At 43.1% G+C, this 72,089-nt stretch overlaps 2 protein-coding genes across 4 annotated transcripts; both read right to left on the bottom strand.

The window, feature by feature from the left end:
- Positions 1-10,725: 10,725 nt before the first annotated feature.
- LOC100191366 (uncharacterized) lies at positions 10,726-12,540 on the bottom strand. 2 transcript variants are annotated; one of them, XM_008652559.2, is made up of 4 exons: positions 12,268-12,540; positions 11,855-12,183; positions 11,520-11,729; positions 10,726-11,422 (listed from the first exon to the last, which is right to left on the bottom strand). In XM_008652559.2, exons 2-4 carry the CDS (start codon positions 12,089-12,091, stop codon positions 10,856-10,858), a joined length of 1,014 nt encoding a protein of 337 aa, XP_008650781.1. In that variant the 5' UTR covers positions 12,092-12,183; positions 12,268-12,540; the 3' UTR covers positions 10,726-10,855. The 2 variants fall into 2 exon arrangements, with proteins under 2 accessions (XP_008650781.1, NP_001130272.1); NM_001136800.1 differs by having other exon boundaries at positions 10,728-11,422; positions 12,257-12,531.
- Positions 12,541-23,978: 11,438 nt separating this feature from the next.
- LOC100384384 (uncharacterized) lies at positions 23,979-45,173 on the bottom strand. Of its 2 annotated transcripts, none has more exons than XM_008653549.4 (10): positions 44,666-45,173; positions 29,515-31,176; positions 29,160-29,419; positions 28,819-29,028; positions 27,562-27,780; positions 25,949-26,923; positions 25,766-25,861; positions 25,359-25,457; positions 24,599-24,788; positions 23,979-24,497 (listed from the first exon to the last, which is right to left on the bottom strand). In XM_008653549.4, exons 1-10 carry the CDS (start codon positions 44,802-44,804, stop codon positions 24,259-24,261), a joined length of 4,089 nt encoding a protein of 1,362 aa, XP_008651771.1. In that variant the 5' UTR covers positions 44,805-45,173; the 3' UTR covers positions 23,979-24,258. The 2 variants fall into 2 exon arrangements, with proteins under 2 accessions (XP_008651771.1, XP_020396263.1); XM_020540674.2 differs by lacking the exon at positions 44,666-45,173 and adding an exon at positions 31,677-31,985.
- Positions 45,174-72,089: the final 26,916 nt, after the last annotated feature.

Below are 72,089 nucleotides of genomic sequence, written 5' to 3'. Positions count from 1 at the left end.
TCGAGGTCTAGATAGTCTTTTCCTCTTTAAGTCAGTTCCCTCTTTTCTACCATCATGCCGAAGCTCCCTTGCGCACAGTTTCGGCTCTGTTCCGTCCTTCGTTCTCTTTGTGTTTCTTCATACAGCAATTTTGACTTATCCGAAGGGTTCATGTCCGAAGGTACCTGTTCGTGTATTATACTCCAAAAACATTGTTAAATCTTGTTTTTGAGGGCCTTCGAAAGCCGAAGGCCCCCAACAGTAGCCCCTCGCAATATTAATTTGTTAAGATAATAAATTCAAATTGCGATATGGACGAAGGCCCTAAGCCGAAGGTCTGAAAAAACACCTTCCCTTTGCTAGAATAGCAACAGCCACTGGCAAGCGGGCCCTCCAGCGCACAATACACCAGGCGTATAAATAAGAGCGCACCACTAGCTCATTTGGCACGCTTTCTTGCCATCTGCCTTGCCTGCTCAAACAGCTCTTTGCTTAGACACGCTTGACCAGATTTTTTAAATTTTAAAGCTTCGGTTTTAGAGCACTTTTCTCAGCCTTTTCGAAGATGTCTGATGATAAGAAGGCTACCACTGAAACGAAGCTGAGCCTTTCTGAAGAGATGAATCTTGGCTTTATTGAATCGATAGCGAGGACAAATGCGGAGAAAATTGCTAGGGAGACTCTGGAAGGTTTGTCTGAAGATACCAGTGATAGTGACAACTACGATGTGGAGAGCGGCGGGGAAGACTCCGAAGATCGACCCTGGAGACCAAGCCATGCGGTTTTTGGAAAATCAATTATTAAACAAAGCCATCTTGACAACATGAGTGGGAAATACTTTCGGGATATGTCTGTTGTGAGGGCTGACGATGGAGAAAAAACTTGTCCTACCCCAGAGAAGAATGAAGTCGTGATCTTTCAGAGCTTTTTGAAGGCTGGGCTTCGGCTTCCTCTTAGCAGCTTCGTAGTCGAAGTTTTGAAGATATTTCAGATCTACCTTCACCAGATTACCCCCGAAGCTATTGTAAGAATGGGAATCTTCGTGTGGGCTTTAAGGAGTCAAGGCTTGGAACCAAATGCAAAAAGTTTTTGTAGCATGCACGAATTGTTGTATAAGACGAAGCCCTGGGGTAAGGAACAGTATCATAATAATTTCGGTTGTTATAGCTTCATTGCTCGTTCTAGCTCAAGCTCGCCAGCATCGACTTTCCGGAAGAGATGGCCGGGAGACTGGACAAAAGAGTGGTTTTATGTAAAGAATAATTTAAAGGAACGAGAAGACATCAAAGATATAATCATGCGCCCTATCTGGCAACGCTTCGGGCTCCATAAACCGAAGGTAGAAATTGACGAAGCGGCCGAAGAATGCCGCAAGGCTTTCGGATTAGTCTGCTCTTTCATTGGGACGAGGGATTTAGTTCAAGAGCACGTGGTCTACAGGATATAGCCGCTGCTAGCCAACTGGGAGATGCCAAAAGAGTCCATCAGCAATCCCCACGAAGGTGGTCTAGTTCGGCTAAAATATACCTTCAGATTCAGAGACCAGTTTATCGAGCCAGACGATGACTGGCTGAAAAGCGTCGAAGCTACAAGTGATGATCTGCTTGGGCTGTATTCCAGAGCAGAAGACAACGCATTATCTGCGGCCTTCGGGAACCGTCAAAAGAAGAGATTGAACAGAGTTTTCGATGCCATCGGGTTCATGTATCCCGACTACCGTTACCCGCCCCGGGGACAAAAAAGGAAAAGTGAAGATTCCGGGAAAGACGATGTTCCTGCGCCGAAGAGGAAAAGAGTGAAAATCCTTGCTCATCGACCACACTATATTGAACCGGCCGAAGTGCCTGATTTTGGCGGTGAGACCTCTTCGGCTACTGAAGGCAAAAAAACCTGTACCTGCGCAGAAAGCTGAAGAGCTGTCTGCAACACCGAAATCTGAAAGAACTGAAGAGTCGAAAGCTGAAGGGATAAAAATACCAGAGATTTTAAGCCCTTCGGCAGAAGCTGGAGTGCCACAAGTTCCTAAGGGTCCAGCTGTGACCCCCAAAAGGAAAAGGATGGTTAATGTTTTGGATGTACTGGAGACAATAAAGTCTTCAAGCTCTACACCGAAAAAAGTTGTCGAAGCTCGAAAAGCACAAATTGAAACAACAGCCTCTGGGGGCGAAACTACAAAGCACGAAGCTAAAATCAAAACTGGACCTTCAGAGTCTGCCAAAGAAAAATCCTCGAAAACCGAAGGAGAAAGTAGAAAGGAGACTTTAAAACAAATTCTGTCGGAAAAAACTCTTTCTTCAATTCCCGAAGCATTCTCCAAATTGCCTGATTATATTGTGCGACATGCTTCGGGCAAAATACTATTTGAAGAAGAAAAACGAGAAGCCCATCACTATGCCCAGAGATTAAAATATCCGAAAGGGGCGTTGATATTTAATGGTAGCGGAGAAGAGGACTTCTTGTACTGTCTCCCAGATAGCAAGGAGATCTCTGTCTGCCGGGAGATGGCGAGAAGCTTCGGATTCCCCACCTTGGAAGATGGGCTTTCAGTTTTGTCAAAAGATGAATTGGCCGACAGCCTAGCATATAACAGCTTAAAGGTGAGAAACTAAACTTTTTGCGTGGCTAAAAATTTGTGTGCTTATTTCTTAATATCACATTCCTTTTGCAGGGCCTTATTCTTAGCAACGCTCTAAGAGCGCAGAAAAACGCTGAAGACGAGGGATGCACCATGGCATTGAATAACCTTCGTTCCGAGGTGATTGAGCTAAGGAACGAAGGTCTTGAGAAAGACAAAATTTTACATTCATTGCTTAACAAAATAAAAGAGGACGAAGCTAATTCCAAGGCTCAAGCTGAAGCCCAGAACTGCAAAATTGAAAATCTTCAGAAACAGCTGGCTAAGGCAAACCTAAGGTGTGCAACTGCCGAAGCTAACCTTGAAGTCAGCGACTACTGGAAGAATCATTGGGAGAAAACAACTGTAGAGCTTCGGGCTTCAAAAGAAAAATGTTATGAAAAATCCATGAAATGTGTGGAAACAATTAAAAATAGCTTCACCAGCGCCGGCGCATTTTTGAATGAAAGCAACTTCGTATTGAGAGATCCCGAAGGTCCAATCGACTGGATCAACGGCGAGGCCGAACCTTTTGAAGAAATTTTGAGTGGCCGTGGGGACATATGCGCCTTCTCGGGTGCTAGAAGGATGGCTACTATTTTGGAGAGAAGAGGCTGCGATCATGTGAAATCCTTGGCGCAAACCGAGGCCACCTTAACTATTGAAGATGTAAAAGACCCCTCGGCCGAAGCAAGCTTGGTTGGTGGAAAATTTTTCACCGACATCTGGGAAAATGGCGGTCGGGAGATGGCTCAAGAAATCATAAGGAGAAGTGAAAAAGGTATTCACGATGCCAGAAAAGTGGCAGAGGCCGCTGAGAAAAGTGCGGATCTCGAGAGGCGAATAGGTATTGACTACTAACTTTTTGACTTTATGTTGTAATCTTGTGACTTCGGACTTATTTACACTTTGCAATACAGCCTTACAAACTCCTCCCCCAGAGCCCGCCGAGCCATTGGCGGACCCCAAAGCAAAGGGGGATGATGAGATTAGAAAAATGGCCGAAGCTATTATGGATAAAGTTGTTGATCAACTACTAAACGAAGCTGCAGAAGTAGTTTTATGAGAAGATTAGCTATTATTGAAAAGCCATTTGGAATGTAACATTTGCTGGACAATATGTATAATATTTTGTAATTTTGAATGTAATATATAAGCTGTTTATGATTCAACTCTTTACGATGCATGAAACTTTACGTACATACCGTTTTTGAGCCTTCGGCGAAAAAACACCTTCCCTTCTTTTCATGTTTCGTAAAGAATATCCATATTCCGTAAAATATTACGGTTTCCGAAAAACATTTATGCCTTGTGAACAATAGATCTCCTTTTCATATCAAAGTGACGAAGCTGTATTTCTTAAAAACCTATTTTGTGCCTTGGCACCTCTTCGAAACGATCTCCGAAGCTCAATAATGTAGGTCAACATTATGTACCTTTCCAAAGATCCATGTTGCACCCCCTTCTTGTGCTATTGATGCAATATGATGTATGATGCTATGCTATGCACGTGATGTAATGATGTAATGATATGCAAAGTGAAATTCGTGTCGAAGGCCTACACACATTGCCCAGTGGAAGACATAATCTTTTGGTCATTTTTTGGTAAATCAGCGTTGACTTTTCGCTGTAAGCCTCCCTTAGAAGCTTCTTCGCCTTCTATTTCGGCGGTATCAGCGTTTATTTTTCGCTGTAAGCCTCCCTTAGGAGCTTCTTCGCCTTCTATTTCGGCGGTATCAACGTTTATTTTTCGCTGTAAGCTCTACATTCCCTTTGGAACGACTTTTGAGCAGGAAACTTACGCTGTGTTCCCTTTAGAACGACTTTTGTTGCTTCGACAATAATTTGTAATGCATTCCTTCATCAAAACCTTTAGAACTTCGTCAATGTTTGAAGAAGATATATTCATCATGATAATGACAAAGCTATTACAGGAAATTGAAAACAACAAAAGAAATGAATTTTCAATGCTTGTTCTTTATTGAAAAGGTGAATGATAACAAATGTAAAGGCTGTTTCTGAGGTAGGATATATCTTAGTAAATGTGCTTTGATTCTGGCACAGTACTATTGACTGTGCGAGCTTCGGACTGCTCCCTAAAGTCCCTCTGCTGGTGACTGTGCTGGCTCCCTTCTGGCTGCTGGCCTTGGGGATAAGCGGGTTGCATTGGTGGTGGAGGTGGAGGTTGTTGCCAAGATGCCTGAGGTTGGCTTGCCGAAGCAACACAAGTTGTAGGATGGTTGCCCACATATTCTGGAATGTATGGTGAGTGGTACGAAGCAGTATGCATGACTTGCTTCGGCTGACTTTGTTGGGCTGCAGCTTCTGCTATCTCTTTCTGTTTTTGAATGGTGACATGGCACATCCTGGTGGTATGGCCCTTGTCCTCTCCACAGAATATGCAGTAAATTTTCCTAGGCTGATTCCCAAACCTTCCTCCGAAGCCCCTAGCGCCTCTGCCCCTTGGAGCTGGGGGCCGAGGATAGCTCTGTTGCTGCCCCGAAGCCTGAGAGGGATGCTGCGGCCCTTGTTACTGACTTCCCCTATCGTCATTCTGAGTAGAATGGATAGACCTAAACGTGCCTAGGGTGGATTCTCCCTCCAAAGCCCCTAGTCATTTTGGAGAACCTATAAGCTTCTTCCCTCCTTTGTCGAAAGTCATTATCTGCTCTGATGTATTCGTCCATCTTCTGAAGCAGCTTCTCCAGGGTCTGAGGGGGTTTCCTGGCGAAGTATTGGGCTGTAGGTCCTGGCCGAAGCCCCTTAATCATGGCCTCAATAACAATCTCATTAGGCACCGTTGGCGCCTGTGCCCTTAGTCGTAAAAACCTTCAGACATACGCCTGAAGGTATTCTTCATGATCCTGAGTGCACTGGAACAAAGCTTGAGCAGTGACCGGTTTTGTCTGAAACCCTTGAAAGCTAGTAATAAGCATATCCTTCAGCTTTTGCCACGATGTGATTGTTCCTGGCCGAAGAGAAGAGTACCAGGTCTGGGCAACATTTTTGACTGCCATGACGAAGGATTTCGCCATGACTGCAGTGTTGCCACCATATGAAGATATGGTTGCTTCATAGCTCATCAGGAATTGCTTCGGGTCTGAGTGTCCGTCATACATTGGGAGCTGGGGTGGTTTGTAAGATGGAGGCCAAGGTGTAGCCTGCAGTTCAGCTGACAGAGGAGAAGCATCATCAAAAGCAAAATTTCCATGATGGAAATCATCATACCAGTCATCCTCGTTGACGAAGCCTTCTTGGTGAAGCTCTCTGTACTGGGGCCTCCGGTTCTGTTCATCTTGCGTGAGATGACGAACTTCTTCAGAGGCTTTGTCTATCTGCCTTTGCAGATCAGCTAGCCGAGCCATCTTTTCTTTCTTCCTTTGCACTTGCTGATGCATCATCTCCATATTCCTGATTTCTTGGTCCAAATCGTCCTCCTAAAGCGTTGGACTGGTGGCCTTCCTCTTCTGGCTTCGGGCTTCCCGAAGAGAAAGAGTCTCCTGGTTCGGGTCTAGTGGCTGCAGAGTAGCAGCCCCTGTTGCTGAAGCTTTCTTTGGCGGCATGATGAAGGTCGATGTTTGTCGAATGGTGGTCAAAAAGGGTTCGAGCCCCACAGTGGGCGCCAATGTTGGAGACTTGTTCTCAAATGCTATGAATTAAGAACAAGGCAACACAGAAATCGTTAAACGTTAAAGCCCTTCGTCCTCCGAAACATTATTTCCCTTAGGATATAATGAGTTTCGGACGAAGGTTATGAAGGATGCACCTTCGTCAGTATAATAAATAATGAAAAAAGGGATTCATATAAAGTATGAGAAATGACATAAATAGTTAAATATCATCATAAACTCATATCTATTTTTATTATTATAAAGATAACAACAAATTACAAGTGTACCTTCGGTTTGAAGGAAAGCAAAAGTACAAGCGTGACGCAAAAATGAATGCCCAGTCAGCGTGAACAGTACGGGAGTACTGTTCACCTATTTATAGGCATGGGTCGCAGCCCATGTAAAATTACATCCAGGTCCTTTGCTTTTGATAATAACTCTATAGTAATCCATCGAGGTCTAGATAGTCTTTTCCTCTTTAAGTCGGTTCCCTCTTTTCTACCATCATGCCGAAGCTCCCTTGCGCACAGCTTCGGCTCTGTTCCGTCCTTCGTTCTCTTTGTGTTTCTTCATATAGCAATTTTGACTTATCCGAAGGGTTCATGTCCGAAGGTACCTGTTCGTGTATTATACTCCAAAAACATTGTTAAATCTTGTTTTTGAGGACCTTCGAAAGCCGAAGGCCCCCAACAATAATGCTGGTTTTACTTAAGGGCAGGACAACAGGCAGTTTTGATCTTATGAAAAAACTATTTGTCTTCGGCTCTAGTACTAAAAGCACCACAAATTGGAATTCCATTCAGGTTATAGATTGCAGCCAAAGATAAGGTTATCAGAGCTGTTCTGACTCAAGAGACCAAAGGAAAGGAGCATGTTGTAACCTACTTAAGCCGAAGACTGGTGGATGCTGAAACTAGGTACTCCTTTGTTGTGAAATTATGTTTATTCTTGTTTTATGCTTGCACCAAGCTCAGGTGTTATCTATTGTCTAGTCCTTGCACTGTTTCTTGTCAAACTGATATGATTAAATACATGTCGCAAAACCCAATCATGAGTGGTAGAATTGGTAAATGGGCTTATGCACTTGTAGAATATGATTTGGCTTATGAATCACTGAAATCTATGAAAGGCCAGGTTGTAGCTGATTTTATATAGAATATCGGGTTGATGATACTCATCAACTAGACATGTCATACATCACTATTACTCTCTAGACTTTTTATTTTGATGGATCGGTTTGTAATGAAGGGTAAGGGATTGGCATTGTGCTTATTTCACCAAGTAATGCCTCTTTTGACTTCTCTAGCCGATTGAAAACTTATTGCACTAACAATCAAGTCGAATATGAAGCTCTCTTATTTGGTTTAGAACTTTTATATTATATGAGAGTGAAGCATGTGAAGGTATTTGATGATTCTCAGCTAGTTATCCATCAGATTTTAGAGGAGTATCAATGTTTAGATGGTACTTTAAATAGTTATCTTGAAAAACGTTGGGACATAATCCGCTCTTTCGATGAATTTGATATTCGACATATATCCAAAGCTGAGAATTGCATAGCTAATAACTTGACACAAGATGCATCAAGTTATTAGATAAAGTGAGGGAATTTCACAACTCTGAAAGTCCGATAACTGGTGATGTGCTAAGTTCCCAGGTTGCGGACCGTTCAGGCTACATAGTTGAACCGTTCGTTGTGGGCTCAAACTGTCCGGGCAAGGAGTCCAGACCGTCCGACGATACCAAAAACATCACATTGATTAATTCGGCTAACAAAATAGCCTATACGATTGATTGGAGAACACCTATAATTAATTACCTATGTAATCCTAGTGGTAGGGCTGTAACACCCCGTCCAATCCCTGGACCGGCGATACTTACTCCTGGCAGCTCTCTAGGATCATATATTGTCCCCACAGACCAACACGAGTCTTTTATGCGCACATTGTCATCACTCATGCGCACCCGAGAAAACTTCCCTGTCGGTCACCCATCCTAAATTGCTCCAAGCCAAGCACGATTAATTTTGAGGTTCTTTCGAGATAGACTTCCAAAAAAGAAGATGCACCTTGTTGGTATGGATACTCTATTAATTCTATTGAGCCTTGGGACAGGATATCACCATCCCAGGGGCCAGGATATCACAATCCACCCCCCTTGGAAGACCGATGTCCTCGTCGGTCAACCCCAATCTAGGAACCTCCCCTCTTAGCCACGTCTGTGTGTCTAGTGTCGTCATATGCCATGCCATGTGACCACTCTAGACCCACATGCGCCATATACCCGAACCCCCTAACCCACACACGCCCGTGAAACCGCGATGGTCGGCTCTGATACCACTTGTAACACCCCGTCCAATCCCTAGACTGGCAGTACTTACTCCTGGCAGCACTCTAGGATCATATATTATCCCCACATACCAACACGAGTCTTTTGTGCGCACTTTGTCCTCACTCGTGCGCACCCGAGAAAACTTCTCGGTCGGTCACCCATCCCAAATTGCTCCAAGCCAAGCACACTTAACTTGGAGGTTCTTTCGAGATAGGCTTCCAAAAAAGAAGATGCACCTTGTTGGTATGGATACTCTATTAATTCTATTAAGTCTTGGGCCAGGATATCACCATCCCAGGGGCCAGGATATCACAAGGGCAGACATGAATGTTTGGCGTACAACTTTCAAGTGTATTTTAATTGATAATGAACTTTACCGCCAGACTATGGGTGATGTATTACTTAAATGCTTGGGCCCTGATGATGCTATGTTAGCTATGGTTGAAGTACATGAAGGGATTTGTGGTACTCATCAATCGACGCCAAAGATGAAGTGGCTGTTGAGAAGATCTGGTTTATATTGGTCCAACATGATAGCGGATTGTTTCAAGTACTACAAAGTATGCCAAGTGTGTCAGAAATTCGGCAATCTACAACTAGTTCCTGCAACCGAAATACATCATATTATCGATCCTTAGCCCTTCAGGGGTGGGGATTAGACTTCGTAGGAGAAATTCATCCTTCATCATCAAAAGGACATCGGTTTGTGTTGGTCGCCACAGATTATTTTACCAAATGGGCTGAAGTCGTTGCTCTGAAGAATATGACACATAGAGAGGTAATTGAGTTTATAACTGAGTATATCATTCATAGATTCGAAATTCTTCTGACTTTGACTACAGACCAAGGACTCCTTTTATGTCAAATGAGGTACGTGAGTTTGTTGAATCATATAAGACCAAATTGCTCAATTCATCTCTGTATTATGGTCAGGCCAATGGACTGGTCGAGTCTAGTAATAGGACATTGATTAGCCTTATAAAGAAGAAGATATCTAGTCATTCAAAGCATTGGCATAAGGTTTTATATTTATCTTAGGCTTTGTAGGCTCATAGAATATCTAAACACAGTGCTACTAAAGTTTCTCCTTTGAGCTTGTTTATGGATAGAAAGTTGTTTTGCCTATGGAGATAAGCCTAAATGCTGTCAGGTTTGCCAGGCAGAATGATCTAGCTGTCGGTGATTATTATAATTTATGATGGACAATATTGGTGAAGTGACCGACAAGAGATTAGTGGCTCTAGAAGGGATCGAGAAAGACAAGATTATGGTTGCCAAATCTTACAACAAGAATTCAATGCTAAGTCATTCCAGGTAGGAGACCTGGTGTGGAAGATCGTCTTGCCGCTAAGAAGCAGGAACCAGAAATTCAGAAAATAGTCACCAAGCTAGGAAGGCCCATACAGGATCACATAGGTAATAGCTGGCAATGCCTACATGCTACAAACTTTGCAAGGTGAGGACCTACCCAAGGCGCTAAATGGTCGTTTCTTGAAGCATATCATCGTAGTATGTGGCAAGACGCTTGGGAAAGCCGATGTTGTCACATCGAGTTGATTCCAGCCTGCATCAGTGCTTTTGGTTCGCTCAGCTTCCCCAAAAGGCACGGGGGCATGTGTTGAGCACCATTTGTGGCACTGGGCTTCGTCGGACGGTCTGGTCCTAAGGCCCGGACGGTCCACAATAGGATTAGATCAGACAGTTAAGCTCCTTTCTTCTCGCGTGTTTATCCCTCTAAACTCGTGGGAGCTATTGGAGAACGCCTAGGAAAGGGTCCATACCTCTCCTTATATATTTGAAGGGTACTGACGATTGAGAACACAACAATCGAACCAATTAATTAATTTATCATTCCTTCACTTTTTATGCCCTCGGAGTAGCAGTAACTTAGCCTTCTCATCTTTATTTTCACCTCTCTTCGGCTTCACGTCGTCTAAAGGTGTCTTGGGTGGTATGTTAATCCCAAGATAAACCCTATGATCTCTTCTTCGTGATGGGGTCCCTTTCGGGAGGTTAGATCCAGGTGCTGTTGGCGAACGCCACCGCCTCTGCGCACCCGTGGACCGTCCGGCTTCGGCGTAGACAAGATCCCGCTCCTGTCACAGGTCGCGGACTATCCACGCCTGAGCAGAAAGCACCGATGACGGTACACCTGGCTAGATTGGTGTCTAGATCGGTACCAACAACGAGTAAAAGACACCAGTAATTCTCTTCTTGTTCACTCACTATGGTCTCATATTCCAATGATTTTTGGGGCGTCAAATCCAACCCTGAGCATGCGAAGAGCCAACCCATGCATTTGCAGTGAATCATGTATGCATCAGCGGCGGAAGCAGCAGCAGCACGATTTGGGGCTGGGTAGCTTGAAGCTGCTGCAGCACTTGGGCGCCCTGCAGCATTTGGGCGCTTTGATCCTCCACCACCCGCACCGCCGCTGGTGCGCGTGCCGGTCGCCGGCGCCGTTCCTCTTCTCGGCGTGGACGAGCCTCTTGAGCTCGGCCTTGGTCTTCTTCAGCCGGGCCTCGTACTCCTTTTTCCACGTGGCGAACTGGCTCTTGAGCGTCTTGAGCTCCTCCACCGACCTGGCGCTGCCAGGAGTGGACGACGACGTCGGCAGCCTGCTGGCCTCCGCCACCGCGCGCGCGTTGTGCTCGAACGCCTCCCTCCCCGTCTGGAACTCCCTGGCCAGCTGGTTCACTACCGGCTCCGCCAGTGTCGTCCTCTCGCTCTCGTCGGCAGCGGCGGGCTCGGAACCGCGCTGCTGGCGCCTCACTGACGATGGCTGAGACGACGGCGGAAGGCCTCCACGAGATGATCCCTGGATGTGCCTCGTCGATCCATCTCTCCTTACGCTTACGCCAGCGGTCTGGCTGTGACTGTGAGCCATCTGCATGCAGCTCCACGGTGGTTAGTATATATGCACGATGCATGCATGCATGGACGAAGAAAGAATTGAAAGCAAAAGTTTTGTATTGCACTTGTACCTGTAACGAAGTGATCTGCCTCTCCACAGATTTCATCCTGACCTCGCATTCCGAGAGCCGGGATTCGTAGTGCTGCACCTGCCGTTGCAGCGTGGCGATGAGCTGCTCTTTCTGCCTCATCTCCTCGTCTTTCTGCTTCACCTCCTCCTCTGCCTTGGCCGCCCGTCTTTCCAGCTCCCGACCGACCAGACATTTCTCCTCATCGTCTTCCTGAAACATACACATCCACACGTACCAAACCACCATTAATATATTTCCTTCCAAACCATCTTCTCAAGCCGACGATGATGTTTCAAAAGGAAAAAAAAGGGGGGGATGGTTAATTCGTGGCACACCTGCGTTGGCTGCGGTACCGGGGATGGCCGGTGGATCCACGGAGCCGCTGCTGTGCCGCCGGGCCTATGCAGCGCCGGGAGTCTGCCTCGCCCCGTCGGGCGGCTGGGCAGCGCCGGTGGCGGCTCCTCTTCTTTGGGCTTGCTGCTGGCTTCTTCCGGCTTGCCTATCCCTCGCTGCATGAGCGCGTCCAGCATCACCTCCATGGAGCTCAGCGCCGAGGACAGCGACGCGGCCATCGCGCATGGTAGTAGTGGCGACCAAACAATGCAGGTCTCTCTCTCACACACACGCTTGTCTTGCAAAACCTTGGAACCCTTGTTTGAGCACGCTGCAGGGGTAAAAAATTACAAAAAAACGAATCGGCGTAAACAGGCAATAATGCCGGTCGATGAAGAACCCACCTGGAAGCTACCTTGATTGATCCGAAACCAGTTCTTGCTCGATTTAAGATTCACGATCCGAACCAGATGATTGTAGACCGATCGACGTCGCGACAACAATAATAATAATAATCTGAGGTTGTTGAATTGCGGAGGAAGAACAGGGATCGCGGCGCCGATCGGGGAAGGGGAGGAACCGCGGGAAACCAGCAGGCCGGCCGCCGCGGGATATCAAGGACCCCGCGCGCCAGCGCGGCCTGATGCCGCGCGCGGCGTTGGAACTGGCGTCGGTTTCCTGCCTGCCTGTAACATTTCAGACACTGCTTGCCCGTATTAGCATGGTGGTTAGGTCTGTGCGCGTCCCGGGTGCTGCCTGCCCTTTCCAGACAAGCTTGGCTGGCTCGCCGTGTTGCAAGGGATGCCGTTATATTCGAGCTCTGGGCTGCCGTACTCACTACTGTCACGAATTTGGACATTAATCTGGTGTAAATATCATCAAGGTACCTGTCTTCATTTGTTAGGTTGATACAAATAGTGTGTTCTTAATATTATTTTTTTGTTTTTTAAGGTGGTGCCCTCGGTTTTGTTGTCAACCGAGGGGGAGAGGGTCGCTCACCTGGTTAGTTGTATTGTCAATGTGGTCACTGGGAAATGGATCTTTAAGCACAAGAGTGTGGTATAATCAAGTGTGACACGTATGATGACTCATATTACAGATGTCACGTCTTTATTATATAATAAAGAGTTTATACAAAATAACTAAATAAATTACATCATATGGTGACAACAATCCTCCACCATCATAGTTGACTAAGAGACGACAGACTAGACCTCTCCGAACTCATCGTAGCATCCTTCATGCTCCTTCAGCGGTACCTGTTCTTACCCTAGTGTGATTATAGCAAGGGTAAGCTCTCATACGGACATCGCTTAGCAAGTGTGGGGAATAATGTGAATGACCTTAGTTACGGTGGGGACTCATGTGTAGTGTAAAGCTTACCAAGAAAAGTGGTTAAGGTTGATCATTGCTTTTAATAAGTTGATCAAAATTTTATTAGCAATTACTAAGTATAAGTAGATACCAACCCAATTAAATAAGAGATCACAATTAAGAATTCCCATAATGCAATGCAATGCAATGAATAACAGGTTAAGTTTAGTTCCATCAATTAATCATGCGAGAGTCCTGAACCGCTCATGACCGTGAGCACGACTGATATACCAGTTTTATACTCTGCAGAGGTTGCACATGTTTATCCACAAGACATGCTCCCTTTTCCATATCGGGTTGATCGGACTTTTAAACACTTTCAAGGTGAGTCGACGAGGGTACACTATGAGGCCTTTACTAAGTTCCACTAGTTCGAGAAAAACCACTACGGTACCAACACGAAGGAAGCATAGGCATTTTTCCATGGTCTGTAACCCCATCGCAGTAATTACAGCCAGCACTATACTCTGCAGCGACGCCTCCCCGATTGCCTCTTTTGGGTAAGGTAATCCTTCACTAGTTTTCTTAATTAATTGGCCAAGAGCGTCTCATTCCACTCTTATGGTAGCACTGTTTTCCTAGATTAAGCTCTATGTTCCAATTAACAAAATGATCATATCATATATAACAAATAATAATAAATCCAACTATATTAATAAGGCATGATCATGATTATAACACCCAAAACCAGATAGACCAATATAAAAAATATCCAATAATTCATTTGTATGCAAGGTATAGGGTAAACAAAACAAGGTAACATATTAGGCTCACAGTATTAGGTCAAAGAATGTGATCAATGACACAACTTGCCTTTTACTTGCGATTCCATTCCAAGTACTTCACCAAGTTGGTCTTCAGATTCCTCGTCATCTCGCATCTATGCATAGCAATACATACATATAGGCAAAGAATAGATAAAAATAACATTACACTAAAGATGGAAACAAACCACACAATAATATTATACACGTCGCTACGAGAACGTAGGTTTGAGAACCACTAAAATCAGAGTTAAAACGGGTTAGTTATGGATTTTCTAAGTTTCTAGATTTAGTTTTATACCAAAAATCAATTTTCAAATTTAATCTCATAATTAACAAAAGGTTTTGGACTTCGGGTACTATTTCTATAACGCTCGAGGGCGCCTGTGTGAATTTTAGCACCTAAAATAAATCTATACTCTATACTATACTTAAAGCACTAGTTTCAATGATCGTCCAACGTCATATTTTTACAAATAACCCCTCACATCTATCTCAAATTAACCTCGGATGGTTAAATTAATGTAAAATATTTAAAAAAGTGGTGTAGGAGGTGTGGTTTGAACCTAAGTCCTAATGAAAGAAGGATGAGAGACACTAAATGAAGTCATCTAAGCAGTAGAACAGCATGGTCAATTGTTTTTAATATTGAATATAAATTGTACATATGTATATGCGAGTTTTGTAAACAAAAAAAATATAATCTCTACTATAGTTAAAGCATAAGTTTTAACGGTCGTCCTACGTCATATTTTTACAAATAACCCCTCACATCTATCTCAAATTAACCTTGGATGGTTAAATTAATGTAAAATATTTAAAAAAGTGGTGTAGGAGGTGAGGTTTGAACCTAAGCCCTAATGAAAGAAGGGTGGAAGACACTAAATAAAGTCATCTAACCAGTAGAACATCATGGTCAATTGTTTTCAATATTGAATATAAATTGTACATATGTATATATGAGTTTTGTAAAATAAAAATATAATCTCTATTATACTTAAAGCATCAGTTTCAACGGTCGTCCTACGTCATATTTTTACAAATAACCACTCACATCTATCTCAAATTAACTCTGCATCCCTCCATGCACACAACCTACACGTTCGGCCCGTTAGCCAGTCAGGTGGTTAAATTAGCGTAAAATATTTAAAAAATGGTGCAGGATGTGGGGTTTGAACCTAAGCCCTATTGGAAGAAGGGTGAGAGACACTAAGCGTCTGTTTGGTTGGGCTGTAGCTGTGAAAAAAGCTGTTATGGGCTGTGAGCTGTGGAAAAAACTGTTGTGGGCTGTGAGCTGTTAAAAAGCTAAAAATCGTTTGGTGAAAACCACTAAAAGCCATTAAAAGTTCTTCGATATATGTTTTCGCAGTTTCATCCGAAAGCCACTAAAAGCAGGTCCAGAGGTGCTTTCAGTTTTGCACTCCGAGAAAGTCAGCTTTTAGAAAAAGCTGCTTTCTGGATCCAGCCCTTTGGTTTGGCTTTTGGCTTTTAGGAGGCAAAAGCCAAAGTCAAAAGCCAAACCAAACACACCCTAAGTGAACTCGTCTAACCAGTAGAATATCATGGTCAATTGTTTTTAATATTAAATATAAATTGTACATATGTATATACGAGTTTTGTAAAATAAAAAAATATAATCATGTCGGCCCAGATCAGCACTATGGGCGGAGGCTACAGTCCAAACACGACATGACGATCGTGTCGGGCTGGCCAAGGCACTATTAAATGGGTCGTGCCCTAGACCAGCCCGCCAGACATGACCCATTTGGTCATCTATACCTCCACACGATAATAATGGTTCTAGTCTCAGTTACCGCCACCTCGTTCGTCATCCTGCTTATTTTCTCTCTCCCCTCATGCCTCCGCCTCCGCGCCACACATTCTCGGCAGAGGGCGTGGGAGCAGATGCCTTCTCTCCGTATTCGTCCGACATCAGCCCCGATACCGACCCGCGTAGTGGCTATTGCACGTCCACAAGGGTGTTTCACAGCATGCACCACCATCGTTTTCGTCGTCGTCGGACGTCTCGTTCGTCTTCCCAGCCTTCACCCTGTTCTTCCTCCCCAGCCTGCTGCCCCTACCCATAGTCGCAGCCGTGAGCCAACCGACGCTCGTCGACACGGGTACGGGCGAGTCGGTCTTGCTCCTGGCTTTTCTTTGTGTGTGTCACCGAGGAGGACACGATGGTGCCTGCCACGCTTAGGTTATCTTGGCGATGACGAGTCTAGATTTGAGATATTGGACAACCAAAGCCTGTAGCGCGGCAGCAGTCGGCATATGTTACGGAGTTGGTGGTGGTGGTGTGTCGCCTCGGTGGGTCCAAGGCTGGAAGGCACTCACATTCTCTCGCCCTTTTCGGACTGACGTCTGGTGTGTGTGCCTCTCGGTTTGGAGTTGCCATAGTTGGGCTTCTTTCTCCGCTTGCGTGCTCTCTCCTTGTATGTATCTAGCGGTATACTACCTATGTTGCCTCCAGATGTCCATGTCTTCGTCGTATCCTTCTCCGGCAACGAACAGGTATGACTGCCTCTTCCCTTCCCTTCCTGGTCTACGAAACCTTGGAAGTGGAGGAGGCGAGGGATGGGGTCCCTGATTTGATGGCTATGGTACCCACTCGATGGCTCGGCATCGCCTGTCTACATGGCCTTTCCTTTACCACGATGTCGACTCGCTTAGTCAAATCAATAAAAAGTATTTATATCTTTTTGGTAGATAGTTTATGTGGGTATTGTTATGAGCCGTCGTAACGCACGGGCAACCGACTAGTACCCTTCTAACTAACACCGGACGATGACTTTGTTATGGTAAAACTGAGGGGTTCTTTCAGAAGTTATGCTCGGTAGAAGGGGTATCATCCATTCTGAGTCGTTGGATTGGGGTCATCCGGCCCAGATTAGATCCATGACTTCTACGAACTGGTATGCAACGACGGTCACCGGATCAACGATCGACGGTCATAGATTCACCCATGCCTTCGATCGAATCGCGCCCGTCTGTGACCAGATCAACAACCCTAAGTTTAAACGCCGAACCGATAGGCGCTACATATAATCTCCACCGCTCATCTAGATGAGACGCCTAAGAGACCTCCTCCTTCACTCCGGCCAAAGGAGCGGCGGCGCCACTGTTTCCCCCACGACAGATGTTCACCGGCGACCACTAATTTGATGCCCAATTGACCTAAACTCCAATCTAATAGGCTCTACTCGTACCATGATGAAAATGAATCCGGGTAAGGGCCTATTCGGTTGACAGGGAATAGAAAACCGGAACTGTTCCGTCCCAGATTGCTTCTCTAATTTGTATAATTTTTGATCAACAGGAATAATTCTTGGTGTGATCCTGCAGAAACGAACGGGCCCTAATGAAAAAATCTTACCAAGGATGATGTTGTTGTCGAGCCGGTTTACAGCGAGGGTCGAAGTCACTGGAGAGCAGCGACGCCGACGAGAAATTAAGGGCGGTCCAGTCGATTTCCACGCCCCAAGATGCCATGCCCAGGACCCTGACACCCTGGTGACGCTCTCCGTCCAGTCCACGTGTTCCGAGCGGCTACGCAGATGAACTTCCCCGGCGACGGATTCTCTATTCTCGGCTCTTCTCTGTGACGGCGATGGTGCTCGGATTTGTACGCTGGCTCAATGGACTAGGACTCTAGGAGACGGGGTGGCGGCTGGTATATATACGCAGGGGAGCCGGGTGGTTGCAACGGCCCAGGAAATCCAGTCGGGTGAGGACGACATCGCAGTATGCACGGAGCTGTTCACGGAGGGAGAAGGGTGAACCGACGAGGCGGGACCACACATCTATGTCCCAAGCATGCAAGGGCAAGGCAGGTGCACGTGACATCAAGTGAAACTCCGGTAGAGCACGCAGGTGACGCGGTAGTGAGGCTGAAGGCTGGGAAAAAAAATTTGTTGCAGCCCGGCTGCAAACCAGGTTGTTGTTTGCAGCCCTCACAAAAAGGAGGATAGGCTCCACCTGCTGACAAATAACACAACTAAAACGTTATCTGGTGGATCTGCAGATGGGTCTATACTTCTTTTTGTGAGGGCTGTAAATAGCCTGGTTTGCAGCCGGGCTGCAACAAATTTTTTTTTTTGAAGGCTGGGTCCCAATGGCGGCGCCTGCGAGCGCACGAGGAAGTCAGCTGACTCCCTGGTCCCAGCGCACAGTGCGAAAGCGGAGGAGCTGGGAACATGGTCCCATAGCTCAGCGAGACTGAAATGTGGCTTCCTCGATCCGCGGCCCCGCTGGTCAGACACAGAGACCCTACGCTCCCGACGGCATTTCGTTGGGTTACTAGCTATTAGCTAACATGTGGGTTCATGCATCATTCACTCAGAGAAAAAGAAAAGAGGAGGGGATCAAGTGGGCCGGCGGGGTTGGCTAGCCGGTGATTGAGCCGGCGAGAGAACTGTAGATAAGTTGGTTGTGAGTGTTTTGGCCCAGATAAGGTTGATGTTTCCCTTTTCTTTTCTTTTTGTTTTCTATTTAAATTTCAATATCCAAATTCAGATGGAAGCTAAGTTTTTAGATTGAAGTCAAGATTCACTAATCAAAATATCCAGCATGTAATGCAAATATATAAATTTTATAGTTCTTTTATCAATATTTCGAAACATTAAAAGAAGAACGGTTCACACATTATTATTTTCTGGAAAATATAGTTTGTAATGTAGATTATATATTAATAAATATTTTAACATAAATTTTCTATATAATACAACTAAGGGTAATTTAGTTTATATATGTATCTTTTATTTTTAGCCTTTTATTTAGAAAATATATTCATTTTGGGAGTAGTGACTTTAAGGTAAGAGAATTTTATTGGAAGATATTTTATTTCAACACCCTTGGAGAATTTTCCTTATATTCACAAGATTGGACTTTAGGGCGTCACACCGGATCAGTACAAGGCTCGCTGGGCCTGCAAGGCTTCACCTAACGTCTCGGGGTGGACTATTGTAAGACCTTCAGCCCTATCGTGAAGCCTAGTACCATCCAGACTGTTCTGATTGTGGCTCTCTCATGGGCCTAGCCAGTGCATCAGCTCGACGTCAAGAATGTCTTGCTCCATGGCACTCTGACAGAGACGGTGTATTGCACTCCATCGGTCGACTTTATGGACCCTCCTCACCCCGACATGGTATGCAAGCTCAACTGGTCCCTCTACGGCCTCAAACAGGCGCCCAGAGTTTGGTACAGTCGATTTGCCACCTTCTTGCTCTCATAGGGCTTTGTCGAGGCCAAAGCGAACATCTCCCTATTCGTCTTTTGCCACGACCTAGATACTGCGTATCTCCTCCTCTACATCGACGACATCGTCCTCATGGCCTCATTCCCCGACCTCATGCGACACATCATCTCCTCTCTCCAGTAGGAGTTCGCGATGAAGGATCTAGGTGAGGTGCACCACTTTCTGGGGATCACCATCGAGCACTGGCCCTAGGGCCTGTGTATCCACCAGCGCCAGTATACTATCGACATCCTCGAGCATGCTAGCATGGCTGATTGTAAGCCCTACACAACTCTAGTGGACACTCATGGTTTCGGTCTCTAATACGCACATTTGGTGGAAAGCCTGTACGTTACAGTGTATGATTTGGTGGAAAGGCAATACTTGGTAGGATCAGGCCCTTCTTTTTGTGCAATTTCTGTGGACTTGTACAATACCTTGCGGCTCGATGACCTTTGGGAGGTTATTTCTGTGGGCTTGTACAATTTTTGTGCTACTCATACGAATTGACATCAATACAATTCCTATAGGGCCATTTCGATTTTGCTTAACACATCTGTCATGCTAGGTACCTCTTATTATGGCCCTTCTTTTTGCTCTTTTTTTTATTAGTTAATGAAATTGTATAGAATCTGTTTAATTTATTGGGTATTCTAGTGGTTTGCTCGCGCCATGCGCAAGTTTCTGACTGTTGTGGCTACACGGTTAAAAGATTGCTATTGTAGATATATAGGAACAACAATAGAAGCATGAAAACAATCAATGTGTCTCCATAGTTTAGGAACTGCTATGTTTTTTGGTTATTAGATACCAGTTTCTAATAAAACATGGATGCTGCAAGTTAAAAAAAATGTACAATTTACTTAAACATGGATGCATCGTCACTAATACAAACACAGGCATGGAGATTGATGTGCATTCTGCAGATTGTATAGATTTTTTTTATGAAGGCACAACTATTTTTGCATCTTATTACATGTTCCTTCTTCCTTCCATGAAAAGGAAAAAAATTGATGGCTCACAAAAATGTACAGCTACAACAAAGGCCGGGAAGTTATGCATGCTCTATACATTACAAAGACAAAAAAAAGTATAGAACCAACAAATAAATCTTCATGCATGGTCGTTGACATACCTGGATCGGAGAACACAACCTGTTGAGGAAGAATATGAAGAGTGGCACTTGAAGGTCGAACTGCTTGCTTTGTTACTGAAGCATATCAGTAACTATGAAGGAAGCTATGCCGTCGAAATACGATCCAGCGGACGGGAAAAAAAGATAACGACATGGACCATTGAGGTGCAAGCTTTGCTCCAAGCTCTATATGTATGTAGAGTAGTTTGTCGCAGCTTATTATGATAATTTAATTTAACCGTCACATTCCTTGATACAGGCTTTTGTGAGATGGATATAGATATAAATATGCAGATACAGGGAAGTATAATGCGCACATGTAGAGCTAGCATCAAGATCTTGCAGCAATATATCCTAAATAAAAACATTATTGTTGAAGGGCCATGTCAGGGCTGGATGAAGTCGTCAGTGGACATGTCGAGAAGGGCCTGGAGGTCCATGCCGTTGTAGCTGTACCTGCGAAACGTCCTTTTTCTTGGGTTGTCACACGGCAGCAGGGAGTCGGCGGCCGCCTGCGAGGCACATTTCACATTCCACATTTCCACTGCGGAGAGGGATTAATCAGGCAAGCGACAGTGGAAATGTGGAATGTGTACGCATTGAGGATTCAACGGAGGCTACTCGCCATGGTTGGAGGAAGGAAGAAGCATGAGGACAGAGGTGTGGCGGGGGGCTATGGAAGCGCCGACATGCTAGGGTTTGCGCCATGGGAGGGAGCCAAGGAAGCGACGTCCAGTCGAGGTCTGTGTATGTGACATCTGCCGCACCGAGGGAGTAGCGTCCGACGGCGGGGCACGTTTGGCAGGGTACGCGGAGCAGCGGAGGGAGTGGACATGAGGCGTCGTCTTTTGACTTATCTGGTTGAGCTTCAAAAACTGCAGGGCTTTAGAGCATCTACAAGAGATTCTTCATTTTTTGCTTTCTATTTGACTATCTATTTACCTTTTCATAAAGGTTACACTTTATATATAGCATCTCAGTCCAACAGACTATTTATCTAGTTTGGCTAGTCAAGTGGCTAGCCAAATTTAGCTAGTGAGAGAGCCAATTTACAGAGTCAGATAGCTTGCGAGTCAGATAGCTAGTCTGTTGGAGATTTAATTTACTATTGAGTAGCTAAAATTTGGCTTGATGAGTTATTTAGCTAGTCTCTTGAAGATGCTCTTAATATATATATATATATATATATATATATATATAGATTGTATATTAGGAGCCCTGGGCTTCCTTTAGTTATTGGAAGCCCAGGCCAGATAGTGCAATCCGGTCGAGCCGGACCAGTTCCAGACGTCTATAAAAGAAAATCCGTAGTGCTAGGGATCAGTTTTTCACGCCCCATCTCGATTCATTAGCGACGGCGGTTGTCCGATAGTGCGCGCGGCGGTGGCCGCGGCTCCCCGACCTCGAAATGCGGTGGCGGCGGTTCTCAGGCCGGCGGTGGCAGCCTCCGATCCAGAGGGCGAGCGGCGGCAGCGCCCGTGTGCGGTGGTGGCGGTTCCCAGGCCGGCGGTGGCGGCCTCCGATCCAGAGGGCGAGCGGCGGCAGCGCCCTTGTGCGGTGGCGGCGGTTCCCAGGCCGGTGGCCGCAACTCCATTACCTCAACGTGCGGTGGCGGAGGTTCCTCGATCCGCAGCGGGGCCCTTGTGCGGGCAAGCGGCGGCGTCCCCGAAGCTCCGAGGAGGCGGCACTTCCAAGGCCGGCGAGCAAGCGACGCCCGTCGACGTGCGAGTAGCGACGGCGACGCATGAGGCGCGATGTTCGAGCGAGCGACGTCACGGAAGGCGCGAGATGCGTGCAGCGATGATCACGCGTGACATCCTCCGATCCGGCGCAGTTTTCTTTTCGATTATTGTGTTTTATGCCTACCACATGTACTATTTACGCTAAAAACTGTACGATTTTATGCTTGAACACGGAGTTCGTATATCAGTTTACTGCATGCACATTGGAAAGGCAATTCTTTAATTTATGTTGTTCATAATTTGCGCGCATGCAATGGAAACTCCCACGATTTTGCCATAATTTTTGGATCTGTATAAAAATAGAAACCGCATGCATGCGGCTGCCATGTTTTTAAGATCTGTCATAAAAATAGGATCGTAATAACAACCTACTAGAGCTATCAACCTCTCATTGACTCGGTATTTACGCTTATAATTGAGAGATTTTATGCTCAAAACTTAAGGTTTTTACGCTTCACCCGGATATGCGTCCACCAGTGAACAACATGCCAGTTTTTTTACGCAGTGTAAGGAATTGCATAAATACCTACATCGTGTCGTATAATTTGTTTCAATATACATTATAAACTAGTTCTAATGTGTTTAGCTGCATGACTGTTGGAGGGATCTTATATTTATGAAGGAAATAAAACATTAAATGCGATTTTTTGTTTCTATGCATGCAATTCATTTCCTTTTATTGCATATTCTTTCCATCATAAATTCGTGTGCATACAACTGGTAACAGATTTTTACGCAGTATACCCAATTGCATAATTATCTACACGGTGTAGCATATTTAGTATCACTATATATCATAAAATAATAATTACGAGTCTAGCTGCATTGTTGTTGCAGCGATCCTAAATTTATGGAGGAAATAAAGCATTTAAAATAGAAACCGTCACACATATCTTTCCTAAATTTACGCGCATGCAAGGAAACGTGTTTGACTAATGCATGCATTTTGCCATAATTTTTGGATCTGTATAACCGCATGCATGCGACTGCCATGTTTTTCGGATCTGCCATAAAAATAGGATCGTAATAACAACCTACTAGAGCTATCAATCTCTCACATTGGCTCGGTATATACGCTTATAATTGAGGGATTTTATGCTCAAAACTTAAGGTTATTACACTCCAACCCGTAGGTGCGTCCACCAGTGAACAACATGCCAGATTTTTTCCGCAGTGTAACGAATTGCATAAATACCTACACCATGTAGTATAATTTGTATCAGTATATATCATAAACTAGATTTAATGTGTTTAGCTGCATGGCTGTTGGAGGGATCTTATATTTATGAAGGAAATAAAACATTAAATACGAATTTTTGTTTCTATACGTGTAATTCATTTCCTTTTATTGCACATTATTTTCATCATAAATTCGCGTGCATGCAGCTGGTAACAGATTTTTACGCAGTATATCAAATTGCATAATTATTTACACAGTGTAGCATATTTAGTCTCAGTATATATCATAAAATGGTTCTTACGCGTCTAACTGCATGACTGTTGCAGCGATCCTAAATTTATGTAGGAAATAAAGGATTTAAAAATAGAAACTGTCGCACATGTCTTTCCTAAATTTATGCGCATGCATTGGATCGTGTTTGACTCATGCATGCATTCCTTTTTTTGCGCTAACAGACGTGCGGCAGGTGGCGCACCCGACAGCCTGGTTGGGCGCGCTAGTGGGATGGTCGGCCTGGGCTTCCTTTAACTGTTGGAAGCCCAGGGCTCCCGTTATACCTGCCCTCTATATATATATATATATATATATATATATATATATATATATATATATATATATATATATATATATATATATATATATATATATATATATATATATAATATAAAAGAAAGAATATATAGAAAAGAAAGAATAGAAATTATTACGTTTAAGTTTTAGATGTGCGTAGAGACGCACGAGGCCAATAAGTAGTAACAATAGATTACTGAAACATGACCACTCCAGCAGTTTTAATAAGGACACATGGTTGACAGCATTCAGATAGATATTGTGCTCACACTCACACACACAATGACACACACACCACCACGCCGCGAGCACGTTTTATTGTATATACACGTACAAACAAGCAAACAATAGGCTGATACCACTCCCTTGTATGAGATAACATGAGTTTAGATTAGAAGAAGACTACGCCCCACCAGCCGCACGTTCACAGGTAGACAGACCTTCCAAGTACCTGTCCACAATATCTAGACCGCAGAGTTCTTTCACCAGTGTCATCGGTGCAGGGACACCCATCTGGAACTCCAGCGGCGAGTGTCCAGATGACACGGTGCTGTCCGCAAACTCCACCCTCGCCGCTCGGATGGCTTCCCGCAGCGCGCAGTGGACGGACGAGGCAAGGACCAAGGCAGGTTCACCGGAAGCTGTGGCAGAAACACAGCACACAGACTGATGATCAGTATCTACCTACCATTACCAAGCCCCGCCTGTTTCAACCTGCACTGCAATGGGGGAAAGAAACTACCTTTTGAAGAGAGCACACGGTTCTTGTGGTATCCGGTGTTCAGCACCTCGGCGTTGAACTGCCTCGGGATGATGTCCACGCTTGGGATCTTGTAGTCCCACGTGCTGTTGCTGATCATCAGGCCGTCGCTGTTCGTGGTGTACTCTTCGTATACGAAGAAACCGATTCCCTGTACAAACGAGCCTTCGATCTGCAACATAGATTCCATGGATAAGGCACTAGCTATGTTGCGAAACCCGTGCCAGTATTTAGCTGTACTCATTTTGTTCAAGAGACCGGTATGGAGCACAACAAGGCAGAGTAAGCTCTTGACAAGAGATACATTGTTTGCAAACGTCGCCAAGACTGAATGTTGCAAAATATGAAAGCATACAGTCATTTTGTATCAGGTGATCGTTTTTTTAAGGGGCTTGTGTTGTAAGGGTCTATTATTTCTCTTTAAACATATGCAGTTCGAGGACAAAAAAAGAAACATGCAGCATTTCAAAAGTATACCTGCAATGGATTGAATGTTTGCAGATATAAAATTAAACTCCCAGCAGTCAACCCATTTTCATTTGAAAATGCCACCCAACAAGTTAACTCTCTAATACAGATCAAACAATTAACAGAAAAATGCGCTTCATATTTCTCATGTACTCAAATTATATTACCCTCATCCAGTCCAAAACCATGGTATATACTCTATAAATCAATGAACGAACTACATTCAGAATTAAAATTGGTTAAGGCATGAAGCATAAAAGGATCGACAGCAAACCTGTCCTAAGTCCACTGCAGGGTTCAAGCTCTTCCCACAGTCGTACACAAGATCGCCCCTTATTATAGTGATTGCTCCCGTAAGAAGATCAATCTCCACCTGCACGATTTCGAATAGAAATAGCAATCCGCCTATAAGACATCCAAACATGACTTAGGGGGTGTTTGGTTTCTAGGGACTAATGTTTAGTCCCTTCATTTTGTTCCATTTTAGTATATAAATTGACAAATATAGAAACTAAAATAAAGTTTTAGTTTCTATATTTGATAATTTTGTAACTAAAGTGGAATAAAATGTAGGGACTAAAAATTAGTCCCTAGAAACCAAACACCCCCTTAGCTGCCCCGGCCTGTTGTAATCAAACGGCCTGTTGTAATCAAACTAGTCTTGAGGATTTCGACGCACACCTCGCTTATACCAGCTCCGTAGTTAAGGTACTTGTTAGAAGCTTGACCAGGTACCCAGTACGCACTCGCGGACAAATCGACATCGTCTTCATAGGCCTGCATCATGGAAACACCACAGGACATTTTTCTGATCGCTGGAAATAGCAAGCGATGAGAACGAACTAGAGAGGAGGATAAGCTTGCCTGCGAAACCAAGGTATCCCACGAGACATTCTCTGATCGCTGCTGCAGCCTGTCCAAGACTAGCTTTAACCTATCGTACAGCGTATTGCATGCCTGGAGGGTCGCTGCGCAGCTAGATTCAGAAGCGGTGCTGCCAGCAGTGAGTCCACCTTGTACCAAGTTCAAGGTGTCAGCCTGTAGAACGCGCACTCTCCCAAGAAGACATTCGCCGCCGCCATCAGCATCGGGCCACAGTCTTCCCAGAGCGAAGGCGGTCATCTGCTGCACTTTGGTCCACAGACCTTGCCCGATTTCGATTCCTCCAACCTCCACCACTACGGAGCCGTCCTTGAGCACGGAAACCCTTCCTGGGGCCGCCCTTGGCTCCACTTTGAAAATGAGGGGCACGCAAGAGATGCCCCGTTTCCGCCACTTGCTGTTGCTGTTGAACTCCTTTATGGATTCGGCTCGATCCAGGTAGCTTGAAGTTGAGACCAGCCTATCAAAAATAGAATGCAACGTGTACGTAGAAGCTTCGCCCGCGCTGTCAGGGTAGAACGACTGAAGAGTACCGTAGGTGTGGAAATTCTTTTCCCTCACGCTGTTGGCATCCAGTGACAGGACAGACGCCACATGCTCGATTACAGCATCTGCGATTAGAGAGCCTTGTGTATCTCCAGGAGCACGCATTACGGATTTAGATGAGTTGTTCGTTCTGCAGAGCTTGATGTCAAATGACAGAGCGCCCCAGTTGTACTTCTTCACACTAGATATAATAGTGCCTGGTATTATGGGGCTCGCATCTGGAGATATCCCAGCGTTAATCAATAAATCTAGATGCAAGGCCGTAACGTTCCCATCGTTCTTGAATCCGACAGTATAATGAGCTTTCACTGGGTGCCTACCACCAACCATGACCATATCGGTGTTGCGATTAAGGTACATTCGAACAGGACGCCGTAACTTGTACGCACAAAGTGCAGCTGCCGTTGCAACCTGCACAAGCATTTACCATATGTAAGAAACAGATAGTGATGTATACTGGGTCTTTATGGTTTCATGATACTGTTAGCAGATTGTCATATGCAATCACCACAGAGATGGAAATACCAAATATGTCAACTTAAGTAGATTAAGTCTAAAATAGTTGCTAGAGGTCTTACAAAGGGTCTTTCTATTGCAAAGCCCAAATAAAAGTCATGGTTAGATGCATTTTCATGGTGGAAAAGCACATGGTTAGATGGATTTATTGTCCATTAGGCCTAAATGACTTTCCTCAGAAAACATGATTCCTACATAACCAAACATCATACTGCAAATTTCTCAAAATTTAAAGCCGTATCTATAAAAAACAGAATAACATTTTCTTTCTCATCTGTACTATAAATGTAAACTTTGGATGTCCTTTTTCAGTTTGCACTTCCAAGGACAGAGCTCTTAACTGAAGAATAATAAGGAATTAAAAAAATTGACACTAGTCCAGGTCTAAACATGGAAAGACCTCATCGCAAGTTAAAAAAAAGGTACAAAAGTACAATAAATTATACTCCAGGGTAAAGAATTCATATTAAAAATAATTAATTTTATGAAATGGAAGATTTTGGGTATTATGGTCTAGCTTTGTTTATTCTCACTTGGAATGATCTGAATGCCTTTCCACCGAAGCCTCCTCCAACCCTTCTTGTAATGACACGCACGTTGCTGAATGGAATACCTAAGCACCTTGCTATGACACTTTGTGCAAGTTCAGGGTACTGTGACGAACTGTAGACTACCAAAGTGTTATCTTCATCTGGAACTGCTAGTGCTGTCTGTGTTTCCATGTAGAAGTAGTACTCTGAGGCAAGTTTTACCTGCAGTCATCAAAACTACATAAGATATCTTCTCTTAGCTTCCATGAAAAGGGAAGTAGGATAGGTACTAGTGAAAAGTACATTGATGGGTCTTTACTATGCAATTTCAAACTTCTATATTTTAAAACTTCCACCATAATTGACGCTTCATTATATATGTGAAGCATCCCATTTTTTTTCAACATTTATATATTTCAAGTAAAAACTGAATATACAAAAAAAATGAGTCACTAAATGTGTCATTAGGCATGTGATTTCTGGACCCAGTTTCCACTCAAAGAACTGGGCTTACACTTGTTTTTATTTTCTCTTCCTAATAAACTAGCGGCAAAACTTTTGCTTCCCTTTCAGAGAAAAAATATGTGACATTAAAAATAGTTACCAACACTACACTATTGCTAAATCCTAGTGACATGATGTTACATAAAGTTGAAGTAATGGCTGAAGTCGCATATCAAGACTCAAAAGATTTAAATCATCAAACAGGAAATAACTTCAGTAGTTTGGTTGGTGGCGTGCACTACTGTACAAGCATTGCGACTCTAGTGTGCAGATCAATTTCATGAGATTGCGAGTAGTACATATTCTATGAAAATTGGTTGTTAATCTAACACAAGTACTGTTCTACACCTGGATCACCTAAAAAACGGAGAATTACAATTAGTAATTGTTACTTAGAAGTAGCTATACTGTTAGCAATTACTTTGAAGTAACCATTACAAAAGTGACTCAGTAATCCGAACTTTCAGAAGTATTGGTTTAGATAGTTGTCAACTCAGACGGATTATCTCAGCTTTTGGCTTCTCAAATGTATAAGATTTCTTTGTCTATTGATGCATTAATGCAATAGTATGCAAGTATAGTTCAAAGCAGACTTTGCACAGGATGAAAAATCAAAATTTTGGAGCACATAGAACTGTGTGCTTTAATTTTCCTTCATTATTATGTGAGAGCCTCCAGTACTGGGGTCTGTCCTATTTTATGATGCAAGTGAAATTAAATTATTAACAAGTCTGGAAAGTTGTTGAACTAAAATACTTCTGTTGATGGGATCTTGTGATCAGCTTCTGCCATGCCCTTGGAAACATCACCAACTTCTTTAGGATAGAATTCTGGGGGAACATCAAAATAGCTACTTTTTTCCACTGCTTGCTCCACAGTTATGATCGGTGGGCTCAAATCTTCTGTGTCATATTCAATAACAACCTGCTTGGCTGCCATGTCAGCATACCTTTGTGTTTCTGCAATCTGAGGAAGAGGTAATGATTTAGCAATACTGATATGGTCATTAATATTCATGATTGTCTTTTATCAAAGAGATTTTTAAGAGAACAAAATTCCTGTGAGTTGTTATACTACAAACATGAAAGGGCAAGTACCACAATGCCAAGAGCTTGACCAGCATACTCAGCAATTGGATCACCAAATAGTGGTTCGTCACCAAACGTAGAGGATGATCCAATATTTAGTCCTCCACTTGGAATATCCTTTGCGGAAACAAAAGAGATGATCTTCTCTGATGCTAAAGAGGATTTGAATTTTATACTTTTGACATAAGCAAGGGGTTGTGTGCTGTAAATAAATTCTCCATAGAGGCAATTCTTTGGAGCAGGAATATCATCCACATATACTGCCTCCCCTGTATTACACAATAGAAAATTAAAATCTTGCTCTGCAGAAAGATTAGGAGAATATGATGATAACAATACTAAAAACTGTAATGTAACCACAGACCAGATGCTTGAAGTTCAACACCATACTTCTTAATTGGTTCACCAACTGGTTTATATTCGTCACTAGAAAATGTTTCTCGACGTGTTGATAATGGCAGATTACGAACATCATCTGTATCTGCTGAATCAGTAGAACTGCTGGCCAGAGACTTTCCAGGCTCTGGGATGCATTTAGAAAATGGAGATAGGAAACTAAAGAGAAATCCAACAGCTGCACTGACTCTATATTCAGGATGTGATGTTCCCTCCATTGGTACAACCGTTTCTCTAAGTAATTGAATTGCACCAAGTACAACTGATGCAGTGAGTGATTTACCAGTAAGGAATTCCTCCACCCTCGTTGCTCTAATAGCATGTTCTGTTCCATATGCACCAAAAGCCAACCGCAGATTACTCAATACAAGAGTATCTGATTGTTCATCCAAAGAAGCATGTCCCAGGAAAGCACAATTTACATATGAAACAGCATTGCCAAGAGGACGAGGCGCTGCTCTGTAAGTTTCAAATAGCAAACTTATATTTGCCCCGGAATCTGAAATCCAATTTGGAATAAATATGCTCAGGAGTAAAGTAGTAGCATCTATAGGAGGCTGCTCTAGGAACTCTTCCAAAGTAATTTGTCTCCGTTCTGCAACAACCTGAAGACAAACAGTTGCACCAGCACCAAGGAGTATGGTTGCAATGTCCGATGGAAATGGGAATTTTTGTGCCAAAACTATGTTTCCTCCAATACTAGCCGTGTTACGAACAAAAGGTGTAGCAACTTTGCTCATGTGGTTCGCAAGTTTTCTGAAAACTACACTTCCGTTTGGAGAGGATATAGATTCACATTCTTCCTCAAGTATCTCAATGGTCCTAGAGATTGATGTAGCTACTCCAATTTCAATTCCAGACCCCATCCTTACAATATTTGAAAGTTCTGGAATGCCTCCTATGTCAATATACTTACTGTAGATGTCTTGATCCTTGTATCCAGGTACACCACTGCTAGTATTTCCAACAACCACTTTGACTGAGTCACTAAATAAACAAGAATTTATTAACTCGTAATATTCTTTGATACTTTTCGGATGATACCAACCCTCCCCGGAGGCTGCAATACAAGGATTATTCAGATGATCAAGCGAGGATTTTAACTCAGTTTTTAGAAAGTCTGGGAAGGTGCAGACTCCACCACCAAGGGTGTAACTTGGCAATTCACTAACATCTGGGTTCCTATCACCTTTCTTCCAGAATATATTAAGGCCCAAATCCTCCAAGTCAACATCTGATGCAAAACTTTTGCAGGCATCAACAATTGGACGATAACCAGTGCATCTGCACAAGTTGCCAGAGAAAGCCTTTCCTGCTTCTGATACTTTTAGTTTTGAGAAGCCCTTTGGTGGTTCAGGCCTCTTGGATTTGTCAGCTTTGATAAGGGAAGTGAAAATAGACATGCACATTCCAGGAGTGCAGAAGCCACACTGAGAGGCATGAAACCCAGACATCCTTTCCTGAACAGCATGAAAGCCATATTGGCTATCACCCAGACCCTCAGTAGTGATAACCGAACAGAAATTTATAGTGTAAAGAAGTGTCAGGCATGAACTTGCTGTAAATTCAGTCACTTCATCCGTCTTTGGGTTATATTTTGCTATAAGGACAACACAAGCCCCACAACCACCTGCGATACCAATTAGTGAAAACAAGTCATACTAAATATACCACAAAGATGTGCAAGAATAGGCTGACTGAAAGATTTGAATCTAACTGACTAAAATATGTTGGGATTTCATTTGTCTGGTAAAGATTCTCTATTCCAAACCTGAATTTAAACCATAGTTGGTGATTTAGATATAACAAACTAATTCAATTTACAAATCTTACAATTTTAAGGACTGCCGTCAATCTCTCATGCGGGTACAAATATCTACATGTTTTGTTTTCATAAGATACTTTTGAAATAGTATTTTAGTGGCCTTATCATGAACTTTTAAGAGCCTTGCCAAACAACTTCTGAATACCTGCAATATCACATTAACTAGGCAGATAGTCCGCTCTCTAGATTCAACTCCCTCCCAAGTTTACTGGATCGAAAAATCCCTATCTATATATCAAGAAAAGTAAACCTAACTCGAATCTGAAGTCGCGCTACGTAGAACAAACAGAACATTGTTTCGTTACCCTGGTGTCACTGATGGATGCAAAGTGCACCACCAAGACCGAACGCACTGAAGGAGCTCGATGCTGGCGGCATCTCTACCGCCTATTCTGTCCGAAGTGAGCTCATATCGAGGCAGCATTCTGCGGCGACCCAACTCGTTCGCCATGGATAGGGAAGTCCCTTGCCGCCGCGCATCGGCGAAGCAAGGCACATGCATGGTGGTCTCTGCATGCGTCGACGGCTAGACTGGAGACTGACTGACTGGAAGCTATTCGACGAAAAGCATCAAAGCGTTGTGTTTGTGCGAATTGGTCATTTGGCTCAAGTCCAGCCAAATCTTCTTTACAAACCTTATTATACTATTCCAGTTAAACATAAATGCATAAACGGTCTTCAAACTCACAACTCGGTCTTAGGTCGTGCTTGAAACAGCATGTAAGCCATGTAAAACTCTATTTTAATATTTTTTTACTACATTTATTACATAATGTTTTTGAAATAAGGAGTGGGATAGAAAGAGTATGGGTTATCTCTTCTTTTGATCACTTTAAACTAGTGGTTGACACAATAAAGTAATCTAAATGAAAAAATAAACCTCTTCGAGTACTCCACTAGTACAGAGAAGTTCTATAGTGGCGGTTGTAAACCTATTTATAGTGGCGTTTTTCGTAACCACCAGTGCTAGGGGCCAGTAGAAATCATCATTTTTACAGGCGGGTAACTGAGGACCGCCAGTGAAAATCGATTTTCACTGGCGGTCGACGTAATAAAACCGCCAGTGCAAATCGTTTCCAGGAAACATAAAACATATTTTAAAAATAGTTAAAAAATTTATTTTTATTAGGCCCACCCCACCCGTCTCCGTCGAAGTCGCAAGTCGCGACATTTTTCGCGCACTACGCGGTTGTTAGTATTCGAACCGTCGACCTCACCCTCGCGCGTACTCTCCCCTACCACTCCGTCTATGACATGTCTTGTGTCTAGTTTGTAGTTGTTTTCTCCACATATTACAACCATTTGAGTGTAAATTGCTTATTTGAGACCCTAAACGAATTCAAATAAAAAAATTGTCAACTACAAAGATAAATAACTTTTGAAGTTCTACAACTTTTATTTTGACACTTTTTTCATCTGAGGTAGTTTGCAAAATTTGAATTTTAAATTTGACATACTTAGATTCAATTTTTGAGAACCGAAATGAGTTCAAACAAAAAAGTTGTCAACTACAAAGTTTCATAACTTTTAGAGATCTACAACTTTTATTTTGGTGGTTTTGTCATACGAGGCCGTTTGAAAAACTCGAAAAATTAAGGATAAAAATGATTTCTAGTGGCGGTTCCTTAAGAAAACCGCCACTAGAAATCGTATTTCTAGTGGCGGTTCCTTAAGAAAACCGCCACTACAAATCATGGATTTCTACTGGCGGTTTTCTTAAGGAACCGCCAGTAGAAATACGATTTCTAGTGGCGGTTTTCTTAAGGAACCGCCACTAGAAATAACACAGTTGGTGGATAACCGAAACCGCCTGTAAAAATATATCGTCCCCGCAGGCTTTGAGCCTTTTTGTACTAGTGCTCTAGCTTTAGTTTAGGTGGTTTATCCATCCGCTCATTTGAAAAAAATATCAAACAAATACATTACCAAATCTAAAAACTTAAAATATATTTATGTGCTCCAAATGATTTTAAATGAAAATTTAGTCAACTATAAAATCTCAGTTGCCACAGAATACTACACCTTTTAGGTTTAGGTTAGATTGTTTCACTATTCGATGTCATTTGATTTTTTTAAAAATAAACTATATATACAAAAGGAATTTTTGGGCCCCAAATGATTTTAAGTGAATGATAATAAACTATAAAGTTGTACATATCTTTGAGTGTTACTACTTAAATTTAGAGCATTTCTTGATCTGATGTCATTAGAAAAAAAAACAAATTGCATTTTAAATTCTAAAAAAACAAAGCATGATTTATGGGCTCTAAATGCTTCCAACTACAGAGTGTCAATCTCTTCGAGTAATATAACTTCGGTTTCATATCTCTTCGACTAATATAACTTTGGTTTAGTCATTTTAAAAAGTTTAAATGGTTTCAAACGAAAAACCCAACTATAAAAATAGATATCACTTTGAGTACTGCAATTTCGATATAAAATTTCCCTTTATCTGACTATGTTTCAAAAAGATAAGAATTTAATTTTGTTGCAGAACGGAGGCAGTTGCCAACCACTTATACAATTCTGTTTTCAGATACGATTGTAGAGCCTAACAGTGTCACTAGAAAGCCTAGGCTAGCTAGAAAGGCATTTTCTTATAGTTGTGTGACATATGTGACTCTCATGCACCGTCCCTAAAATAAAAAAGAAAAGGAAAATAGCTACTATTGTCACGTAGAGGTGGTAATATGATCTAAATTTTACACTATAAAATCTAAAGACCAGATTAGAATCGGGCTCTATTTTTATTTATTTTTGAATTATAATTTATTAAGGACTCGAATAAATTGTGACGAGGCATTTGGATCATAATTCATTATCACCCCTAACTGCATGCCTTTGGTCCACGATACGCTACTGTAGCCCAATCGCCCTCTCCGAAGATAGTTGAATAATTGAATTTGATATTCAAGCAACCACAAGATATTTTGTATCTCATACCCATACGGCATATCCATGTCTATCCATAATCTATTTATGGTCACCCACCACACGATCGTACATTGGTACGTGAAAAAAAAATTCTCGATGATAACAACATCGAGGCATGTAAATAAACGGTTAAAATCCAAAGTTTTAATGTCTTTAAATCCAAATCCATGTAAAATATGGACCAAGAAAGTTTACAGTTTCTGTCAGAAAATGCTGCTTATAAAAAAAAACTAGTTAGTTAGCCGGCTATAATTACACGTTGTCAAAAAATGCTGCATGAAAAACTAGTTAGCCCACATCAACCAACTACGCTTTGGACTATTAATATACATGATGAAATGTTAAGGTGTGACTTGGAAAAAAATTCTTGTTTAGAAGCTGTTCACTTTAGATTAAAGTCACATGAACTGCTACGGCTGTAGTCTATAGAAAATCCAAACCAGCCTCAAACGACAGCACCAGCGTCCCTTTTTTATTATCTGTCCTTCTCCTCCCGTTGCCAACAGTTGCAGGTTAATAGGCGCACGTGGGTAGGGACCGATTAGCAGCTAGCACACAATTTGTCATCATTTTCGTCATCCACTGATCCACTCATCATCCGTGTGTGGCGGTCATGGATGTGGGTCCATCAGTCGATCACATGTTTTTTTATTTCTCGTTTTTCTAGACCTACTTACTTAGGGTTTAATTTATCTATAAATATCAAATATTATGTTCCTATTAGATCCAAATAAAATATGCTTCAAAACTTTTATATTCTGAATTTAAAAACTACACTCTAAATTCATTAGCCTTTTACTAGTATATTCGGATAGGTCCAGAAATTATAATCCAACAGATACTAAAAATCCTAATATTAACCCTCAGTATAGGGAAAATTAAAAAAAAACATTCCTCCAACAGATCCTAATCAAAGCTCGCTTTTTTCCACGCGCGGAAAATAACTCCTCTCCTGCGCATATTTCCGCCGCCACCGCTTCTCCCAATCCACCGAAGCCTGCTCTCCAGTACGACCGGGCTCATCTGTCACAGCTAGTTTGACATGCATGCAGAAATTAAAGGAGAGCTGTTGGAGTCCGAACTTTTTTTTTAGGAGCAAATGTTTTTAAGGGGACGTCCCTATATTGGTTTATCGGGAGATATGATTTTAGGAGCTATTGGAGATGCTAGCCCTTATGTATTACAAATTTTAGTCCAAGTCGTATTGCGTATTTCATAAGTTTGTGCTTCTAGATTCACTTTATACTTTAAGCTCTAAAGCAAGTATCAAATTAAACTTTGTATCCTAGTCTCAGAACTTACGATCACATGCATATCGAAACCTTTGTAGTGTCTAATTTCTGGTACACATTTCGTAACTTTGTAGTTCTAGACTCAGCTTTATAATTACACATGTCAAAATCTTTCTACTTTATAGATCATAGTTGATTTAATAGAAAATTAAAAATTAATTAACGGATGAGACGTGCGCGCAAACTCAGATGGTCCTCAACCTCAATGTCAAGATCAAGTACTGTGCAAGAATCAACTACTTCATTAATTAGGTGGACCCTGCTCAAGAAGTCAAGAATCCGCGGAACCACCGCACCTCTTTTATGGTTACATAAACAGCACACAGCTAAAATTTAGGGCTGGTTTGATGATTAAAGAAATAGAGGGGTTTATGGGCCGGGAGAGGAATCCTATTGCTATTCATTCTCCTTACTATTTAAAATTAAATAGCAAGAGGATTCCTCCCCATGGACCCAATACAGGTCCCTAAATCAGCCCTTACAAAAATAGAATCTGGACCCGTGCGAGCTTGAGCGCACGTGCAAAAGAATAATTTGGTAACAATTGGGTCGTTGAATCACTCCTATCAGACTTATCTTTCTCTTCCTTTAAAAAGTTATCTAGCGATCTGAAATGTCGGTTTTGAGGGTGTATTATTTGCGGGTGTAATTCGTTTGGTGGATTTAGAGAATGTTTTAAGCGTGATGGAGATTTGGTTGGATGAATTTTACAAAGTTAAAATGGTATGTTATATAGGGGTATAGATTATGAGAGCTCATGCACATCTCCCATCATTTCATGGACGTACCCGAATCATATCCCAAATTAAAGTGGATCATGTATGTTACGTCCTCTATATATACACTAAGCACTGACTCAGTTGAATATATATAGAGTCAAAATGTCACCATTTGCTGTTGTATCAAACAATTTTGATTTTAAATGAATCTATCTATCTATCTGTAAAGGAAAAAATCATGAAACTAAATAAATATCGTACTATATAAATATGAAATATATTTAAAAAGTAGATCTATTTAGAGATATAAATATTAATATTGTTTTGGAGCTTTTTTTAAAAAAAGCTGTTGTTGAGCTTTTAATCCTAAAAGCCAATTATAACTTTTCATTATAAAGCTAACAAAATCATAAAACCAGGGGTTTGAGCTTCTCATTATAAAGTCCGCTTTCATAAGCTTTTGTCTTTTTAGAAACTAAACCAAAAGCTACCTTAATGATGGAGATGAACGGTTTGTTTTTAAAGGAATCGATGAAAAGTTTAAGGATTAGATAGTTTAATTGTCATTAAAAACTTGCTAGGCACTTAGAATAGTGATAGGACATTTACTTTTCTTTAGCCATAATTTAAATGTCAAGATCAAGTAGTGTGCAAGAATCAACTACTTCATTAAAGTGGATCATGTATGTTACGTCCTCTATATATACACTATGCATGAAGCACTGCCTCAGTTGAACATATATAGAGTCAAACTGTCACCATTTACTGTTGTATCAAACAATTTTGATTTTAAATGAATCTATCTATCTATCTGTAAAGAAAAAAAACATGAAACTAAATAAATATCGTATTATATAAATATGAAATATATTTATAAAGTAGATCTATTTAGAGATATAAATATTAATATTGTTTTGTAGCTTTTTTAAAAGTTGTTGTTGAGCTTTTAATCCTAAAAGCTAATGATAACTTTTCAATGATGTTATTAGCTTCCTAAACTTATAAAGCCAAAAAAATCATAAAACCAGGGGTTTGAGCTTCTCATTATAAAGTCCGCTTTCATAAGCTTTTGTCTTTTTAGAAACTAAGCCAAAAGCTACCTTAATGATGGAGATGAACCGTTTGTTTTTAAAGGAATCAATGAAAAGTTTAAGGATCAGATAGTTTAAGTGTCATTAAAAACTTGCTAGGCACTTAGAATAGTGATAGGACATTTACTTTTCTTTAGCCAGAATTTAAATGGTGCATCAGCTGAATGGAATAGATATATTTTTATGAGATGCATGGAATGGGTATAAAACCAGCGGGTCATGCCAATATCTTTGACTTGATCAACCCAATATTTTTATGAGATGCATGGAATAATAGGGATATTTCTTTGAGCTCCAGCTTTTTGAGGCTTTTCTAAAAATGCTATTATTGGACTTTTGATTCTAAGAAACCAATTATGGTTTTTTGATAATGCTATATATTAGCCTTCTAATCTCAAGGAGCTACAGGATTTTTTTTTTACAAAAACCAGGTTTTTGAGCTTCTCATATAAACTCAACTTTTATGAGCTTTTGCATTTTCGGAAACTAAATACCAGAAGGTAGAGATTTGTTTGAAACTCTGGCTTTTAATACTGAGAAGCTGTCTACTCAAAATTGGTGGTTTGGTTGTGATTTGTTAATTGCATTTATATCATAGTATATAAAAAAAATTTATCTTCACTTAACTATATAAATAATCGTTAATTGTCTTTGTGCAAATAAAAAATTTATATTAGAGCTTTTTCCTGGGTTCAAAAAACTACAATTGTATTATATCTACAGAAATTGGTACGAATTTAAAGCTATAATTTTATTTATATATAATAACAGTCACTTGGAAGAAAAAAACTAAAATTCTGCGCTGACTTTTTGCAAGCCCTTGTGTTTGTATTTTCTTGGATCCTTGTCTGATCTATACCGGCCGTTAGCTAGTCTATCTCCATAAGCTTATTCATCGTTATATCTATATAGTATAGTCTCATACGGAGACACAGTCTAAGAGTATGGCTCCCGCTGCGTGAACAACGAGTCAACAACACGTTGCATGCATCTTAGCATTTGTGTGCCATCAACCGTACGTACCCCTGGAAGAAAGCATCAAAGCAAGGGTGGGGTGGTGCATCGTTGTCGAGCAATCAGATCAGGGTGAAGTAAAAATTGTGAAGGGTAGCAACTGCAACTCTCAATCCCATCAGGTGGCAGCGACGTTAGCCCACCTGGTCGCGGCCGGCCTCGCTGCCCTCCGTGCCTGTGCATACAGCATACGCCATACGGGAGGGCCGGGGGAGCACGTACGTTAGGCTGATTTCCAGCTATTTCTCCTTTCATTTCCCATGCATATTTATACTTTCTATTTATTTTTAAGTAATTTCTTCTCTTTCGTTCTTTCCTTGTTTCTTTACTTTTCCATCTATTCCGCCTCTATCTTTTACATTTGAACGGAAGTATTTGATTTTTATATATCAGTTTTTACGGTTTAAAAAATTGTACAATATTTATAGTACCATATATAGTCAACATTTTTATTAGGTAACTAAACTTAAAAATAATTAAATTCGCAATTATTATTGCTGGTTAGTGAAGGAGAGATTAGACCTTCCCGTGACGGAGGAAAATCTCTCTCACCCCAGTGCACTTTTCGTTGTCCTGCCACATCTTCGTCGATCGGCTTCGCATCCATCAACGACGTCAACAAACAACTGTGTGCTGACCATGCGTGGTTGCGTGCTCCTCCTGTGGTCTCGACCCAACGTCAGAGCTACCACTAGTAGTCTAGTTCTAACTGCTGACTGCTGTACGGAACGAAAATCCGATACGAGAGCGACGAGGCATGGCTCATGTGGGCGCTATGGAGCAAGGCTATCTCCGACTGACTTTTTTTTTTCTATTCCATATCTTATTATCTATTTCAAACTCTAATCTGTAAATAGCACAGGCCTACTGAAAATAAACTAAGTTCCCGTTTGGATACAAAACTTTAGTCAATATCATATCTGATGATGTTTAATATTAGTTAGATCTATTAAATATAGTTTAGTTATAAAACTAATTATATAAACTAAAACTTAACGATAAGATGAATCTAACAAACCTAATTAGTTAATGATTCGGACATGTGATGCTATAGTAAAACATTTGCTAATAATAGATTAATTAGGCTTAAAAAGGTTTTCTCAGCGTTTAGTCTTCGTTATATTTAGGGATTGTTTGTTTGAGATTATAATCTGACCATATTATATAATCTAACTTATTTTAAGCTAGGTGTTAGTTCAAAATAAGTTAAACTATATAATCCGATCGGATTGAGCTGTAGTTTTTGGAGCTTTTTTTGAAAAGCTGATTGTTGGGTTTTGATCCTAAGAAGCCAATGATAATTTTTAGCTTCATGAACTTATTTGTTATTAGCTTCCTCTAACTAATGAAGCTACAGAAAAAAACATAAAATAGGCTTTTCAGCTTCTAATCATATAGACTCAACTTTTGAGAGCTTTTGCCTTTCCAGAAGCTAGATCAGAAGTTATTAGGGTGTGTTTGGTTTGACTTTTGGTTTTGACTTTTATCCTCTAAAAGCCAAAAGCCAAACCAAAGGGCTGGATCCAGGAAGTAGTTTTTTTAAAAGCTGACTTTCTCGCAGTGCAAAATTAAAAAGCACCTCTAGACCTGATTTTAGTGGTTTTTGGATGAAACTGTGAAAACATATATAGAAGAACATTTAACGGCTTTTAGTGGTTTCTACCAAACGGTTTTAGCTTTTTAATAGCTCACAGTCCACAACAACTTTTTTTCACAGCTCACAGTCCACAATAACTTTTTTCACAGCTCACAGCCCAACTAAACAGACTCTTAGTTGTTTGCTTGAACTTTTAGTTTTTCATACTCAGAAACTGTCTAGCTAGAAACTCAAACAAATAGTGCTTTATTAGCTGCATGCATCTATTGCGCTTTAGTACTATATTGAATTGCATTAGTCGATTATAGCTTAATCCAAAAGCTGATTGGAAAAAAAACGGACAATTCACTCTACTGACCATTATTTGTTCACTCTTGCTGCAGTTCAGATGCCTGAAAATGACTGAGATTTCATGCGACAATTTCACTGGTGTGACGTTTCAGTCCCATAGTTCGTACGTAGTACTTTGCAGGTTGTGACTTGCCTGATGTTACAGTCTGATGTCCAGGCGGCTAGCTAGTTCCAAGATGCGATGGAGTAACATGAATTTTTTAACTTTTCTACCACTATATTTATATATATAACAAATTCAAATTTGGTGGTTTGGTTGTGATTTATTAAATGCCTTTGTATCATAGTATATCAAAATTGTATCTTCACCTAACTATATATATAAGTAACTATTAATTATCTTCGTGCGAATCAGAATTTTATCTGAGAGTTCTTTTTTTATTCCTGGATTCAAAATTACAATTATTATATCTACAGAACTCGCTACGGATTTAAAGCTATAAATTTATTTATACATAATAACCGTCACTTGGAAAAGAAAAGCAAAGATTCTGCACTGATTTTTGTTTGCAGGCCTTTGTTCTTGTATTTTCTTCGTGGCGTGTCCATATATACCCCCGGCCCTAGCTAAAAATAATGCGTGTATGCATGGCTCAGTGGCTCCCGCTGCGTAAACACTAAACAGCAAGTCAACAGCACGTACGATGCGTGCATCTTAGCTATCCAACCGTACCCCCGGAAAAAAGCTAGAGTGATGCATCATCGTCGCTGTCAAGCAATCAGATCGGGGTGAAGTAAATTGAAGGGCAGCAACACGGTGTCTATTTGGTAGAGTTTTTTCTGATGAACTTTTCTAATAATCTGGATTATATTCATGAATAATCTAGTTATCATAATGAATCTAGTTATCGTAGGGTTTACGCACGGATGAAGATAAAGATATTCATAAGGTTAAAGATATAGGAAGTGATGAATTCATCCTATCGCGACGACTCAGTGGGGTTCTATGTTCACGTGATTTGAATGTTTTTCATCAAAACGATTTTCACAAAAGTAGGATGACAAAGCAAAATATTTAACTGCAAGAAGCCGATTCTGACATTGAAAATTCGATTTTAAATTGAAACAAACATCCCCTCAGTTCTGTCCGGTGACAGTGTCAGCTCGCCCACCAGCTGGTCGCACCATGCCTATGCATACAGGAGGAGCCGCTCCGCCTCTGGTTGGGAGCATGTACGATATTGCGTTAGTTTTATGACTGTGTTCAACAGTATCCTCTAAATTTCTTGTCCTATATCTCACCATCCCGCCACGTCATTAAGTTTCCATCCCCTATATTCACCTCTTTCCGTTGTGCTTACCTCTATATTATCCCTCTATGCTCCACCATAAATATATAATATCATTTTTACCAACTACCACATTTTTTCCTTTAAATTCAACAAAAAAAACAATTAATTTCACTATGCATGCTCCACCGTAAATATATTATCTCTCTATGCATGCTCCACCGTAAATATATAATATCATTTTTATCTCAACTACCACCTTTCTTTTTTCCCTTTAAATTCAACAAAAAACAATTAATTTCACCATATTATTCACGGTTGCACGTTTATTTTTAATTGTAATTATTTTGATATTGTAAAACAAATAATATTGTTAGGACCAAAATTATATTGAATCATGCAATGCAACCCCGATTGCTTCACCTTATATATGCAGTCTGATCGAGTGTGGCCACCGCGCATCGCCGTCGTCCATAGGAGAATGACGGGCGCGGGGACATCCAGATGGGCCTCGACCTCGTCGCTCGCTGCCGCCGGCCGGGGTGTTCTTGAACTCGTCCTCATCCTTCGCCAGAGCCATGGGAGTCAAATTGACTGCTACCGTTCGAGTGCACTTTTCGTTGTCCTGCCATTTTCATAGGCCGTTTACGCGAGCTATAGACACCCAAGTTCACTCGGGGGGTGTTTGTCACATCGTCGGCTTCACATCCATATCAACGTCAACAAACAACCGTGCTATGACCATGCGTGTGTTGCGTGATGCTGTGGCCTTGGATGGTTACGCGACCCAACGTCTGAGCTAGTAGTAGTCTAGTTCTAGCTGCTATATACAGAACGAAATCCAATACGAGAGCGACGAGGCATGGCTGTTTAATTGGACACGTTCATCATATCAGATTGTGTATATAATTAGTTTTATCTATGTAATTAGTTTTACAGTCACACTATATTTAATACTCATAATTTATATCTAAACACTTGATGTGATACATACTAAGCTTTAGTCAGAGGAACCACACCTCTAAAACTATCCAGCAGATCATGTATGTAGTCGTATTACGTATTGATGAGATATAATCACATGGTTGCATAACACATGTAGTACTCACAAACTGGTTACTAGTAACTACGTAGAAAGTTAAATTAGCAAAAAGTAAATATTTTACATTTTTCTGGATTATGGATCCAGAATCAGGTAAAAAAACATAGAAAATAAATTTAAAATATAGATGTAGTTAGAGGACGTGCTGCAGCTGCGTTTTTCTCTCTCTCACTATATAAAATACTAAAGATGCAGCTGCAGCGGCGGCTGATCAATGCAGCGGAAATTGACGTCTTGAATACTGTTTATTTTTAAACTAAAACGTGATAAATAAATAAAAAAGAGTATTATTTTGTACACTTAGGGTTAGTTTGGAAACACCATTTTTTCAAGAGATTTTTATTTTCCAAAACGAAAAATAAACTAATTTCTCTTAAAAAATAAAAATCCTTTGAAAAAATAGGGTTCCCAAACTAGCCCTTATTAGTATCCGTATTTATATTGATGTTAAAAGACGAATATTGAATCGTTATAAACTTTATTTGTTGAAGCTTCCTTTCGAACGCGGGGCCTTGTTTCCCGTTATGTGTTTTTTTCTTCTGTAAAAAAAATAAATGAACTCTAACAAAAAAATTGTAGACATTTTTTGTGAAATTTCTAAGGTAGCTCTCATAGCAAAAACCAGGAACAGAGCGAGTGAGTTGCACGCTTGTGGTCGTCACACGCATGGTGGTCATAGCAAATCTGTCGACGTTGATGGATGTCAAGACGAAGACGTGGCTGCCGTGCGCGGACTCCATATTATTGGTGCATGTGGTGTTTTGATGTCACAACAGCTCAGCTTGGCTGGCACACTGTGGTCCACGATGCCAATTACACGCGACATCGGAACTAAAACGTCAAAAATCTATAATATATATATATATATATATATATATTTATTTATTTATAAAAAGTCCGCCGCTTCTCAATTCGTTGGGAGGTCGCACGTCGTCGACCTGCGCTCTGATCCAACCCCGACGCTGGCACCAGCGATTCCGTGATAACGTGGGCTCTAGAACGCCCTCTTTTTCTACCTTTTATTTTAAACTCCATAAATACCGTGCTTGATACGGTTATACGAGGTGTTGTTTTTTCTAGCTTCTAGCCACTAGAACTGTTAAGTACTACCAAACGTCTAACTTTTCAGCTCATTTTACCGCTTTAATAAAAACCGTCTAAAATCAACATGAACATAGAATCGATAAAGTCGTCGCGATACTAGAAATCCGCCACATTCAAAATCCTAAACCCTATAGACACATTCATATTTTTTCTGCATGTAATCCACACAATACTCACATTCTCTCTATATATAGTCAGATTCTATCTACAATTGTATTCTAAAAAAAAGCTCGTTTAAGAAAAGCTAAAACAAACAGCTGCTAAAGGGGACCAGAGAAGTTGATATTTTGGTCCAGTTTGATTAAGCTATATAGCTGCTTTTAAAGTTTTTTTTTCTTGAAAAGATGTTGCTGAGGTTTTTAGTTCTGTGAGAAGGTATGTAATAGTAGATTTTGGATGATATTATTAGTTATGTAAACTTAGCGAGCTATAGAAAACTATAAAATCAGACTTTTTCAGTTTCCTATATAAACCTGCTTTTACAAGAGCTTAATTAAGGGAGGTTTGTAAGCTGAACCAAAAAAAAGGCTAGATGTTTGTTTAGGCTTCTGCTTTCGCGGGAAAGCTCATATATATATATATATATATATATATATATATATATATATATATATATATATATATATATATATATATATATATATATATATATATATATATATATAAGCTCAAATAAATAAATAGGGCCTTAACCCACACCCACATCATGAGACGTTCGATTAATCCGGTTGCAATATATATTTTTGTATATTTATTCAAGCTGGTCTCAAGCACACAGAAGCAGATGAGGAAAGAGTGAGAAAAGATCCGGCTAGCTGAACTACTGATGATGATCATTGTAGAAAATACTGGCACCCATACCTTCGCCGCAGCCGAGCTTGGGGCCTGTGAAGGGCGTCTGGGTGCGGATGAACTCCAGCAGCCTCGTGGACGGGTCCACTCCGCCCACCTCGTACCGCTGCCCGTTCAACGCGAACACCACCCGATCAATCGCCGCCATGGACGACGACGGAGCTGCTGCTGCTGCCGCCGCCTGCCGCCGCCGCGCTCGACGACGACCTTGCTAGCTGTTGGCTACGCGCTAGCTAGTACGTCGATCAGATCGACAACGTATGCTTGCAAGCTAATAAGCTTAGCTCGTTGTGTGTGTGTGTGGGAGTCGGCGTCGTGTGTGCAGTGCAGGTGCAGTGCAGGCGCGTCGTTGGCCGGTGTGGCGAGGCGAGGATCATCATATATAGGAGGAGGATGGATATGGGCCACCGCTCTCTGATCATAAAGAAACAATAATACAAACGCGCGCGCGGTGTCTGTCGACTTCGATTTGTCGGTGCAAGCGCACGTGCGATCGATGCGCGCCAATTACCTCATGCATAGATCTGTCACGCCACCCTATCACACTCTTCTTTCTTTCTTTTTTTCCTTGGACAAAAAATGCATGTGGGCCGGCCGGGAAATGAACAAGGACATCGAATCGTACACGTCGAGAATTATTATACGTACACCTTCGCCGTACGTACGTTGTTGTAAATTGCAGCGTAGAGGGCATAGTACGTGCTACGTACGTATGAGACACGACACGCGATAAGGTCCTGACCATCCAATATCAACTGATCAAAGCTGCCCACTTATTTTTTTTTCTTTGTAAGTTTGGTCTTTGGCGTGAGTACGCGTACGTACGTATACAAGCTTATTATAAAAATCCGGTGGTTTATATATATTTTATCTTTACTATTCTATAAGACGGTAGTGTAGACGTCCACATCTGCCATGGTGCACGGTTCTGCCACCGTCTCCACACGCACGCCGACATCCTCTCCGTGACGCACGCCGACCTCTCCTTCGCCCCACCCTCCTCCCCACGCCATCGGCGCCGCAATCATCGGATCCGCCCCAGCCGCGCCCCATTCCATCCTACCATGCCCCTGCTCGCGTCTGCCTCATCATCCCCACCCACCCCCGAACCCCGTGCCCCTCTCGAGCTCCGCCGCGTCATCCCCTCATTTCCCCCAGAACCCCGTCGATCCGTATGCGAGGAGGAGGACGACAGCCCCGAGCCCGTTCTCATCTGCCTGGGAACCCTAGCCGTCGCAGGCTTCGTCCGCAACTGCACCCTCCTGTCAGTGCTCCGCCTCCACCCCATCTCCACTGCCCTCCCGGTTCTTGATTTCTTTCCCCTTCGGTAGGGTAGCTTCTCGGAAGTGGCGGCGACGGATGTGGAGGAGGGGGCACTGGCTGGGGAAAGCTCAGACGACGGGTGAAGCTTCGGGGGCCTGGTGAGTATGTTCGCGTCGCGGTCGGAGTCGGTCCTGGGAGGCTATCGCCGCGATCTCGAGGACCTCGGCTCGGGGCTCTGCCTTGAGACAGCCGCGCTCTGGGCCGCCGCCGCTCGTGCTGCCTCAGCGCTACCTGATGCGCTGGAGGCCGGCGTGTCTGTCGTCTCTAACAGGCTTGAGTCCGTCGGCCAGGTCGTTGACGACCTCCGTGCCGCCACCGCTGGGCTCCTCTCGCATGCCAACAAGGCCCTCCGGTCCGCTGAAGCTGACGGTGTTGATGGTGACCGTGCCGCTCGCCCCTCCGACGACTCTGTTTCCAGTGCGTCCTAGCGCTTCCTTGCCGACCAAGAAGTATACCAGGTTTGAGGCCCAGGTCTTGGCGTTGCGTGCGGACCCTGCCACGTTCACCGTGGAGCCTGAAGATTCTGAGGGCTTCGGTAAATGGAGTGCCTTGTTCTCAATTGACGAGATGAAGGAACAGATAGAGACGGTGCTCCATGAAAGCCCTGAATTGGAGAGCTTTGTGGAGAGGCTTGTGCCGTCAGTTGTGGATTTTACTCTTCTGCACGTTAGTTTTCAACCCATAAGCCTTTCAGAAATCCATCTGAAATACTAATTTTGAGATTTAAGTGACATTTAAATTAGTATATTACTCTTCTGAAATCCATCTGAAAATTAGTATATTGCTCTTCTGCACGTGAGTAACATTTAAGTGATGGATTCGATTTGACTAATTTTCTTGTCAAAACTTAGCATAGATGTATACCGCTCTCGCTTTTGTTACAATTTAACAATTATTGTCTCTGTCAGTCAACCCGGTCATGCCTGCAAGTGTTGGTGCATCAACTCAATATTGTGCTACCTTTTTTGCTTATCGGACCAGGTTAGGTTTCTGAGTGGATGGCAGCTTTGTCCTCATACAATATTAGTATCAGCATTCTAATGCACCAAGTAATGTCGTGGTGGCATGGAAGCTTGTGTAATGCCTATCACAATATAATCTTTGGCTTATTTTTTAATGATAGCCAAAGGAAGAAGTGCCAGCCATCACATACCTGCACTAACCAAGCAAACATGCATTATCGACAGGATTCCAGCGTATTGCTCGAGTGATCTTAGCTAGGAAACCATTGTTTTGCAAATAAAATTTCTGCCCTAACTGATGGTAACGCACAACTCATGCAATCATTGGGAAGATGCTAATCTGGCATCATTATTGCAGTGATATCATTACTGCGGTTGCTGCTATTTGATCTCATACCAATACCAGATACCGTGATGCCTAGGAAAAGCACATTCTGGGCCAATTCTCGCAGGGCAGGCTTCCGTCGTTCTTCAAAGACCGTATCCTACAGTCGTGTCTTCTCTCAGAAATTATTGGCAATGGCAGCTGAAATGCAGATGGCTGCTTCTTTTTGAAGCGCCAACCTGACAGCACAACAAACTGCTTCTTCGCGTTTTGTTTCTGAATAAACTGGAGCTTCTTTTTGTAGCTGGTATTTCTTTGCTGTCGATAAGGTATTTCTTTACACCAGTTTTAGGTATCTACAGTGAAGTCTACCATCCTTGAGGTTGGAAACATCGAGCTATTTGAACTGAATGAGGTACGTGCCTTGATCACCTTCTTCTCTCACCTATTTATCTACCATACCTAATCACTGAATCATCCATGCTTAGGTCCTCGCCTCTTAGTTTGTCTACTACTGCAGTAAGTTGGGTTGGATCGTTCCAAAGTAAATGTAAATGGAGGCGCGATTGCCATAGGACACCCTCTAGGTGCAACAGGTAATGGAACGTCTACTTTAATGCAAGATTATCCGCTATACTCCAGGAATCCAGCCTTACCTCTTAGTGGCACAAGCGACACCGTCTGTCAGGTAACACAATAACATGTCAGCCATTCTAGATATGTTGCCCTACCTGTTTACCTAATTACCATTTTAGTAGGTCATTTTTATACTACAATATACTCTTAGGTAACTTCTGAAATTTTGTTGCTTAGTGTAGCAGATTGCCAGGGTTACCTTACCTTTTTTGCCCTTTTTATCTGATACTAATAATGTATCATCTAATGCAGGTAATTTCAAGCTTTTTGAGGATCATGCTTTTCTTTTGTATTTTATCTTCAGCTGTCCTTGTAAGGGTTGTGTCAATGGTAGTGGTGAATTATCTAGAAGCAATAAAGCAACAGATTTAAAATGCCAGTTATAGAGTTAGGCTTAGTTTTAGTTAAAATATTAGTGGTGAATTATCTAGGCATACATCCAGTCCACACCCTCAACCTACCGAGTTAGGCTCAGTTTCAGTTAAACAGCTTCTCGGTTTCTTGTGCCTACTGGTGGCTTTTCTTAAAATTATATCAACGACATCTTAGGTTTTGGAAGGTGGTGCAGTTGTCATGACTCTTAGAGATCATAGTATTCCTTCTAATGGGGATATCAATGAAAGCAAAGTTTCTTATTTGTTATTATTATATTCTTGTTGGTGCAGCCTAAAAATGAAAAGCCAATTACTGAAAGCGGAGATGAAATCTCTTATGAAGGAGCAAAGGCAAAACATCCAATATCTTTATTATTGGGACTACGAAGGAGATCAACGTAAGTTCAGTTTGGTCCATTTTATCTATTTTCCTTTCTTATGGTATGGAGTCAACAAATGGAATTAAATAGAGCCCATGTTAAGTTTGGACCAAGTCATCATGAGAGAAAGGAATCTATTGGAGCACCTATAAAATTGGATGTGGAAGCTCATGCTCATATTCAGAAGCATAGGTATGCCAATCTATAAAATTGGATGTCATGGTTTAGCAAGCTAAGCGAGAAGGTGAAGGAGCAACAAGAGAAGGTGATCAAGTTTCTTTGCAATTATTTTGATATAGATATTATACTGCACTGTACCATTGGTAATCTTTGTATACAAGCAGTTTTGTACTATTGATGAAGGAATCGTTTGCAACAAGGTGTCAACAGGGTCGAATTTGCCTAATTTGGGCGCCGCCTGGGTCGGTCTATGGATCTGCGCAGCCACCGACTGTCGCTTCATCGAGCACGTCCCATGCGTTCTTCAAGAGCTACATTCGCTCGATCTTCTCAAACAATGTCGTGGTTTAGTTATTTCCTTCCTTTCTATTTACACAGAAGGCTTTTGTTTGTGCTAGAGAGTGATAGACAAGGTCGATAATTGTATGGTTTAATTTCTTTCCATTTTTTATCCAAGATTTTTTTACTTGGGAACTTATGGCGAACTTTCGGCTTGGTGCAATCGTAGGTTCAAACAGGCATATCTCTGAACACCTTGGGCTCTCTAGGCTATGAGATGGATCATGGATGGAGACGGAGAATAGCAGTGTGTCATTCTAAACTGGGTGATCAGCCGAAAAGATCCCATGGATAATCATTAACGATTATATGGTAAGTAATTAGCAATTCAGCTTGTCTGCATTTATTTTTTTTCCAATGAAACTAATCACACTTTGGATTAGCTTGATCAAATGAGAGGTACTATCATATCCAGCCAGGTTGTTTCTAATTTAACAGAGGGAGGGAACCAACAAAGGCACTCCATGGGGGAATGGTTGTGGCCAGATTTGTTAATGGTGTTGCGGCTAAAAGCGCCGTGTGGCATCTGTCGCGACCAAGCATTACGAGACAGTCTCCTCCAGCGCTTTGCACTACTCCTATCAAGGTCAGCATATACCCAGTACCCTGTTTTGTTTAACTTGACTTTGGGTACCATAGCACTCTAGATTTTTAGTTCATGTGTTATACCTTGTAACTATTCTCTCTCTATTCATAAGAATGATTGATGAGGTTGGTGCTAATTTTCATCCTTCAAGAGTTTTAATAAGTGAAGAAGGTATCATAATGTATGAGATATAAGGTTATTTGATATACTATGCTACTCCTTGTTTTAGTGCTCAATAACACTAGGACAGTCAAGTGAGCTGGAGAAATTGGTTGTCTCAAGGTATTTCATTTCAGGCCTAAAATTGGTGTATGCATATGATGAATGAAATCTACATGAGCATTTCATTCATCATCTTTGCTACTCCATAAGGTATCTTCATCTATTAACTAACAACCTCTCATAATTATATCTACACTTACTGTATGCTGCACCCAATGGATTCGTTGCTGCACACTCCAGTCCAAAGGCTTCTACCAATCCTTTGAACATAAGCTTGACGATGGAAGGTGGAAGCGTGTTTCCTATCAATGATCCAATAATTACCATTACGGACACTATATCTGTAAGATACAACTGTCACTCTACTCTATTTGGTTATATCGCTATCCATGTAGATGATTTTGTTAATTTGCAACTACCTCTCTCTCTCTCTCAGAATCCCATGGCATATTGCTTGGCTGCTATGAAGAGCGAAGGTGTTAACTTAATAGGGGGTAAGCGCTTCTACATTCAAACTCTTCAACCTTGTGTTTCAACTAAACTCTTGAACATTCTTACCTTGGCTGGTCATTTTATATGTAGAGAATTTTATGTCTGGGCTGAAGGTCGTGTTTGATCGAGAGAGGAATGTCTTGGGTTGGAAAAACTTTGATTGTAAGCACCATCATATCCATCTAGACGTTTTTTACAGATTAAATTTACAAGAGCTTCAAACTAGAGCAATGTCGTTACATGTTGTGGCTGCTGACATGCCATGCCAGGTTACAGCGTGGGCAACTCAAGAAGCAACCTTCTAGTGAACTCAAATCCTTCTTGTGTTCCCCCTAGACCTGCCTTGGGACCGAACAGCTACACTCCTGAAGCTACCAAAGGCGCCTCGCCGAATGGCACCCAAGTCAATGTCTTGCAACCTTCTGCAAGTTTTTCGCCGAAGCTGCATTGCAACAGAAACGTCCTCGTCGCCGCTGCTCTGCTGTTCCTCCTAATCCTTTGATCACCTCAACTCCCCATGACAATCTTTTCAAAAACCAAATCAACAGATATGATATATTTTAGTTAAAACTTGGTTTACCCTGTATTGAGTTACGTATAGTGCGATAGTATCACATTCTTTTGGCTTGTGTCTACAGTTCCAGTAGGAGTTAGGATAGAACACGGGATGAGTCCATATCCTTTTTTTGCACGTTCATAATGTACCTGGTGGGTGTACTATGTACATATTATATATGACTTCAGGATGTATTGATTTTATAGGATAATTGAATAATGATGCTCGCATACACAAATATATATACTTCACATATGCTCACGTGTACCACCATCGTCATCTGTCATGTTTTTAATACAGTCTAGAGGCATGGTAAGTGCTTTGCTCCCCCTCCCTCTGTTTCAATATTATTGTGCAAGATGTTATTTTAAAATACAATCAATCTTGTTGTGAACCATTCGTATCCATAGAAATCAATCTTGTTGTGCAATAGGCATCTTTGTGATGTCACATCCTTTTTCACCTTGGATTAGCTTTAGTTCCTTGCATTACTAGGACTAATGATTAGCTCTCAGAAAACTGGGACCACAATGTTTCAAGGTAGGTTAAGTGAATAGTTTGGAATGACGGTTCCTATACCAGTTATAGTTGCAATGTTGTGCCATCCTCATTAATATCGCTTCTTTGTTTCAGATATACTGAAACTCTTCATAATTTCTGTGCAGGACCTTCCGCGAAAATTTCCAAATACCCGTACTATTTTCATATGGCATAACACACTGACATTAAGTCTTATGAGAGACCTTGCCAAAGAATTAGCACTTGGAGGAGGAAGAATGACCTAGAACTAAAGATGGATGAGCTGATGTGAAAAATGAGGGGAAGAATGACCTAGAACTGAAGATGGAGGAGCTCAGGTGAAAAATGAACTTGTTCATTGTGTGTTTTCTGACCTTTTTTTGGAATTGTATTAAAATATACTGTAATGAATTGGTGTAAGAATGTGCTGGAAGTAGCAAAGAACCTGATGCCTTTTGCAATGAGAATGCTTTCTAGCAATTTATCCTGATTTTGTGGTGCAAAGAATGTGTATTGGAACAATAGTTGTTGATGGATTCTTGACCGAAACAATATTGCCATTAGATATGTTAGTTTTTTAGGGAAACATATAAGGGCTAATTATCTTGTTGCGGGTGACTTGACGATCTCAGTGAAATCGTAGCGACGCACAGACACCTAACTATCATATTGATGTTTATCGTTTTGTATCTATATTTTATACTAATTTTTAACTTCCGTTGCAATGCACGGGTACACACCTTGTATAATATATATGTGTGGTCATCTCGATTGGTCATATATCGTTGCTCTCCTTATTATATCATCCTTTCGGTAATAGTACAACTTTGCAACGGAAGTTTATTCGAAGCATATACTAGCTCTTATATATATATATGTGTTTTACTACTACTATATTAGTATACCTTTTATTCAATGTCATATCCTTGATCTCTTCCATAAAATTTATATCTATATACATCTATCACTACCGGACATAGCTCCTTTGCCGAGTGTCTCAGACACTCGGCAAAGGCTATTTTACACTCGGCAAAGGCTTTGCCGAGTGTAACACTCGGCAAAGAACGCTCGACGAACTGTACATCGGCAACAGCCTCTTTGCCGAGTACTTTTTGTCGGGCAGATTTGCCGAGTGCCATTTGACACTCGGCAAAGAAAAGTCACCGTCACGGCGCCAAGTGACGGTGACGGATCCTTTGCCGAGTGTCTTCTTTGGCACTCGGCAAAGAGGCTAATTTTGCCGAGTGTCTGCTCTAGCGCCCCTCGGCAAAGACGGGTCCAGGGGGCCCCACCGCCAGTCCCTGTGCCGAGAGCTCTCGTAGGCACTCGGCAAAGGAGGCTTCTTTGTCGAGTGTCTAGTGGACTGGCACTCGGCAAAGAGTCCTCCAGTGGGCCCCTTTGCCAGTCCCTTTGTCGAGTGCCTTGGTCACAGCACTCGGCAAAGATGGCTTTACCGGTTCCCAGGTTTTCTTCTTTGCCGAGTGCCATGGTCAGCACTCGGCAAAGCTACCCTTTGCCGAGTGTTACACTCGGCAAAGTGACCAAGATGTCCCTTTTTTATTTGTTTTTGCTGTTCCATCCAAACAAACAAAAGATATATATCATTCACATCACATTATATATCAATCGCATCACAGAATGAACACATTTATCATCAACACCATATATATCACAAAGTCTCACTAATATAAGTCTCACAAATATAAGTCAGGATCATCACAAAACAGATATAAGTCTGGATCATCACTAACATCACCAAGTATCTCACAAGACCAAGTATAACTAACATCACCAACACTCACAAATATAAGTCTGGATCATCACAAAACAGATCATCAACGAGGTGGGCATCTGGACTGGTTCGGCGAAGGGCTGGACGAAGCGTGAGGGTTGTTCGACGCCGCCGATTGACCCTGCATAGAGAAGAGATTGCATGTGTGAGAACATATGAATATATATCATGCAGTACTAAAATTTTGATACTCACAGGAGTAGTGAACTCAGCAGGGTCGGCTGTAGGGAACAACGGAGGTGGTGGAGCATGACCCTGTGCGGCGCCAAGGCTCTGCATGTACGCGAACATCTCCGCCATCCTCTTCTCCAGCTCCTCACGTTGCCTCCTCTCATCATCTAGCTGAGTCTGTAATATTTCGCCCTAATGTTACGATAATGCAAAGAGAAGATATATAATAATCAATGAACGATGAATAGATAAGGAATAACCTGGAGTTGCTGGATACGATGCTGTGAGCTGTCCTGCCGAGGTCGTATGGCTGGGCTCGCGCTCGTGCTCCTTGCTCGCACCTGAGAGAGAGTGGGAGTGGAGGACGAGTCGATTGCCCCATCGGCAATCCAGTACCGCCCATGCCTCTTGCCTCCTCCGACCCTCATGAGGACATCTCCGTCGATGTCCTCGGTCCTCGGATCGTAATCTGGCCCATGGACCTCCTTGGCCATGGCGGTGTACTCACTGAGGCGGCTGTGGATGGCGGGGTTGGTGTACGCCTCGGGCCCGTCATCCGGGTTGTAGGTGACGTCGGACATCGCCTTCCCCTTGTGGGCCATAGCATATGCCGAGAACGTGGAGCAAGGCGCGCCACCATGTGCCGCCGACTGCGAGAAAACCAATGAGGGCTTGTTCGGTTATTCCCAATACACATGGATTGGATGGGATTGGAAAAAATCGAGAAGAAGTTTGACTTGTTTGGGATTCAAACCCATCAAATCCCACTCAATCCACATGGATTGAGAGCTAACCGAACAAGCCCTGAGATGGTTAGAAATCATGTCTAATCGAAAGTTATATACCTAAATAAAAAAGAGCGTGTACCCATGCTTCCGCGTATTTGCCCAGGCTGCGGCTGCCTTGATGGTGGGAGGGACCTTGCATCATCAAACGCCATTCCCGGCTAGCGTTGTGCGCCTCGTCCCACTCAGCCGAGCACCACCTCTGCACCATCTGCTCCCAGCACTCAGGATGCGCGGCGCACCAATGAAGAATCATCTAAAAAAATACAAGTACACGACATATCAGAAGATAAAATTAAGCATATTTAGTACCAATAATAAAGTTTTGTATTTACCTGCAAGTACTGGTCCGGAGTCAACGATATGGTTCGGGCGTCCTTCTTGGTCACCTTCTCCCCAAGGACGGAGCCGTGGTAAGTGACGATGGCCTGGATGCGCGCCTCGTAGTGCATGTCCACGACGAGCTTCTTACAGCTCGTCGTAGCCACCACATCCGCCCTGGCCTCGTATCCAGCCTCGCATCTGAAGAAATCCTACATACAAAGACGATGTATCCATACATTATTTCAAGAATATGCAACAAATGCGACTTATTAAACAATATAGTGCGAGGAAGACTTACCCACAGCTCTTGCTTCACCCGCTCCGCCTTGTTGTTGAATTGTCTGCCGTCCCGATCTACTGCATCGGGGCGACGGCGTAGTGGTCAAAGGTGTATGCTGGGCTCGTCACTCCGGCGTACTCGACAAGTCCAGGGAAGTGTTCCCTGCATAGAAGGCCGAGGATGCCATTGGGGTTGCGGCCGTGACCCCCTGCAGTCTCCAAAATCATCCAAGACCTGTCCAAGTGATTAAGATAAAGTATTAGTTTCTATTATTAATTTGAACATATAATATGAAAAAGCAACAACAACATCTAAAGTTACCTACCTCTCTCCATCAGGTCGTATCAGCGGACATCTGTCACGAAGTATGGGTCGCTGAGGGAGACTCGCGGGACGTCGCAGGTAGATACTCCTCGAACCTGAGGAGCCAGAACCTGAGACGTCCTGCTGAGCGGCGTCGTCGTCGTCGTCCTGCTGCGCCGCATCGTCGTCGTCCTGCTGCGCCACATCGACAGCGGCTTGCTGCTCCACCTGCTGCTGTACGGTGTCGTCCTGCTGTGCCTCCTCCTCCGTCCTATGGGTGCTCCTCCTCCCCCTCCCCCTCCCCCTCCTCGTCCTCGTCCCACCGCCCACCATCTTTGTTCAACAACCTTCAATTAAGAGTAAGCAATTAAACACAGATAAAAAATATGTATTTAGAAACATATGCAAAATAAATGAAATATAACATTACATCAATTAAAAATAATCTTCATATGTGTTCGGGTTAGCCGGATCATAAGTGTCATCATCACTATCAACCATTTCATAGTCAACACCATCTGAAGGCGCAATTTCGTCATTGGCATTGCCTTCAAGCATTTCTAAGTCATTCTCATTTTGCACCTCATCATCCTCCTCATCAACAACCATTTCAATATCTACTTCCATTCCGATCGCTTCGGTTAAGTCTGTCTCAAATCGCCCTTCTGCCCATCTTCTTGGAAGAACTCTCCGTCATATGTGTCTGGGTCTAAGTTATAATCTTCATCGTTTGGAACAGGTAATTTACCGTGCGGTGATACCTTATACACAACATCCCAACCCTTAAGATGTTGTTTCGTTTGGCATGCATATGGAAGATAATACACTTGTGTGGCCTGTTGGGCCACAATATAGACATCGTCTCCTGGTAAGGTGGAATCCTGTCGAATTTCGACTAGCCCAATATTAGAATGTGTCCGTCTCGTAACTTCAGGGTCAAACCAATGACATTTGAATATCACTGGAGTAAGAGGTTTGGAACCATAAAAATTGAGTTCATATATTTCTTCAATTCTTCCATAATACTCGACCTCGTCAAGCCCGGGCGTAAAGACTCCAGAACACGTGGTTTTTTGATTGGGCCGACTTTGGTCGTAGCTTGTTGTGCGAAAACGGTATCCATTGACGTCATACCCAGAAAATTTCCTGACCCTATAGGCAAAGCCATTGGCTACTTGTCTCAACTCGGCACTCATAGACGACTCTCTTTGGCCCTGCAAGTTCAAACACGCTAGATTGTTATATTATTCGCACGTAAGAGCAACTTGAAATGACAAACTAAGCACGTACCTTATGTTTAAACCAGGAAATGAAATCGGGCAATCCATTTCCCGCACCCTTTCTAAGAAGGGTATCATATTACTGTGGAGTTGGGTCCCTTGATCGACGCCATAATTCATGAAGAAATTGCTCCATGTATGGCGTCACCTCTTCAAGGTTGGTCAATACATATAGCATGATATGGCGCCACTCTTCATGTCTCAGGGTCTTGGTGGTCGAACCACTCGCGCTTCCGAGTTGCCCTCGAAAAATGCTGAGGTTCGATTCATTGCCGCCATCATTGTAACGAGGGGGTGGATTATGCACGCTCGGCAGTTTGTCACCATAGTAAGTTGTTGTGAAGTTTGACACCTCCTCCAGTATGTATGCCTCTGCAATGGAAGCCTCGATTTTGCATTTATTTCTACATTTCTTTCGGATAGTCTTTAGACATCTCTCGATTGGATAGCACCAACGTCCCTGCACGGGCCCCCCCATTCGTGCCTCATACGGGAGATGAAGAATCAAATGCTGCATCGGATTGAAGAAGCCGGGTGGAAAGATCTTCTCCAGCTTACACAGTAACACGGGTGCCATCCTTTCCAAGTCTGCAATCATGGTCCGAGCTAACTCTTTTGCACAAAGCTGGCGGAAGAAATAGCTCAACTCTGCAAGCGCTAGCCAGACATGCTCAGGGACATAGCCTCGAACCATCGCCGGAAGAATTCGTTCAATCCATATGTGGAAGTCATGACTCTTCATCCCTAAGACTCGCAGAGTAGATAAGTTCACCCCCCTACTAAGGTTAGCTGCATACCCATCAGGGAACATTAACATCTTGATCCACTGTATTACTTCCTTCCTCTGGGCCCTGCTCAGGACGAAATCGGCCTTAGGCCTTCTCCATGTCTTTCCACCACTAGGCGGCTTCATCTCTTGGTTTGGTCTATCACATTACTCTGCCAGATCCACTCTTGCCTTTACGTTATCCTTTGACTTATCAGGAATCTCCATAATTGTTGCCCAAAGTGCCTCGGCGACATTCTTTTCAGTGTGCATCATGTCAATGTTGTGTGGAAGGAGCAGGTCATCATAATAGGGGAGCCGAGTCAAGCCCGACTTATGTGTCCACATATGTTGCCCACCATATCCCACAAAACCACCTTCTGGGTTGGCCACGAGACCATCTATCTGTTGGCGAACTTCGGCGCCAGTCATCATTGCAGGTGGGTCGTCTGTCACCACGACACCTTTCGTAAAGTTCTTGATGTCTAGTCGGAATGCATGGTCAAGAGGGAGAAATTTTCGATGTTTATCGAATGACGAATATTTGCCACCCTTCTTCAACCAAATGAACCTAAGAGCTTCCTTGCAAACTGGCCAGCGCAACACGAACATTACGAGCCTCTTTAGCTTTCTCATGGTGAATGGCATCAAAGTGGGTCCATGCTTCACCATCGGATGCGTGAACCATCTTGTCAGGATTGTATCGTTTGCCTTTTTTGTGCCATGTCATCTGTTTTGCGGATTCCTCTATCATGTATAGACGCTGGATCCTCGGTATGAACGGAAGGTGGCGTAGGATTGTCACGGGGATGTTGAGCTGCCTCTTCTGTCCATCACCAGAGTCTACCTCCATGAACCTAGACGATTTACACTTCGGACAGTACTTTGCCTCAGTGTGTTCTTTCCTAAATAGGATGCAGCCCTTCAGACAAGCATGTATCTGCTCATACGTCATCTTGAGTGCACGAAGGAGTTTCTGTGCCTCGTACATGCTCTTTGGCAGAACGTGATCCTCCGGAAGCAGGCTGCCAATAACTGTCAACAAACCATCGAAGGCGTCTCGACTCATGCTATACTGTGACTTGAACGCCATTATACGCCCAATGGCATCCAGTTGAGAAACCTTTGTCTTGTCGTGAAGGGGTTTCTGTGCCGCGTCAAACATGTCGTAGAATGCCTTTGCGGTCGCCTCTGGCTCGTCCTCCATACGTCCTTCGGCGAACTGTGCCTCGTGATAGTCGTTCAACATGTCCGCTACCCTGGCATCAGCATCGTAATCCTCGACGCGTTGTCTCACCACCTCCTCTCTCGTGCGATGCGCTTCACCATGGAAGATCCACCGAGTATAGTCCGGCGTAAATCCATTCTTCCAAATATGTTCTACCATGGCCTTCTTTGGTTTTCTTTTCCGGTTGTCACATTTGCTGCATGGACAAGGGACTAGACTAGCTCCTTTAGCAGCTTCACCATATGCCCGTTCCACGAAAGCATCGATCTTCCTAATCCATTCTGGGGTGACATCATTACGTCTTACGCGGCCCGTGTACATCCACTCACGGTCCTCCATCCTCTAACATATATAACCGAGTATAGTTTAATATAGACATGTAATGCATGTACACTACGTTCCTACCTTCTAATAGGTGAGGATAGGTCCTAATCCCACCCGCGGTTGCGTAGATGGAGTTAGTTTCCATGCTCTACTCCGATCCGAGATAGAATTTCGGCAGCACCTCCCCGCTGTTCTCCGGATACACGTCCTGGCAGGGAGAGTGTACTGTCCGGAGAACAACAGGGAGGTGACGCCGAAACTCTGTCTCGGACCGGAGTAGAGCATGGAAACTAACACCATCTAGGCAACCGCGGGCTGTCCAAAAAACGTGGACAATTCGAAACTTATACATTTGTAGATATGTAAAGATCTGCATATCTACACCGTATCTCTTTCGAACGGGAGACGCCTAACTGGATTACGTGATCTACGACCATGATGCGGAAATAGAGGTTATACCTAGGGTGGCGGTGGAGTCAGGCTAGCGGGGCTGTGGCGGGTTGGTGCAGTGGCGATGCGACGCGGTGCAGGCAGACCCGCAGTGGCTAGGAAGACAAGTATCTTCTCTGTAAAAAAATAAACAAGCATGTCAAAAAATCGGTAGCACTTCCCATGTACGGGGAGGTTTCCAAAACCTACAAATAGATCTAACAGCACGATGGCTGACACGCACATATACAAACGACACGATGAATGCAAGTCACATCTAAGTGGCATCCATATCCACCATCACACATATTTCAACGTCATCCATATCCACCATCACATTATGCCATATCCACCGTTTAGGCCCTAGCGGGCCAGGCTCAGACTAGGGAACGAGCCCGCGGGCTTAGATGGCCCGGCTCGGTTTTCTAACCGTGGCCGTTTGGCCATCTCGTCGCCGTGCTCCCTACGTCCGCTATCACGTCTGTGTCCCGATGACGACGGCCAGAATGGGGTTGAATGTGGTTGTGGATCTCCAAAGAGAAGGGACATGATGAGAGACATCAATCTCGGAAAAAATTTAATAAGGCCTTACCACCTTAGGTTGTGGGTTCTTTAAAACTGAGACAAGATTAAATCAATGCCTTCAATTACCCAAAGATGCTCATTGAAGTTCTCAATATATCTCTACTAAGAACGTAATGTGGGCGTCCACAGGTGCGTCATGCCCCCACCCCCGTCCTCCCGCGATGCCCTCGCACCCCGCTCCTGCCGCAGCCGCCATCAAGGCTCGTCCTCCTGCGATGCCCCCCCGCTCCCCTGAAATCTCACCCACGGAGTGACGAGGATGGCAATTGCGAGTGGCGACACCGTGCCCTCGCCGGCCCCCGCCCCCGCGATGCCCGCCCATGGCCGTCGTGCATGCCACTGCACCAAGCCACCGTCGCCAGGCGAGGGGCTCGTGGGCATGGCATGCCACAACAAGATTTAATTTGAATAACTGCGGCAACCAAACTCATGGGCGCGGGAGGCCGGCGGCGTGACGACGGTGGCGGTGGGCGCGGCGGTGGTCGCCACGGGCGCGCGACGACGGTTGCGCGACGACGGCGGTGGTCGCCACGGGCGCGCGACGACGGTGGCGCGACGACGACGGTGGGCGCGGCGGTGCTCGCCGCGGGTGCGCGACGACGGCGGTGGACGCGGCGGTCCTCGCCGCGGGTGCGAGCGGGTGGCGGCGCGACGGCGGGTGGCGACGCGAGCGGGTGGCGTCGATGAGTGAGTGAGAGTGAGAGAGAGATAGTGAGTGAGGGCACCGTAACAGCTATTAAAACGTTCTTTGCCGAGTGCCCGCGATCCGGCACTCGACAAAGATTTTTTTAAAATTAAAAAATAAACTTTGCCGAGTGCCGGATCTCGGGCACTCGGCAAAGACGACATTGCCGAGTGCTAGCTGTAGAGCACTCGGCAAAGATGTGTTCTTTATACTTTGCCGAGCGCCAACAGACAGGCACTCGGCAAAGCCGCCTTTGCCGAGTGCTAACTGGACAGCACTCGGCAAAGTATATTTTATTTTTTTATTTTTGGCAACCAAACTTTTTTGTGGTGTGTTCTTACACTATATAGACCTACAAGTACCATTTTGGTACAATTATAAAAGTGTTTTCTATAGCTAGTAGATTTAGTTCGTTTATTTGAATTTCTTCGAAAAAATCACATTTGAACTGCAGGTCACTCGAAACTTGGGAAACCGTGCATGCAAAAATGATACCCGTCCTATTTAGCACAAGTTACGACCGATTCCAGGAGCGGACCGGAAACTTCGAGCAACATGCTCACTAAACATTGCCGTGAACTTGCCATCCAAATGTTTAAAAATTGTATAAAACACAAACAAAGTCAGAAAATCATGAAACTTGTCCACGTGTCATGATATCATATGTAGAGTCTATGATAAAAAATTGAGAATGTTTGGACAAAGTTGTGAGACACTATGTGTAGAAACCTAAGAGAACTACACATGAAATCATAGAGTTTCAATGTGGATCTCTTAGGTTTGTACACATAGTGCGTTACAGCTTTCTCGAAACTTTTTCAATTTTTTATCACAGTCTCTACATATGATATCATGACACGTGGACAGGTTTCATGATTTTCTAACTTTGTTTCTGTTTTATACAATTTTTAAACACATGGATGGCAAGTTCATGGTCATGTTGAGTGAGCATGGTGCTCGAAGTTTCCGGTCCGCTCCTGAAATCGGTCGTAACTTGTGCTAAGTAGCATGAATATCATTTTTGCATGCACGGTTTTCCAAGTTTGGAGTGACCTGCAGTTCAAATCTGAATTTTTCGAAGAAATTCAAATAAACAAACTAAATGTACTAGCTATAGAAAACACTGTTATAATTGTCCCAAAATGGTACATGTAGGTCTACATAGTGTAGGAACATACCACAAAAAGTTTGGTGACTAAAATAAAAAAAATAAAAATATGTTTTGCCGAGTGTCTACATAGGACACTCGGCAAAGACTCTCTGTGCCGAGTGCCAGATATTTGACACTCGGCAAAGACTGACGGCCGTCAGCTGTAGACGGCCGCTAACGGCCCTTTGCCGAGAGCCATATTTGCCGAGTGCTTGACGCTCGGCAAAGCAGTCTTTGTCGAGTGCTTGGCTGTGCCGAGTGTCCTGCACTCGGTAAATAAGCTATTTACCGAGCGCAGGACTTTGCCGAGTGCGGCGCTCGGCAAAGTCGGCTTTGCTGAGTGCCCGATAAAAAGCACTCGGCAAAGCCGCCGGCACTCGGCAAAGAGCCGAATTCCTGTAGTGTATATCGAATATTAAAGAGTCAATATTTTATATCGTGTTTTTATTCGTCTCCCTCTAATTAATTAACTATCCGGACGGTGGAAATTTTCTTCTCTGTCCCACTCTTTCTATATCCCGTATCCGCATGTCATGAATAAAAGGAACAATGGTGTCTAAGATTGGAGCAAATTATACAATTTATTTTCGCTCTAATTAAAACCTCTATTTTTCTTTTAGTAAGAACCAATATAGACAACCAAGAGTTCATATATATATATATATATATATATATATATATATATATATATATATATATATATATATATATATATATATATATATATATATATATATGCAATTAAGGTTCTACTAAGTTTTGATAACCTTATCGCAAAAAAGGAGGCATGCAACCTAGGTCCTAGTTCCATCAAGTAGCCTATATCTAAGCTTAAAAGATAAAACATGCAACCAAGATAACAATATAAATATAGAAGCTTAAATGCGATAGAGATAAAAAAAACTTCTCTTGGCACACTCATATTTTTATTGAGGTATCGAAAAGCGCACAAACTTCTCACTAGTCCTCGTTGAAGCCCCACGTAAAGGAAGCCCACGTGGTCTAACTAGAGCGACCGTTATAACAACGGTCTAGCTAAGCTAAACACTTCGCAAAAGCATCTACACTAATCATCGAGTGATTCTCTAAGCACTTGGGTTCTAGAGCTATAGAAATGGAGTCTCAACTCCCTAGTGTTGTTTCTCGGCTCCCACACATCTCAAATGGTCGGTTGTGATGATATATATAGCCCCCATTGTCCAAACTAGCCATTAGAACAAAGGAGAGTTTCTACGAGAGCACCAGATACTCCAGTGTGTGCATCAGAGACATTCAATGAGTGTTCCACATGTACTAGTCATTGGAATAGCCATTGTCGATCATTAAGCTTGGGGTATCCGGTGCCATGTCCGGTGCAACATCGTAGTCGCTAGTGCGTTGTAACCTCGCTCAGGTTGATTTAGGGTTGAAAATGGACGGGTAAAATTCCATCTCGACTCGTACCATTTTCCACATTTGATCTATCCGTTTTCAAATTTGCGAAAAAATCACAAATGGGACGAAAATGGGAGAGGGTCTATCCTTCCCGTTTTTTGTGGGGTTCCCGTTTTTATCCAGGTTGAAATTGTATTTATTCTATAATTGAAAAATCTAAGATCGTTCCAATATGCATTAGTGCATTAGCTAAAGCCACATATCCTTAGGTGATGAATTATAACACAAGAGGTCATTATAGCAACTGGCTCTCCTAAATGACAAGTGGACTAAAGGCTCAAACAACACCACCACTAGCTAGCAAACAACAATGGAGTGTTGCCCCCACTATATCTATTTGTTTCATGTTGTTACCCTGCCAATCAATCACTAGTTAGACGTCAATATTATGTGTGTTTCTATTAAATTGCAAGTTTTTGCTTAATATTCCCATTTCAGTTTGTTTTCGTATACCCGTTTCTGTTCCCAACTATTTCGGTCTGGTCCCGTTCCCGTGATAAAATACGAAAATGAAAATAGGAGAAGGATTCCACGACCGTTGTCATCAGGTTGATTTACAACTTTTTAAGTACACCGTCTGATGAAGACTCGATGGAGTAGCAGTGGCTTCCACGCCTTGCACAACTTGGCCAGGAGCAGTGTCCCATTGGTGCAATAGGCTTAGAAATTAGTTTTGGAGTCGAGTCATTGAGGGCTCTGGTGGACTCGGTGAAAGGGAAATAGGGTTAATCTTTTCCTACAATTAATTTTGGTGGTTGAATGTCCAACACAAACAATTGGACTAACTAGTTTGCCCAAGAATTCATGTATTACATGTGCATAAAGGTTCAACACAAACCAATAAATATTCAAGTTAGGGATCCAATTCAAAAGGAGCAAAAGGACTTGAGTGTGCTGTGGTCTAGCGCATCGGACTGCCCGGTGCACCAGGACCGTATAGGGTCCAACCAACCACTCTCGAGTTTTCGCAGGCACGCTCCGCTATAATTCATCGAACTGTCCGGTGAGCCAGCGGGCAACGTCTCTCTGCGCGCAACGGTCGACTGCAAAAGTACCTGACGCGTGAACAGTGCAACGGCAGAAGTTAGAGCCGGGAAGTCAGAGGGCACCAGACTGTCCGGTGCCGCAAGGAGACAAAGCTCCAACGGTCGACTTCGCTCTGAACCCTAACGGTTGGGTGACGTGGCGGCGCACCGGACACTGAACAGTGAGTGTCCAGTGGCGCACCGGACTGTCTGGTGCGCCCATCGACAGCAGCCTCCCCAACGGCTATGAAAGTGGTTGGGGGCTATAAATACCCGCAACCACCTCACTCATAACCATCCAAGCATTCCAAACATTGCATTCAATACAAGAGCAAAAGACTCCACTCCAAGACACATCAAATAGATTTGATCCTCTCCAAAGCCTCCGATTCAACTCAATTCCATTAGGGTTTGAGAGAGGGTGTTCTTGTGTTCTTTTGTTGCCCTTGTTGCTTGGCTTGGCCTTTTTCTTTTCATTCTCTTACTCTCAAGTGCTTTGTAAGCGAGGCAAGAGACACCAAGTGTGTGGTGGTCCTTGCGGGGTCTTAGTGACCCGTGAGATTAAGGAAGAAGGCTCACTCGGTCTAAGTGACCATTTGAGAGAGGGAAAGGGTTGGAATAGACCCGGTCTTTGTGACCTCCTCAACGGGGACTAGGTTCTTTGGAACCGAACCTCGGTAAAACAAATCACCGTGTTCATTCGCTTGATTCTCATTCGATTTGTTTTCCCCCTCTCTCCCGGACTCGATTTTAGTTCTAACGCTAACCCCGGCTTGAAGTGTGTGTTTAAAGTTGTTAATTTCAGATTACGCATATTTATCCCCCTCTAGGCGACTTTCAATTGGTATCAGAGCCCGGTGCTTCATTAGAGTCTAACAACTCGAAGTGATGTCGTGAGATCACGCCAAGAGGGGGATCGTGACCGGCGACAAGCCCGCAAGCTCGGGGAGAACCCTTTCGAGGGAGTCTGGCCACATGCATAAGGAGGAATCCTCTTCCTCCAACAAGACGCATCGGAAGGGTGATAAGAAGAAGAAGATGAAGAAGGTGGTCTACTACGAGACCGATTCTTCATCACCCTCCACGTCATCAAGCTCCGACTCGTCCGTCGCTTCTAAGCGCCATGAGCGCAAGAAGTATAGTAAGATGCCCCTACGCTATCCTCGAATTTCTAAGCGTGCTCCATTACTTTCTGTTCCCTTAGGCAAACCACCATATTTTGATGGTGAAGATTATTGTATGTGGAGTGATAAAATGAGGCATCACCTAACCTCACACCACGAAAGCATATGGGACACAGTTGAATTTGGAGCGCAGGTACCACAGGTGGGGACAAAGATTATGACTCAGACAAAGTCGCCCAAATTAGGCACTTTAACTCCCAAGCAACTTCTATACTCCTCGCCTCTTTATGTCGAGAGGAGTATAACAAGGTGTAAGGGTTAAAGAGCGCCAAAGAAATTTGGGACGTGCTCAAGACCACACATGAAGGGGACGAGGTGACCAAGATCACCAAGCGGGAGACGATCGAGGGAGAGCTCGGTCGTTTTGTCCTCAACAAGGGAGAAGAGCCGCAAGCCATGTACAACCGGCTCAAGACGATGGTCAACCAAGTGCGCAACCTCGGGAGCACCAAATGGGATGACCATGAGATGGTCAAGGTTATTCTTAGATCCCTCGTATTTCGTAATCCTACTCAAGTTCAATTAATACGTGGGGATCCTAGATATAAACTAATGTCTCCCGAGGAAGTGATTGGGAAGTTTGTGAGATTTGAACTAATGATCAAAGACTCCAAACACATCGTCAACTTGGAGCAAGGCACCACCTCTACACCGGAGGTGCAACCCGTCGCATTCAAAGCGACGGAAGAGAAGGAGGAGTCTACATCAAGTAGGCTTCCAATCGACGCCTCCAAGCTCAACAATGCTCATCATCAAGAGCTTCCGCCAAATCCTCAAGCAAAGGAGAGGGAAAAACTACAAGTCCCACTCCAAGAAGGTTCACTACCGGTGTGGTAAGTCTGGTCACTTTATTGCTAAATGTCCTATCTCTAGTGAAAGTGACAGGGACGATGACAAGAAAGGGAAGAAAAAGGAGAAGAAGAGATACTACAAGAAGAAGGGTGGTGATGCCCACATATGTCGGGAATGGGACTCCGATGAGAGCTCCACCGACTCGTCCTCCGACGAGGATGCCACCAACATCACCATCAACAAGGGTCTCCTCTTCCCCAACGTCGGCCACAAATGCCTTATGGCTAAGGACGGCAAGAAAAAGAAGGTACACTCTAGAGCCACCCCAAAATATACAACATCTAGTGATGAGGGTAGCTCTAGTGATAGTGAAGATAATTTAATGTCTTTATTTGTCAACCTTAGCATGGACCAAAAAGCAAAATTAAATGAATTGATTGAAGGTATTAATGAGAAGTATGAACTCTTGGATAGCCAAGAGGACTTCCTTATTAAAGAGAACAAAAAATTTGTTAAATTTAAAAATTCTTATGCTCAGGAAGTAGAGAAATGTGAAAACTTATCCAAGGAGCTTAGCAGTTGTCATGATTCAACTTCTAGCCTTAGAAATGAAAATGCTAGTTTAGTTTCTAAGGTTAAAGATTTAAATGTTTGCAATGATTCTATTTCCTGTCTTAGAGATGAGAATGTTAGATTAACTGCTAAGATAGAAGAATTAGAAACTTGCTGAAAGGGAAATAGGCTTACACCTTTTCCTAATTGATTTTGGTGGTTGAATTGCCCAACACAATAATTGGAGTAACTAGTTTGCTCTAGACTATAAGTTTTACAGGTGCCAAAGGTTCACAATAAACCAATAAAAAGACCAAGAAAGGGTTCAAACAAAAAGAGCAAAAGACAACCGAAGTGTGCCCTGGTCTGGCGCACCGGACTGTCTGGTGCACCAGGGAACCCGACTCCGAACTTGCCACCTTCGGGAATTTTGGGAGCCGCTCCACTATAATTCACCGGACTGTCCGGTGTAGCACCGGACTGTCCGGTGCGCCAGCGGAGCAACGACTACTTCGCGCCAACGGTTGTCTGCAGAGAGTAGTAAATGCGCTATAGTGCGCGCAGAAGTTAGAGCAGAGCCAGAAGGCGCACCGGACAGTCTACAGGACCTGTTCGGTTGTAACACCCCGTCCAATCCCTGGACCGGCGGTACTTACTCCTGGCAGCTCTCTAGGATCATATATTGTCCCCACAGACCAACACGAGTCTTTTGTGCGCACTTTGTCCTCACTCATGCGCACCCGAGAAAACTTCCCGGTCGGTCACCCATCCCAAATTGCTCCAAGCCAAGCACGCTTAACTTGGAGGTTCTTTCGAGATAGGCTTCCAAAAAAGAAGATGCACCTTGTTTGTATGATTACACTATTAATTCTATTAAGCCTTGGGCCAGGACATCCCATCCCAGGGGCCAGGATATCACAATCCACCCCCCTTAGAAGACCGACGTCCTCGTCGGTCAACCCCAATCCAGGAACCTCCCCTCTTGGCCACGTCTGTATGTCTAGTGTCGTCATATGCCATGCCATGTGACCACTCCGGGCCCACATGCGCCATGCGCCATATACCCGAACCCCCTAGCCCACACACGCCCATGAAACCGCGAGGGTCGGCTCTGATACCACTTGTAACACCCCGTCCAATCCCTGGACCGGCGGTACTTACTCCTGACAGCTCTCTAGGATCATATATTGTCCCCACAGACCAACACGAGTCTTTTGTGCGCACTTTGTCCTCACTCATGCGCACCCGAGAAAACTTCCCGGTCGGTCACCCATCCCAAATTGCTCCAAGCCAAGCACGCTTAACTTGGAGGTTCTTTCGAGATAGGCTTCCGAAAAAGAAGATCAACCTTGTTTGTATGATTACACTATTAATTCTATTAAGCCTTGGGCCAGGACATCCCATCCCAGGGGCCAGGATATCACATCGGTGCACCACCGGACTGTCCGGTGGCCCAGATGTCAGAAGCTCCAACAATCAGAACCCAACGGCCAGGTGACGTGGCCGGCGCACCGGACAGTGTCCGGTGGCGCACTGGACTGTCCGGTGCGCCATGCGACAGCAGCCTCCACCAACGGCTCCTTTGGTGGTTGGGGCTATAAATACCCCCAACCACCCACCATTCATTGCATCCAAGTTTTCAGCCTTCACACCTCATACAAGAGCTATAACATTCAATACAAGATACAAACAAGAGATTAAATCCTCTCCCAAGTCCAAAGACAATTCCAATCAAATAGTGACTAGTGAGAGAGAGATACTTGTGTTCATTTGAGCTCTTGCGCTTGGATTGCTTTTCTTCTTCATTCTTTCTTGTTTCCAACTCAATTGTAATCAAGGCAAGAGACACCAATTGTGTGGTGGTCCTTGTGTGGACTTAGTGTCCCGATTGATTGAGAAGAGAAGCTCACTCGGTCTAGGTGACCGTTTGAGAGAGGGAAATGGTTGAAAGAGACCCGGTCTTTGTGACCACCTCAACGGGTAGTAGGTTTGCAAGAACCGAACCTCGGTAAAACAAATCACCGTGTCATCCGCCTTATTCGCTTGTGATTTGTTTTTGCCCTCTCTTTCGGACTCGTTTATATTTCTAACGCTAACCCCGGCTTGTAGTTGTGCTTAAAGTTTATAAATTTCAGATTCGCCCTATTCACCCCCCTCTAGGCGACTTTCAATTGGTATCAAAGGATGGTACTTCATTAGAGCCTAACCGCTCGAAGTGATGTCGGGAGATCACGCCAAGAAGGAGATGGTGACTGGCGAGAAGCCCGCCACAAGCCACAGGAAGGCTCCATCAAGGGAGTTCAGCAACAAAAAGGAGGGATCCCCTTCACGCATTAGGACGCACAAGAGTGGCGAGAAGAAGAAGAAAATGAAGAAAGTGGTCTACTATGAGACCGACTCTTCATCGCCCTCTACATCAGGATCCGACGCCGAGTCCATCACTTCTAAGCGCCAAGAGCGCAAGAAGTATAGTAAGATCCCCCTACGCTACCCTCGCATTCCTAGACATACTCCATTACTTTCGGACCCATTAGGCAAACCACCGACATTTGACGGTGAAGATTATTCTAGGTGGAGTGATATGATGAGATATCACCTAACCTCACTCCATAAAAGCATATGGGATGTTGTTGAGTTTGGAGTACAGGTACCATCCGTAGGGGATGAAGATTATGATGAGGACGAGGTGGCCCAAATCGAGCACTTCAACTCTCAAGTAACTACTATACTCCTCACCTCTCTAAGTCGAGAGGAGTATAATAAGGTGCAAGGGTTGAAGAGCGCCAAAGAGATTTGGGACGTACTCAAGACGGCGCACGAAGGAGATGAAGTGACCAAAATCACCAAGCGGGAAACGATCGAGGGGGAGCTCGGTCGCTTTATGCTCAACCAAGGAGAAGACCCGCAAGCAATGTACAACCGGCTAAAAACCTTGGTGAACCAAGTGCGCAACCTTGGGTGCTCCAAGTGGGATGACCATGAAATGGTCAAGATTATTCTTAGATCACTCGTTTTTCTTAATCCCACTCAAGTTCAATTAATTCGTGGTGATCCAAGATATAAACTAATGTCTCCCGAGGAAGTGATAGGAAAATTTGTGAGCTTTGAGTTGATGATCAAAGGCTCCAAGAAAATCATCGAGCAAGGCGCCTCCTCCACACCCGATGTGCAACCCGTTGCATTCAAAGCAACGAAGGAGAAGAAAGAAGACTCTACACCTAGTAGGGTCCCCATCGACGCCTCCAAGCTCGACAATGAGGAGATGGCGCTCATCATCAAAAGCTTTCGCCAAATCCTCAAGCAAAGGAGGGGGAAAGACTACAAGTCCCGCTCCAAGAAAGTTTGCTACAAGTGTGGTAAGCCCGGTCATTTTATCGCTAAATGTCCTTTGTCCAGTGATAGTGACGGGGATAACGACAAGAAGGGAAAGAGGAGAGAAAAGAAGAGGTACTACAATAAGAAGGGCGGCGATGCCCATGTTTGCCGGGAGTGGGACTCCGACGAGAGCTCCATCGACTCCTCCTCCGACGAGGACGCCGCCAACATCGCCGTCACCAAAGGACTCCTCTTCCCCAACGTCGGCCACAAGTGCCTCATGGCAAAGGACGGCAAGAAGAAAAAGGTAAAATCTAAATCCTCCACTAAGTATGCAACATCTAGTGATGAGGCTAGCTCTAGTGATGATGAGGATGATTTATTAACGCTTTTTGCCAACCTAAACATGCAACAAAAGGAGAAATTAAATGAGTTAATTAGTGCTATTCATGAGAAGGATGAACTCTTGGACACCCAAGAGGACTTCCTAATTAAAGAAAACAAAAAGTATGTTAAGGTTAAAAATGCTTATGCTCTAGAGGTAGAAAAATGTGAAAAATTATCTAGTGAGCTAAGAACTTGCCACAATGTCATTTCCAACCTTAGAAATGAAAATGCCAAATTAATTGCTAAGGTTGAGAAATCAAATGTTTGTGATGATTCAATTGAAAATCTTAGAAATTATAATGCTAGTTCAATTGCTAAGATTGAAAAATTGAATACCTCTCTTGCTAGCCTTAGAAATGAGAATGAAAAATTAATCGCTAAGGCTAAGGAATTAGATGTTTGCAATATTTCTATTTCCAATCTTAGAGATGAGAATGACATTTTACATGCTAAGATTGTTGAACTAAATTCTTGCAAACCCTCTACATCTACCGTTGAGCATGTTACTATTTGCACTAGATGTAGAGATGTTAACATTAATGCTATTCATGATCACATTGCTATGATTAAACAACAAAATGATCATATAGCAAAATTAGATGCTAAAATTGCCGAGCATGAGTTAGAAAATGAAAAATTTAAATTTGCTCGTAGTATGCTCTATAGTGGGAGATGCCCTGGCATTAAGGATGGCATTGGCTTCCAACAGGAAGACAATGTCAAACTCAATGCCCCTCCTAAAAGATTATCTAACTTTGTTAAGGGCAAGGCTCCCATGCCTCAGGATAACGAGGGTTGCATTTTGTACCCTGCTGGTTATTCCGAGCACAAAATTAGGAGAATTCATTCTAGGAAGTCTCACTCTGGCCCTAATCATGCTTTTATGTATAAGAGTGAGACATCTAGTTCTAGGGAATCAACTCATGTTAAATTGCCTAAGAAGAAAACTCCTATTGCATCAAATGATCATAACACTTCATTCAAGACTTTTGATGCATCTTATGTGCTAACTAACAAATCAGGCAAAGTAGTTGCCAAATATGTTGGGGGCAAACATAAGGGATCAAAGACTTGTGTTTGGGTACCCAAGGTGCTTGTTTCTAATGTGAAAGGACCCAAGACCATTTGGGTACCTAAGAACAAAGCCTAAACTTGTTTTGTAGGTTTATGCATCCAGGGGCTCAAGTTGGATCATCGATAGCGGGTGCACAAACCACATGACAGGGGAGAAGAAGATGTTCTCCTCCTACGAGAAAAACCATGATCCCCAAAGAGCGATCACATTCGAGGATGGAAATCAAGGTTTGGTCAAAGGATTGGGTAAAATTGCTATATCACCTGACCATTCTATTTCCAATGTTTTTCTTGTAGATTCATTAGATTACAATTTGCTTTCTGTTTCTCAATTATGCAAAATGGGCTACAATTGTCTTTTTACGGATGTAGGTGTTACTGTCTTTAGAAGAAGTGATGATTCAGTAGCTTTTAAGGGAGTGTTAGAGGGTCAGCTATATTTAGTTTATTTTAATAGAGCTGAACTTGACACCTGCTTAATTGCTAAGACTAACATGGGTTGGCTCTGGCACCGCCGACTAGCCCATGTTGGGATGAAGAATCTTCATAAGCTTCTAAAGGGAGAGCACATTTTGGGACTAACAAATGTTCATTTTGAGAAAGACAGGATTTGTAGTGCATGCCAAGCAGGGAAGCAAATTGGTGTTCATCATCCACACAAGAACATCATGACG

Source organism: Zea mays, chromosome 7, assembly GCF_902167145.1.
Source record: "Zea mays cultivar B73 chromosome 7, Zm-B73-REFERENCE-NAM-5.0, whole genome shotgun sequence".
NCBI classification, from domain to species: domain Eukaryota; kingdom Viridiplantae; phylum Streptophyta; class Magnoliopsida; order Poales; family Poaceae; genus Zea; species Zea mays.
This window is presented reverse-complemented; position numbering and strand designations above follow the sequence as displayed.

Coding starts and splice junctions, on each gene's coding strand:
- LOC100191366 (XM_008652559.2), bottom strand. CDS start 12,091: ATGGCCGCGTCGCTGTCCTCGGCGCTGAGCTCCATGGAGGTGATGCTG. Junction 11,730..11,854: donor CGGTACCGCAGCCAACGCAG/GTGTGCCACGAA, acceptor TGTATGTTTCAG/GAAGACGATGAGGAGAAATG. Junction 11,423..11,519: donor GGCAGATCACTTCGTTACAG/GTACAAGTGCAA, acceptor AGCTGCATGCAG/ATGGCTCACAGTCACAGCCA.
- LOC100384384 (XM_008653549.4), bottom strand. CDS start 44,804: ATGGCGGCGATTGATCGGGTGGTGTTCGCGTTGAACGGGCAGCGGTAC. Junction 29,029..29,159: donor GTCAAGCTCTTGGCATTGTG/GTACTTGCCCTT, acceptor CCTCTTCCTCAG/ATTGCAGAAACACAAAGGTA. Junction 25,458..25,765: donor ACGGAGCTGGTATAAGCGAG/GTGTGCGTCGAA, acceptor GAAATCGTGCAG/GTGGAGATTGATCTTCTTAC.